A 69389-nucleotide genomic window follows, 5' to 3' on the forward strand; every position below is an offset into this window, starting at 1 on the left:
AAAAAAAAAAAAAAAATTCTTAAGGAAAGGCTGGAAGCCCAGGGAGGAAGCAGGGGTTCCCTGCCCAGCAGTGACTACTCCCTGGTCGCTGGAGGAATGACGGAATCACAACCACCCACAGACCAAAGCTCCACACCTCTTGCTATCCCAGACTCTCTGGAACACAAAGAAGAAAACATATTTGGACAAAAGTTATTTTTTTTTTGCAGAATTATAAGTTTTGATTCTGGAATGAGACAAGGAAATGTGTATGCATCTCAGAGAGACAATGAATTTTTAAAAAGAAATCGGGACCGTTTCTCAGGGTGAGATGTGTTATCCGGTTTAACTACGAGCCCCCCAGGATTTCTCCCCAGTGAGTGTTCATCACATCAGGTTTCCATTCTCGACAATAAAAACACAGCCAGGGAGAAATTACCCAGCTCTGGGAATAAAGAGTTCCAAAATAGAAGCAGCTTTCGAGGAATTTGGAGGAATAAAAAGGAATAGCATGCCTGACAGTTGGCAACATATAAAAGGGCTAAAAATGACAATTCTGCCTGTGATGCTATCTCCAGTGGGCAACGCTTCATTCAAAAGGCAGGCCCGTCTCCCCTCCAGGTGGGAGACGAAGCTCACTGGGTAACCAGGAACTGCATTCGAGCTCATGCAGACTTAGGGTCAACTCAGCAAGGGGGCCCCGCACCCAGACGCAGCAGATGTTCACCTCACCTCGCGCCGTCTTTGTTGGTCTTAGAGGCGTCATCTTTCCAGCCTCGTTTGCTCCGGGATCGGAGCTACATTTCTGGGTCAGGCCTTGCAATTAGGGAGAGATGAAGCCAACTGATGAGCACGCCAGCCCCTGAGGAAGGACAGGGTGTAGGAAGAAGCGGAGTGTGGGAAGTTGGAAAAACAATCTGCAAGGTAAACATCGCCAGGTCAAGCTCGAGAGGCTGGCTGGAGACCGCTGGGGCTTCCGGGGTCCCTGCCTGGTGGGTCTTCCTGCGCCCTCAGCACTTGAGCTTGATGTCATGCCGCCTTCTCCCTAAAAAGAGGCCTATTTTAAGCTGAGGAAGAAAAGGGGAGAAAGACTCAATCAGCTTTGTGGACAGACGCCAGTGTCTGCTGCACACATGGAAACGGTGTGCACACAGAGCGAGCCGGTCCAGCTCCCGGCTCACGGCCCACGCTGGCCCCGCTCACCCATCCATTGCCTTCACTCCCAGCAGCACTGGTTGTGAACAGGGTACCTGCCTGAGCCACCCCACCACAGCGGGCCTGCGGAGGACAGGCAGGAACTCAGCCGTGCCCTGCAAGGAGCCCAGGGGCATCTCCAAGGACAGCTCCCAGCCTGTGCGCTCGCTTCCCGAGGGGCTGTGCTCAGGCTTGCCTCTCAGCTCACTCGGAAAGCCTCTGCTGAGACCTGCACGACAGGACAGATGTGCAGGAGGACGCCATTTCCACGGGCCTCTGACCCCCGGGAGGCGGTGAGGGGAGAGGCGGAGGGAAGGGGCAAGCCCTGCTTATGCCCGGGCCACTGCCATTCACTCTGCTTTGTGCCTGGTGCCTTGTGCCTGCAGAGTTTCTGACTTGGTCGATGCTGGTTGGGGCCAAGAACATGCATCTCTAACAGGTTCCTGGGTAACGCTGATGCGGCGCATCCAGAGCCACACTTGGGGAGCCACCACACGACATCACACAACTAGCAGACCACTGAGCTGGGGCTTAGACATAGGTCGGCCCTGGTCCACAGGCCAGGCCCTTTCTCACATCCCTTGGTGAACGGGGGCATGGTGGACACACGGACACTGATCAAGGTCCCCAAGGAAGCCTGCTTGGAGGGCACTTCACTTTGAATGGATCTGGGATGGGGGAAGGACTCGAGTTGTGGGAGCCTGGGTCCTGGGCACAGCGGGCATGTCATGGCAGGATTCACCAACCTCCTTTCAGCAGTTCCCTGTTTCTGCCCCAGCTACCTATGGTTGGTCGTGGGAGGATTATGTGTTAGTTCCTTCAGCAGTGACCCCCCACACTTACTGAGAGCTTACTGTGGGCCAGGTCTGGGGATGCAGAGTGGCCACAGCCCCCCGGAAGATAGACGGCAGCACCCTCCATGTGGGAAAGGCAGTGACTGCGGGCAGTTCAGGGGGCGTGGCACCTGTGTTTGCCACAACCTCTAGAAGGTCCCTTCATACTCTCATCCGTGCATGGGCCCCCCTCCTCCCAGCTCTGCTTCTGGAGCACAGCCACGCAGATCCACAGCCGGTGACTGTGGCTGGCAGGCAGGGGAATGTGCGTGGAGGTGGAGGCTATGGGTTTTCCACTGGGTCTCAGTAGACCGAGGCTGTGTACAGGGAAGCATGGGGTGGCACTGGCAAACCCTCCTCGGCCAGCAGCAGGCCAGGAACCCAGGCTGGAACTGGCAACAACATTTGCTGAAGGGAGAGCAGTGCTCAGTACCCCTCGTGTCTGCCCAGCAGCCGAGGGCAAGCAGAAAGAGAAGCGCCAGAACCAGGAAGAGGCCCCTGCTGCTGCGCAGGGCTAAACGTCATGCCAGCTGGCAAGGGAGAAGTGGGTACAGGGCCCAGGGGCATTATCAGAGGAAGGCAATGAAGGGTGTGTTGGGGGCTGAGGCAACCCATTATAACTGCACATACCACACACCAGGAATCCACTAATTTAGACTATAGTGTGAATGGTCTTCTGGAACTGAGATATGTGGGGACCCAGAGGGAGGGATCCACCCAGCTGGGAGGAGATTAGGGAGGTCTTCCTTAAAATACTTCTACCCATCTGGGAGAACCCGTGGACACTGGCCAGAGGAGGCAGAGGAAAAGCATTGCAGGCAGAGAGGATTGCTTGTATGAAGGCACAGAGCAGGGTGAGAAGACAGTGGTGGACTTTCCCCAGGAGCTGTCTGGGGGAGGGAGCAGCAGATGCTGAGCTCTTCCTCTTCCTGGGAGCAAGTTCCAGTTCCTCGGAGAATGTGACCGTCTTGGGCCAAAAGGACCAGGGGAGAAGAAGCTGTTGCTCATGCCAGCCTGGCCCTCCACATCCCGCCCCCTGTGCCCCTGCCCTCCTAGCTTCCTCCCTTCTCCTAGCTCTGTCTCCTCTCAGTTCAGGAGTCTCAGGTCCTTCAGATTTCAACCCCAAAGTCTGGGAGTCTCTGGATGGGTGGGAGTTGACCTCACCACCTCCTCTCTTGCTTGACAGACCTCACTGTCTCCTCTCCCCACTCTGGGCTCGTTGAGCTGAACCTCCTGATGCTGGTGGCGCTGAAGCTGACACTAGCCAGGGCACCTCCCTGACATGAACGCCCCTCGAGACTGGGCCAGTGCTCCTGACGCCTGGGTACCTGTGGAAAGGCACCCAGCGTGGCCGCCGTGGCGTGCCCTGAGGGTGCGGGTGGGGGCTGATGCAAACTGACATTCCATCTGCCCCAGTCCATTGTGTCTGCTCTCACACAACTCCAGAGAGAGACTGGGCGATTCATAAAGGACAGAAATGTATCTTCACACAGCTCGGAGCCAGTGCCAGCAGGTTTGGTGCCTGGTGACGGCTCCATTCTCTGCTTCCATGATGGTGCCTTGCTGCTGCGTCCTCCAGAAGGGACAAAGGCTGCATGCGTCCTCACATGGCTGGAGGTGGAAGGACAAGTCAATGTACTCCCTCAATGCAGCACCTTCGTGAGGACCCCTAATTCCATTCATGAGACAGGAGCCCTCACGGCCTAATCCCCACTTAAAGGCCCCACCTCTTAAGGCTCTTACATTGGCAACACCTGGATTTTGCAGGGGGACACATTCAAACCATAGCACCATCAAAGGCTGCTCGTGTCTGCCTCAGAGACAGGGCCAAAAGCAGCTTGCTCTGCCCTGCCCTGGAAGCAGGGACAGACGGTAGCTGTCATCTCTCCCTTCCAATACCAGGTCACTGTCTCAAACAAAACTTAGCCCCTTGCGCCCTCTAAGGAGTGGGTTCCTGTGGAGGAGGCTCCGGGGTTCTTTGTGTTAATAGACTGGGGAGGGCGAGTGGGTTCCCTCTCACGCTTGGCCTCTGGGTGTTTGAGGGTAGCTGCCCAGGGCCTCGTGTTGAGGGTACTGCGGGCAGGTCTGGCGCAAGGGGGACTGGATGCATGATGAATCTGCATGGTCGCTAGAGCGTCCCCTGGAATGGCTCCCTGGATACCCCGGCACCACTGGCCACCTGCAGCCTGAGACCGGCATGATCTCAGCGGGGACGCTCCTTCGTGTTAATGCTTCACTTTTCAAACAGGAAATAGAAGGAAAACAAAGCTGGTTTCTAACAAAAACTTTGATTTTAAAGCCAAAGTATGAGTCAGAAACATCACCCATTGCAGCCAGCTTTACACGGGAACAGCCCAATTCTTGAAAAGAAGCAGCTGTCATTTCATTGCACAGAGGCGTCGTGTTTCCAGAAGAGCCACAGTCCCTCCTGCATTCAGAGGGGTTGTAGCAGGACCTCTTAGAGAACCTGACAGTTTCAAGCTGGAAGGGGATCCCTTTTGTTCTGTGTGGACACTAAGGAGGTGCATCATCTATCTGCAGGTGAGGCCCCTGTGTGGCTGCTGGCTTGTTGCCCAACAAAATACCCCACATTGAACCAGACGCTGGGGCGTGAACCCTGGAGAATCCTGTTTTCAGTGTCTGGAAGAGGGAGGTGGAGGTACCAGCTCAGACTCTTCACCTCCGGCCTGCTATCCTGCAGACCCGGCGGGCCACATGGTGACCTTCTGTGTCCATCTGGGCTGGTGGGCAGCTGCCCTCGCCCCTGCAGGGAGTGAGCAATGGGCCGCAGCTGCACTTCTGAGGGTGGCTTTGCATTGCTGCTGAGCTCTGGGAGTCCAGGGCTTGTGGTCTCCTGAGGCCTGCATGCAGAGTGTCTTCCCCAGAAGCAGGAGGGGAAGGGGGCTACAGGGAAAGAACGTGACCTTTGGGCTCAATCCTGGTATTGAAGCCCCATTCTTTTACATTTTCCGGACATGTGGCATTGGGTAAATGACTTCTGAGTTTGGTTACTGCTTGTTAAATTGGGAGAGAACTTCATAAGGTTGCAGGAGGTATTTTGAGAAATGGAACACACAGTATTTAGCATGCTCACTGCGCATGCCTCGTGTGCACCAAACTGGCCTGAATTGACTAGAATGGGGAGGGTGGGAGGTGACAATCTCTATGTTCTTTTGAGATGGAGTCTCGCTCTGTCACCAGGCTGGAGTGCAGTGGCACAATCTCAGCTTACTGCAACCTCTGACTCCCTGGTCCAAGCGATTCTTCTGCCCTTCTGCCTCAGCCTCCCGAGTAGCTGGGATTACAAACACATGCCACCATGCCCAGCTAATTTTTGTATTTTTAGTAGAGACAGGGTTTCACTATGTTGGTCAGGCTGGTCTTGATATCCTGACCTTGTGATCCACCCACCTCTGCCTCTCAAAGTGCTGGGATCACAGGCGTGAGCCACAGTGCCCCGCCCTCTGTGTTCTTTCTAACCTGAGGTGTCTGATGCTACTTGCTGGGCTTCTGGCCTGTGATGAGCACTTGTGACTTCCTGCTGCTCTGAGACCTGGGTGGCTTTTGGGGTATTCTTTTTTCTCAGTGCCTTTGTGTGGAGAGCCGCTGTCTCCCTCCATTCTGTGGGTGATGTAGGTAGCGCTGCTGTGGGCAGCCCCTGGAGGTCATGGACATGAGCCTCAGGCTGTCAAGGACTGGGCCTGCTATACTGGTGAGCTCCCGCTGCCCTGGGGAAGCGACGTGGGCAGTGGCTCGAAATGCAGCTCCTCCCCAGAGCCTGGGCCACCAGGGACTTGGGGGAGAAAGAATAGGGATGGGGAAGACTGGACAGTCCCCAAAGCAGAGAGGGGACACAGGAGCCCAGAGGACCATGGGAGACAAGTGAGGGCACCAGCTTCCCTGGCTGAGGGCCCGTGGCACCCAGGAGGGCAGAGAGGGAGCTGGGGAGCCAGCTGGGAACCTGTGAGCAGGCAAGTGAGAGAGAGAGAGTGGGGCAGAGAAGGAGACTCTGCTCTGCTCTGATCCGTCGGCCCACACACGTGAGGAGTTCTCTGAGACTCCTCTCCCTGAATCTGACAGCTTATTAACAGGAGGCCGGGTCCCTGAGGTAGGGATCAGACATGTGATAAATGAATGAATGTGAATCACAAATACAGCTGAAGCAGCCACAGACAATCAGGGCAGCCCACCCTTTACAACTTCGGACACAGAGGGCTTGTTGCTTTCTCGAAAATCTAGTTAATGACTAATTAATGGCTAGTTAATATCTAATTAATGACCAGTTAATGACGGTGCTCCTAACTCCATCATCCCACTCGCTTTTCCCAAATTCAACACAACTGACTTTCAGTTTGAGTCTCGCAAAGCGTCTCCTAGGGTGTGGGTTACAGCCCAGCCCTGGTGTCTCACTCTGGGTGCATCGGCCTCCCCTTCCCAGATCCAAGTACAACCAAAACCCTAATAACTGCTGGCCCAGGCTGCCACCACTGCTTCTGTTTATAGCCTGTTTTGTTTGTTTTTTATTCCTTAGGCACCGGCCCTAACAACAAATGAAGAGAAGCCACGTTCTCTTGTTTTCTGCAGACAGGGTCTCCCCTTGATGGGATCTTCCCCTAAGGCGAGCTTCAGATCTGCTCAAGCTTCCGGTGGTAGGGCCAGGAGGCAGGGCCTGGGATGGGGAGACCAGAGCCCCGCAGTGATGCTCAGATACCCGCACTGGGCTGGGAAGAACCCCGTAGTGAAAATTGAGACGGGAAAGAGTGAACATGTCTTTTGCCTGTCGTGGCCACGGGCAGACTCTGCTCTCACCATGGTGCTGACATCCCAAGTTTTCAGACTGGCCAGGACCCAGTGATAGCATCTGGGTCCTTGAGGCTGCGTGGGGACTGTCCCCAGCCCAGGGCACTGGAAGGAGCTGGGAACTGACAGCCCTGATCAATAGTCCCAAGGGAATGGCCAGCCCCCCTCCTCGTCCTCCTCCTCGAAATCCTGGGTTTCAAGAAGGCAGAAAGGTTTTCTGAGAAACAAGGCTTTTGGAAAGAAGAGGCTGCCTTTCTGTCTGGGCATTCAGAAAGGGAGAAATCGATGGAGAGACTGAACGGAGGGCCCATGGGGAATGCAGCGGAGGGGAGGCTGGGGCGCAGGGCTCCGGGTCTGCGGATCCGTCCCTCCTGCATCCTGCTTTTGTCCAGATGGGGCTCGGAGCAGCAGTCCCTTACTCCAGGAAGTCATTTCCCTCCGCCAGTAATGAAGATGACGCACTCGGAAGCTTGTGGGCTCTGAGGAGGGGAAGGTCACAGGGGCCATGCATTCATCCCAGCAGAGACAGCACGTGGCTCTGGAAGCAGACACAGGCCGGCCCTGGGCTAGGAGGCAGCCAGGAGCCAGGAGCGCCTGCACCTCCCTGGAGGCCCAGGCTTCTCTCCCCAGAAGCTCACGCGCCCAAGGTGCAGGGCCCAGGTGTTCCGGAGTGACAAAGCCCCGAGCTGTGGTGATCGGAGGGAGGGAGCCCCGGTCTATGGCTGTTCTTTGGGCGGATTTGCTGTCTCCGTCTCTGTCTCTAATGTCCTTTGCACCACTGACCTTGAGGAGCCTTTTGTTCCTCTTGTCCCAGTTTGGTTTCCATGGGAACCTGAGTGGCAGCGTCATCACTTTGCTGAGGTGAAATGCCCCCAGATGCCATGAATACCTAGGGGAAAAATTGCCAGAGAAGAATAAACCATCCGAGAGACTTACCCGCAGGGCAGGGCCTCGTAGCCCGCTTCCATTTCCTCTCAAGTTTCAGGTCTCTTTGTTTTGGGTCCCTGAGTTCATGGAGGCTGCAGGGGAATAGAAGCCCCCTCAGTTTAGTATGGATCTTGGTCCTCAGCAACTGCCTGGTGCCTGGTAGGTGGGTGATAATTGCTTAGTGGGTGTGGGCTGTGATAAAATTAAGCAATTTGATGTCCTCTCCATAAATCCAGGTAACGACATAGTGTTTTTGAATTGGAGCCGCTCCAGAAATTTGCCATCTGACAAAATGACGTCATGACAGAGTTGTCAACTGCTGTGGATATATTTTATTTGATTTCTCAAATTAGGAAAAAAAGCTAATGGTACACTTGAGAGTGGTCACTATAGCCAAGCTGATTGGCAGCCACTGAACTGGCTGGAATGGGCCGTGGGCTTCTCAGTGACGTGCTGGACAATGGGACAGGTTTGGAATGAGTGGTCTTCCACTCTAACTTTAGTTTCTGCAGTGCTGTTGAGAGCGTGGAGCCAGGCTGCAGGGACTGGGTTCAAATCCTGACTGCCACTTAGAAGCTGTGTGTGGATATGGGCAGGACATCTGGGCTGCCTGAGTCTCAGTGCACCTGTCTATAAAATAGGATGATGATAGATTCCATCTCAGAGATTCACTGTGTGGATAAAATGAAACAACACATGTGAAATGCTAAGAACAGCACCTGCACATAGTATGTCCTAAATATCTTAGTTACCATTAGCATATTTTGTTTATTCCAAGATATATTTTTTCCCCATTTGATATCTATGAAATCTAAAGATCTTTTTTTCCTGTCTTGGGACACAGAACAATGGTATGCCTTACAATGGACTGTGTTTTAGATTCACTGAGATACATTATTGTTGTTTTTATTCCTGGTCTCTAACATGGTATCTGGTAAGTAACAAGGGCTCCATACATTTTGCAAAGAATAAATTCTCTCCCTGCCCACTGAGGCCTTGGTCGAGGTCTCTCCAGGCCTTTCCTTCCTGGAGTCACAGTGCTTAGAGACAGGCTGCTGGGGTCAGCATGTGAGCTCAGCTGTGATCAGAAAAAAAGTACTGTTGGCCACACGTGGCGGCTCACGCCTGTAATCCCAGCACTCTGGGAAGCCGAGGTGGGTAGACCATGAAGTCAAGAGATCGAGACCAGACTGGCCAGCATGGTGAAACCCCATCTCTACTAAAAATACAAAAGTTAGCTGGGCGTAGTGGTGCGCACTTGTAGTCCCAGCTACTCGGGAGGCTGAGGCAGGAGAATCGCTTGAACCCAGGAGACGGAGGTTGTAGTGAGCCAAGATCGCGCCACTGCATTCCACCCTGGCGAGGAAGCCAGACTCCATCTCAAAAAACCAAAGAAAGTACTGTTGAGAAATAGCTCTGGCGCTGACTGGAGGCCACCTCATTTCCCGCCTTGACCACTGGGACCCTGGGTGGCTAGGTTGCCTCATTTGCATCCTTCTGACAATCAGAGGGAGCTTTATATCCATAGCAGTCAAGGCCCTCTAGAGAAACAGAACCAATACGGTGTGTGCATAGAGAGAGACTGAGCCTAAGGAATTGAAGAGGCTGGTTAATCCAAAATCTGCAGGGCGGGCTGGCAGACCACAGACCCAGGAGGAAGCCAGCGCAGCCCGTCACTCCGAGGTCATCTGCTGGGGACTTCCTTCCTACTGGGGGAGCTGAGTCTTTCATTCTCTTCAGGCCTTCATTGTCTTCAGCTGCTTGGATGAGGCCTGCCTGCGTTACAGAGGCCAACCTGCTTCACTAAAACTCTGCTGATCTAATGTTTATTTCATCTGAAAACCACAATCACGGAAACACCTAGAACAATGTTAGACTAAATACCTGGACGCCGTGATCAAGGCAAGTGAACATACAACCAGCCATCACAGTGTGTACAGAGGACTGTGGAGTGAAGGTGTGTGTTCGCTGAAGGCCCTTCTTCCCTAGCAGAGGCTGCTCCCACTCCCCTGTGGCGTCCTAGGGGCTCTGTCAACTCTACCTTAGTATCTTCTGTTATCTCCCCAACAACCGTGCCCTGCAAGTAAGAGTGTTTTCATTTTCCAGAGTAAAACAATCAGAGTTTAAATGACTTATTCGTACAAAACTCTGGGAAGCCAATACATTGGTCAGATTCAGGTTTATTTGTCTGCATCTCTTGCTTTGGAAGGATAATAGTAGCTACTGTTACTATGGTTTTATTATCGTATTTAACACTTAGGTTTGCTCTATTTCAGGCACTGTTCTAACTATGCTAACTCTCCCCAAGAATTCCAAAGGCAGGTGTGATTCACAAGTCATCTGAAGGTGGGAACCGCCTGCAGTCCATATTGCCTGGGCATGGACTCCCAGGACGCCCCTGAGTGGCCAGGGGCTGGTTATTTCTCTTCCACCTGCCAATCCTCTTCCCTGCATTTTTTTCTTTTTTTTTTTTTTTTTATTGAGCAGCTGATGAACACCTGCTCAGGGTGGGCATGAGTGCCCTGTGGTGTTTGCGCCCCATCTGCTCTCAGCATCTCCTAATGGCTTCTGAGATGCGCACCTGCCTTTCTTAGTCTGACATGTTTGGTGAGAGGCCGCCCACAGGACAGGGTGGGTGTGATCCATGCCCCGTGTGCTCCTGGGCCCACCACCCTGCACTTGTCTTCTGCTTTCCTTAATGGCCAGTGGCCGAGCCTCAGTCCTTCTGTCCTTGTCCTCACGAGAAACATGGATCTTGGCAGCGGGACATCCGTCACTCTCTGAGTGTTCATTCAGGACTGAAGTCCTGATGGCACAGGGAAGTCACGAGCACGAGATCTCCTCCTTCGCCGTCTCCTGTGTAGATCTTTCCATCAGGACAGAGCCGGGTGCTGAGGGGTCACAGAAAGAGAAAGTGCCACCTGGACCACTGGGCCACCCGGTGAGGTGACTAAGGCCTTTGGCACTTTGAGAAGACACTGGTAATTACCTGGCATGAATAATGAGCGATTCTCCTGCCTCAGCCTCCCGAGTCGCTAGGACTACAGGTGCACACCACCACTGAGGGAGACCCGAGCATTCAGTGGGAAGAGGGAGCAGTGTGGGTTAGGTTGAGTGTGAAGAACGAAGGAGGAGTGACTTCTTCTGGGGAATGGAAGACAGGGAGGACTTTCCAAAAGGCAGAGAGAAGGGTGCAGGACAGGTGGCGGGAGAGCAGGGAGAGCGAGCACCCTGTGGAAAGGGGGTCTCTACTTCATCCCGCCTCAGGCTCTGCGTTCCCACTCCCACCTACCCTGGCCCCACACCCCGGGGACTCTCTTTGCCATTGGCATCTTCTGTTTCCTCCTCTCCAGCAGACATTTCCCATCCACGCTTAGGCATGCCTCAGTGTCTCGTATCTTAACATCAGCTCACAATCAGAAACTCCAGAATCATCTCCACCCAGCCCCTTTCCCTGCAGACACCTGCTGCCCTGGTTCTCACCTCCACGTCACAGCCACTATTCCAGGAACTGAATCATGTGCACCTCCTGTCAATCCTCTTGCCTCGTGCCCCCTCAGCCCTTTGACACTGGCCTCTGCACCCATACCCTGGCAACAGCCCTTGCTAAGGGGCACTGTTCCCCTTGCACTCCCCCGCTCGGCAGCATACCACACTCCTCCCGACGTCCTGGAAGTGCTCTTGCCTCGGTCTTTGATGGCCTGGACACCTGGTTCCACTGGTTCGTCTCCTGCCCTTGTGCTCTCCCCCTCCTCCTCCTCGGGCTTTTGATTCAGTCCAGTAGCTTCCTTGGATGCCTTGCAGAGGCTTCCCATGCACTATGCTTTGGATGTTTGTCCCCTCCAAAGCTCATGCTGAGCCACAATCCCCAACATGGCAGAACTGAGAGATGCGGCCTTTAAGAGGTGATTGGGTCATGAGGGTCCTACTGTCGTGAATGGATTAATTCACTTGTGGATTGGTGGATTCACAGATTAATGAGTTGGTGGATGAATGGGTTCCTGTGGGGATGCTTTGTGCCACCTCAGGCCTCTACAGACTCCCTGCCAGCAAGAAGACCCTCACCAGGGGCAGCTCCTTAATCTTGGACTCCTCAGCCCTTCATAAAAAATAAATTCCTTCCCTTTATAAATCACCCCGTTTCAGGTACTCTGTTACAAACAACAGAAAATGGACTAAGATAGCATTCAGCACAGAAAAAAAGGAACTTATCTCTTTTTCAAGCACAATCTTTCTCCCGTGTTTTCTTAGCAAATGTGATCATCATTTAGTCTTTGGGTCCTAAATGAGAATGCCAATCTCGACACCTCTCACCCAGCGCAGTCCCTTTCTTCCATTCCTCACTGGCCCTGTTGATGCAGGATTTTTTTCTTGGTCACTTTGCAAGCTGGGGACCTCCAGCCAGCAACACCCCACCTGGGCCTTGCTCGGCCATACTAACTGCTGCAGGAGACGGCCCGTCCACTCAGCCTGCCTGGGCAGAGTTTGGCTTGTTCACCAGTTCCCAAGATCTTGTCCAATATCCAAGAAGAATGAGCCAATCAAAGAATGAGCAAGGCAGAAAGTTTTATTTCGTTATGAAAGGGCTTTCAGCGGAGAGGGGATGCGGGGGTGGTCCCCCTACCTGAAGGTGGGAAATTCCTTGTATGTCTGGGTCCAGTGTTTCTATGGACTTAGAATAGGGGAAGGGCAGGTAAACAGGAACAGAAGTTCTCACTCTGGTCCGAGGTTTTACCCAGGACTGTCTTCAGCTTGGACATGGTGTTTCACTGGGGACCTGCACCTATCTGCCTAGGCATTTGGCTGCCTCTGGTCGGTATCAGTCAGTTCTACCTGTAAGCATGGCCAGCAGCTGCCCACTTCCTTTTGTATCTACTGATTTACTTCGGCTACCCTGATCTGAGCTGTGAGCCTCTCCTGCCTGGATTAACACATTAATTCCCTAACGCACTTCCCCACTGCTGCTCTTACCTTCCTTATGTCACTCTCCATGCCACAGCCAAACTGGGATGCATAGTAGGGATGCTATGTAATGAGACTTGCAATTTTGGTCTTTTCAGAATTGCAAGTCTCATTACATAGCATCGCCACTTACAACCTGCCAGTGACCTCTCTTAGCTGCAGACCAGCTCCACTCCTTGCACTCAACCCCTTGCCCATCCCTTCCTCCAACGTCCCAGGCTCCTCTGTCTTCCTGACGTTTGTATACGCTGTTGCCTGTGTCTAGGAGGCTCTTCTTCCCTATCTTTACCTAAGTTATTTCTGCTCACCCTTCAGCGTTCAAATCCAGTGTCGCTTCCTGGGGGCGCTGGTCAGTGCCTGCCTGGTTCTGGGCTGGTGCTCACTTTCCTGCTGCGTATTCCCTCATGGTTCTCTGCTCAGAGCAGATCTCAAAGTCTGAATGTGACACTCATTGCAGGATGGCTTTCTGAATGCCTTCCCTGGTCCCCAGAATGAGGCCTTCATTTTGTCTGCTGTCGTCACTGTGCCCTAGAGTGTGTGTTGCGTGCTCTGGGTCCCCAGTGACGCCGCTGAAGGCCCCGAACTCTCTCTGCTGCCAGCCTCTCCCCTGCACTGCAAATCTGGCTGTCACTCTTGCTTGCTTCGATATCTTGGGTGGCTTCAAACGATACACACTCCTCTTGTCAGTCTCTTCCTAGAATGAAGAGGACCTAGGAGGGCAGGCCAAGCAGCCAATGTCAAGCATGAGGTTTTTCTGAAGTTTCACATTTCATTTTTAAAGTCCGGTGAAGTGCGAGTCAGAGTGGCTATTATTAAAAGGTCAAAAAATAATAGATGCAGGCAAGGCTGCGGAGAGAAGGACACACTTACACGCTGGTGGTGGGAGTGTACATGAGTTCAGCCACTGTGGAGAGCATTTTGGAGATTTCTCAAAGAACTAAAAACAAGACTACCATTCCACCCAGAAATCCTATTACTGGGTAACTATACCCTAGAAAATAACACACCTGCACTCACGTGTTCACTGCAGCACTATTTACAATAGTGGAGATGTGGAATCAGCCCAGGTGCCCATCAACAGTGCATTGGATAAAGCATACGTGGTAAATATACACCACGGAATACTACACAGTTACACCGAAGAATGAAATCATGTCTTCTGCAGCCACACAAATGCAGCCAGAGGTTAACGTCTAAGCAAATTAACAATTAACACAGAAACAGAAAACCAAACACTGGGGCAGGGAATGATGCCTCACGCTTATAATCCTAGCACTGCGGGAGGCCAAGGCAGGTGGATCACTTGAAGTCAGGAGTTCAAGACCAGCCTGGCCAACGTGCTGAAGCCCCATCTCCACTAAAAATACAAAAAAATTAGCTGGGCATGGTGGCGTATGCCTGTAGTCCCAGCTATTAGGGAGCCTGAGACATGAGAATTGCTTGAATCTAGGAGGCTGAGGTTGCAGTGAGTGGAGATTGTGCCACTGCACTCCAGCCTGGGTGACAGAGCAAGACTCCATCTCAAACAAAAATAAAAACAATAGAAAAAACAAAAACAAATACTGGAAGTTCTCACTTACTAGTGGGAACTAACCATTGGATATGCATGGACATGCAGATGCAGCGATAGGTCCTGGGGAGGACTGAAATGCTCTCTCTTGGGTCCTATGCTCACTGCTTGGGTGAGCATGCCAAACCTCAGCATCACGCAATACACTCAAGTAACAAACGTGCTCGTGTATCCCCAAATCTGAAATAAAAGCTGAAAAAAAATTCTTGTGAGGTTTGCATTCCAATCTGTAATATTCACTTGCTAAAAAGTAAAAATGATGCATCCCCACAAAACTGCAAGGAAAAGTATGCTCCAAGCATTGTCTCACGGTGGTGGTGGGGCCTGGGGCACTCCCAGTACGCACTCCCAGGGACATAAGTGGCAGTCTGAGAGGTACGGGTTAGATCATGTATACCAGATGCTGCTTCAGCCTACCAGCAAGCCCCCTGCCCCCGCTGGGCGTCCCCAGCTGCCGTGGACAGTCATTCCTGCTGACACGTCCCTACCACAAGCCCTGGCATTGATAGCTCGGTCTTGTTTTGTGCTTTTCAGTGCAGTAAGAGCTTGCCCAGCCAGGGTGCAGAGCTGCCTCATCCTGAAATTCTGGGAGTTGAAAGCCCCTCAGGGCAACTCTTAACCAATGGGGGAAAAGCACTGGTGTGTAAATTTCCCAGCTTCCCTGGGTGGGCTGCTGCTGAGCTGTATTCTACACGACACTTCCAAGGATCCCCGTGGGCATGAGCTCAATCGCCCACATTTGATGCCATAACCTGGACTGGCTTTTCTCCCTTCCTTGTGTGTCTCTCTCTGCATCCCCCTCTTGTCCATTCTATGTTTGCCTTTCAAATAAATGATGTACACCCAGGGCTTTGTCTCAGCCTCTGACTCTGGAGAACCCTAAACTAGGAAAGTTGATACCGGAAGCAGCCGTATGGAGCAGCCCCTGAGGATGAAGTTCTGAACTGGGATCACTCGCTGGATACTCCCTGGCTGGTGGTATGCAGGGTGGTGAGACCTTACTAAGCCTGTGGTGGCTTGAGATGAGGTCCAGGCATAAAGGGACACACTGGCTTATGCAGCAGCCCTGGCAACCAAAGGCATGGAGGCCGTGGGGATGCTCAGGGTTGTGAAGTGGGCTGCTTTTGCTCATTGCATGAGGAACCCCATAGAGAGAAAAGGATTGGCTTAAGCCCACAACTGTCAACACAGGAGTCATTTTGAGGCCACAGGTCTTTATGGCATTATTTAAAATGACTTTCGTCTGCTACTGACAGAGGACAGGCTGTACTGAAAATGAGGTCTGGAGTTGATCGCATGTGTGGTGGAGCTACCACAGGCTGAATGCAGACCCCCAACTAACTCCCCATGCTAACAGCAGGGTCCTGATGCGGGTGGACGGGACCCTGAGACTGGGGATGATTCATCAGCTGGGTCCTCGGGAAGAATATGCCAAGATGTCGTTAGACGTGCTGGAGATTTACAAGGGGTAATGCCTGTGAACAAAATGCAAACTAAGTAGAAGTGGGCAAAGGGAGCCTCAGGTCATGATGCAGGTCTGACACCTATGAAAGGAGAGAGAGGCGGAACGAGGGTCAGGCAGGAAGATCCTTAGACCGCATGCTGCTCAGAAAACTTTTGGCGAGTACTGCAGGGGCTCCAGCCCAAAATGGTCTGTAGAGGAGCCTACCACAGCAGTCATCATCAGCCAGGCTCTGCCTGGGAAACACACGGCCTTGATGTGCCAGCCCCTGTTGCTGGAGGCTGTCAGTTCATTGCATTCCTTGGGGTTAGGTCTGTCATGAAGGGAGACCATTACCTCTATTTTGCAAAGGAGGTTAAGTAAATGGCATGAGGTCTCTGAGCAAGCTGTAGATGCAAAGCTCGCTTCTGGGTTATCCGGCTCCGCGACACATGTGCTTAATCACTAACCCATGTGACCTTGGAGAGTGGGCTGGCAGTGGGCGAGACCAGGTTCTTGATAACACTGGAAGTTGAAGTGCGCTTGAAGTCTTCGTTGCACGTGGGACAGTGCCAAAGCCTGGGGATGCCGGCTTGACACCAGATGACGGTGAGAAGTGCCGGACACATGTGCAGTGGCAGCCTGAGGCCATCTACACTGGGGAATTGCAAAGCTCTGTGAGCTCATGCTGGTGTCTCTCAATTTCTTCTGCTCACATCAGTATCCATGATCATTTCCAAGAACCCAGGCTGCCAGTGTGGCTGCAGCCCCCACACCGTCTCCCTGCCTCAAAGATGGCTCTGTATCGAGGGCCAGGCTATCATGTTGTGCCCACCCGCCTGTTTGATGACAGAGCTGAGTTTTCACTTCTGCAGTTGAGTTCTGTGCAGATGCTGGCCGGGCTGTCCTATCCATGTGGTGGGGCAGGGAGCCCCCACCCGAGTCCCCAGATGGTGACAGCTGAGTAGACAAGGAGATGGAAGGGGCCTGGGGGAGCCCAAAGCATGGGTGGCCTCACAATGATTCCTGACAGCCTTTCACTAGGGTTAGGTTGAATTGAATTTTCACTCTGGGTGCCTGTTTTAAAAATGAAGCAGCCCCTATGGATCCATACACACACACACCCTGCTGAGTAGAATAGATGCAAGACCAGGGTATCCCAAACTGTCTTCTTCAGATTATCAACATCTGAATGGCAGCACATGCACTTTTTTTTTTTTTTTTTTTGAGATGGAGTCTCACGCCGTTACCCAGGCTGGAGTGCAATGGCGCGATCTCAGCTCACTATAACCTCCGCCTCCTGGGTTCAAGTGATTCTCCTGCCTCAGTCTCCCAAGTAGCTGGGATTACAGTCATGCGCCTCCACACCCTGCTAATTTTTGTATTTTTAGTAGAGACAAGGTTTCACCATGTTGGCCAGGGTAGTCTTGACCTCTTGACCTCGTGATCCGCCCACCTCAGCCCCCCAAAGTGCTGGGATTACAGGTGTGAGCCACCGCACCCGGCTGAGGATGCACTTTTAAATGCAGGCTTCTGAGCCCACATCAGACATACTGGATCTTCACGTCTGCACCCAGAATGTTCTCCAGGTCACATTCACACATTCCAAACTATGACAACAGCTTCATGAGGAGGCTCCGGACGCCAGCCCTGAAGGGTGCTAGGTGGTCATCTGGTTAGATACCTGCATTGCAGGGGTGGGGAAACCGAGGGCGAGATAGACAGTCACCCCTCTGGGCTCGGGCTCTGTGATTGCTGCTTCAGCCACACACGCCAGGATCTTTTGAGTTATTAACACTCTAATGTGCTGATCAATTTGTCATATTATTTCGCCCTGGTAGGGACAGCCTAAGAGCATAAACTGTCACAGCACTCCCTCCAAGTGACCAGATGGGCTGAAGTGGGCACAGGTCCCAGATTCAGCAAACAAAGATACAGCACACCTGATTCGATTGAATTTCAGGCAAACGACAAAATCTGTTAGTATAAGTGTGTCCCCAGAACTGCATGGGACACAGTTACGTTCTACCATTAGTTATTGATTCCCTAAAATTTCAGCGGAACTGGGAAACCTGTATTTTCATTTGTTAAATCTGCCGATTCTACTCCCAGGAGTTAGCAACCCTCTTAAGGCAATGAGAGGGGTGCAGTGTGGTGGCCTCTACTGAGATGTGGTTTGTGCACAGGGGTCCTCTGTGGGTGCTGCAGCAGCAGGAGGAGGAGCAGCTGTCAACCCCGCAGGCTGTGACTCGCCAGGCGGAGACAGGGAGGAAGATCTTGTATATCTGGAGAGCATAGGGGTTGGCTATACTCCCCCAGGGATGCCCTACTGCCTGTCCTTGGAGGGTTCTTAGCTTGGGCTGTGTCATAGAACACCATAGACGGAGTGGCTTAAACAATCAATGTTTATTTCTTGCAGCTCTGGAGGCTGAGAAGTCCGTGATCAAGGTGCCAGCAGATCTGATGTCTTGGGAGGGGTCATGTCCCGGTTTGCAGAAGCCTACCTTCTCCTTGTATCCTCACGCGGCATAAAGAGAGAAGGATCTTCTGTCTCTTCCTGGTTTTTTCTTTTTTTTCGAGACACAGTCTCACTCTGTCACCCAGGCTGGCGTGTCTGGACCTCCCAGAATCAAGCAATTCTCCTGCCTCAGCCTCTCGAATATCTGGGACTACAGGTGTGTGCCACCACACCTGCCTAATTTTTTAATTTTTTGTAGAGATGGGGTTTGGCTCTGTTGCCCAGGCTGGTCTTGAACTTCTGAGCTCCAGTGATTTACCCACCTCGGCCTCCCAAAGTGCTTGGATATCAGGCCTGAGCCACCGTGCCCGGCCTCTTTCTCTTTTCCAGAAGGCCCTAATCCCACTGGCAGGGCCCACCCTCCTGACCTCATCTAAGGCTATTCCCTTCCCCAAGGCCCCACCTCCAAATCCCAACACATCAGGGTTTGGGTTTCAACATGGGAATTTGGGGTTGCGGGGACACAAGCATTCGGTTCACAGCAGAAGGCGAAAACCAGTGCTCAACAACTACATAGAGGAGGAGGGGGCGGAGAGAAAACCCACTCCATGTGACAGGGAAAGGAGGCCAGGGAGGAGCCAGCCAGAGATAGGACACCTGCCTGGCTGGGGAGGGAGCAGGCAGTGCGGGTTTACAACCCCTGCCCTCCCTAATCCCAGCCTCCATAATCTCTGCCTCCCTGATAATTTCCCACTTCCCTAAGCCTCTGCCTCCCTAACCCCCAGCCTCCTTCTCAGTGGCAGTTTTCTCCTTGTACCTCCAGGGAGGGTGGGGAGAATAAGGGATGGGATCGGAGATGGAGGGAGGGAATTATCCAGGAAGCCAATTCCACGTTTGACCTCCACATGCACCCTCTTGTTCCCTGCTCTCCCCAGGAAGTGCTTCAGGTGCCAGGGCAGCTGGCCCTCCCAGAGCCTGCCCAGCTCTCAGGACAGATGCCCGGCTTCTCATAGGCCGCAGTGCCCTGGGGGCTGAGGTCATTGTTTTGCTGTATGACCTGGCAAATGACTCTCTGGGAGCGCTTCTGCTGTAGATGACTGTGCTATAGCCTTCCACTGTGACTCATTCCACAAGTCTCCCTCACATCTGGTGTATTCGTCACTGCAAAGCAGCTGTCTGCTTCATAAGCAGTGGCTCCACTGAGTGCCCATGCAAGTAGGCAGAGAATCCCATTTCTAAAGGCTCTGATGGGTCCCTCCCCATGTCAAAGCAAGACACCCTCCCCGTCACCAACCTCACAAGCCAAGGGGCAGGGGAAACTTGATTTTCTAGAAAGGGCTCTCACCTGACCCCTCATGTATGGGGTCAGAGGGAAGCTGAGCCTCGTTAGCCAGGATGGGCCCTTGGCCCAGAACCCTCACGGGGTGCATGGGCAGCATGGCTGGCTCTGACTCGGGTGCCTACCAGAAACCCCTGAGCCAGGACCTGGTGCAGTGGCACCGGGCACAGGGCGGCCAAGTGCTTAGTATGTGCTCAGCAAATCACCGCAGGGTCAGGCGGGGTGAGTCGTATAGAAGGAAGAGGAAGAAGTGTCCTGGGAGAGTGTGGGGGGCTCCTCAGCAGGGAGACAGTCCCGTCCGGAGCAACACCAACAGGAGCACAGCTGACTGCTGCTGGAAGGGATGTGCAGCCAGCTCAGCCCAAGAGGTTCCTGAAAAGCCAGTAGTGACAGGGAAAACACCAGGACGGTGACGCAAAGGAGGATGAGGGTGGAAGAGACACGGCCTCTCTCCACACATGGCCCCTATTTAAAGGGGAGAAGAGTGAATGTTTACAGGGATGCCACTTTGAGTGAGGCCGCCCCATGAAATCTTCTTTAATTCTGTAATAGTCCACGAGGTAGTTACCACTGTGCTGCAGAGAAAGAGACTCAGAGGTTGAATCTGGGTCTGTTAGAATGAAAAGGAAGTTTTCGGCCAGACGTGGTGGCTCACGCCTGTAATCCTAGCGCTTCTGGAGGCGGAGGCCAGGGATAGGAATGGTGGGGAATCACCTGAGGTCAGGAGTTCAAGACTAGCCTGATCAACATGGTGAAACCTGGCTCTACTAAAAATACAAAAATTAACTGGGCATGGTGGCAGGTGCCTGTAATCCCAGCTACTCGGGAGGCTGAGGCAGGATAATTGCTTGAAACCGGGGTTCAGTGATCTGAGATCGAACCACTGAACTCCAGCCTGGGTGACAGAGTGAGACCGTGTCTCAAAAATAAAGAAAGGAAGAAAAGAAAAGCCTTTCCCCGCCCCCTCACAAGATGAGGTGGACACTCGAAGTGCAGCTGAAAATGCTTGCGGCTCCCCATTTGGGTGGTGTTTGAAGATGACGGTGATACGCTTATGCAAGGGAGAATATTAATCTAATACGTACGGTTTTCCATGTATAACTCATTGTAAATTAGTGATTAAGGCAAGGGCGATTGTAATCCACTCAAAGGTCAGTAAGAAAGATGTGAGCTATAGAATTAGGAATGGATTGCTATGAATCTTGGAGGGGGCTGCGTCTTTGTGTGTGTGTTGTAGATGTGTGAGTGAAAATGTCACAGTCTGCCGGACATGTCTGTGAAACCTGGCTGAAGGGTTTTGCTGAAGAAACTGAAAGTTTTCTTGAGAAAGACAGGGGCACCTGGAAATGGTAAGCACTGACTCGTGACATGCAAAGACCATCCAGTAGCAAATGAGATGAAGTGGAACCACATGGAACATGTCACTGAAACTACAACCAAAACTTAAGAATTATCTTCCAGAATAGGCTATCCTAGGCAAGGTCAAATACAAATTAAGGGCGATGGGGTGCATTGGGTGGCAGTGATGTAGGAATCAAAGTTTCTATTAACTACAAAGTTCTTCCCGCACCGCTGGCTTCTGAGATTGGCCTCCCTGAGCTCTCATATCGCAAAAGGAGCCACTTACATTCTTCAGTGCACCTTTCTGCCCACCAGCTATTTCATGGATTCTGCTGTCATTTCTCCAGTTGATGGGAAAATGCAAATCTGTAAGGAGAATATGGAAATTCACTCTTTTAAGCCAGCTACCTGTCACACATCACAATAGAAACCAACGAGGTGACAGGAAGTTTAAAGGAACGCTGCAAAAATGAAAATAAGGCATTTAAATGGGCAGTGGAAATCAAGAGAAATTGCAAAGCTACAACATGAAAAGAGCTAATTAGGAAGTCAGGGCAGCCCAGATCCTGTGACAAGCAAGTAAGCAAGCTAGCAAGAAGAGATGGCCGCACTCAAGGGGACAGAAGCGGTGGCAGTGAAGCCCAGGGCTGAAGGAGAGGCCATCTGGGCTTCCTCAGGGACGGTGGGCCTGAGGGGATCGGACGGATTGCGGTGGGGATGGTGAGGGCTGCTCTGCTCAGGAGGCGCATAAACCAGTGTAGCCTTGGGCTTGCCCTGGCACATTTTCCCCTGAGGACCCTTCCGTGGGCTCCTTACTCAGCATCCCCCGGAATCACAGGGACCTTGGAAGCCGTAGTGGCGCTGGACTCTGGGAGGGTCTTCCCAGGTGTTAACCCAGAGAGCGCTTGAAGGCCGGCGCCATGGAGAACCCTCTAGTTCCTGAGAAGAAGCATCCTCCCGCCCCTCAAGAGTCAGTCCTAGCCTGATTCTCTGTCCACGCTCTCCCTCCTTCGAGGACAATCTTAGCTAGGAACTCAGCTTCAAGTCCCACTCAGCCCGATGACTCCCAAACTTAGGACTCTCACTGTTCTGCCTTCGGAGGTCTAGGTGTATGCAAATGTCGACTTTTGAGGGTCCTCAGATGCAAACGTGCACATGCAGGGGGCTGGCTCAAAAAACCCACGCCGTTCCCTCCCCAGCGTCTCTAAACGAGAGTCTTCTCCAGTGCAGCGTCTGTCCACCTGCTTCTGCAAGCCAGAGGCGGGGGCTCCTCCCTCACACTCCCCTCTGCCTCGATCCTATCGTTCTGCGAATTATTGCCCTTAAACTCAAATTCAGCGACATAGCTGCAGCTGCACTGCCTCCTCTGTCCAAGTGGCCGTCACTTCCCACGCAGCTGGCCCGGCATCCCTTCTCCTGCCCCTTCAGAGCCCGCTGTCCCGCGTGGCCAGTTGGCAAGTGCTGCCCCCTGCTGGCCTCAGGCAGGAATGTGGCGGCTCAGGGGGCTCAGGGGGCCGGCGGGGCGGGGCGGGGCGGGGCAGAGGGCGCGGGAGCCGGATGGCAGGTGCCTCTCAGGTCCGCAGGGATCCCTCTCAGGTCGGCAGGGGCCTCTCTCAGGTCGAGGGATGAAAGGCCGCGATTTCTTTTCATTTCTGTTTCTTTTTTAAAACTTGGAGCATGAAAGAAATCTTGGGAACTGCGTTCGCTGTAACCTAAGAAAGAGGGACGCCTGCGCTGTAGCCTGGAGGAGCCCAGGGGACACCCTCAGGAGACCCAGAATAGCTTTCTGCAGACGGGGCGGGGGGGGGGGCGAGGAAGGCCCCGGGCGGGGTGCTGGACACTGCCGGTTCAGAAGGTTCAAGTGAAGTCTCCCACAGACCGCGCTCTGAAAGCCCTGCTGTGGAGAGGATGAAGGGCTTGCCTGGAATTGGCACTGTCTTTGGATGGCACATTTCTTTTCTTTTCTTTTCTTTTTTTCTTTTCTTTTCTTTTCTTTTTCTTTTCTTTTTGAGATGGAGTTTCGCTCTTGTTACCCAGGCTGGAGTGCAATGGCGCGATCTTGGCTCACCGTAACCTCCGCCTCCTGGGTTCAGGCAATTCTCCTGCCTCAGCCTCCTGAGTAGCTGGGATTACAGGCACGCGCCACCATGCCCAGCTAATGTTTTGTATTTTTAGTAGAGATGAGGTTTCACCATGTTGACCACGATGGTCTCGATCTCTTGACCTCGTCATCCACCCGCCTCGGCCTCCCAAAGTGCTGGGATTACAGGCTTGAGTCACCGCGCCTGGCCCTGGATGGCACATTTTAAAGGTGTAAATCATTAACACTGATCTGATGGCAAATCATTCCTTTTGTTAACAAAACCTGCATGTTTAGTCTTTTCTTTCACTTTCTCTCTCTCTCTCTCTGTGTGTGGGGGTGTGTGTGTGTGTGTCTGTGTGTGAATGTGTCCATGTGTTTTTAACCGGTTCTTGCCTTTTGTCCAAGAACCTGGTTCTTGGTTCTGGTCCAATGACATGGACATTTTTCTTTATAAAATAGAAAGATGTTTTTAAATAAAAAATATTCTATGCAATGAATCAGAGCAATTAGTGCGGAACCCTCCTTCCAACTTGGCTGTGGACTCCCAGAGGGCGTGGACTGAGCCAGCTTGGTTTCCCCAGGTCCTGGCAAGGTGCTCAGGACACAGAGGGGCTTGGCAAATGCTTGCTGAGTACACTAGTGAATGATTTCAAGTTACATCTAGCCTAAAAAGATGGCCCGAAAAGGCTTCTAGGAACACCCTAATTCTACATGTAAAGAACCAACTGCAAAGCCCTCCACTTTGAAAGGGTTCTGTTTGTCTGTTTGCCAGTTTTTATTTTTTTTCAAAAGGAGCAATCTGATTTTTATACACAGAGGAGAATGGTTCACCTGGCTGGGAAATGGGGCATTATGCATGGAAGATAGGAAAGCTGGAGGCAGAGGGCAGGGCCCAGGGAATCCTGGATTGGAACTGGGAAGAGGATCATGAAAGGGAGAGGGTGGCAGGCGGAAGGAGAGCTGGATTTCACTGAGCGCCACATCAAGCAATCCCAGCTTTCCAGATGTGCAAATGTCAGATGCACAAGCAGTGCTTTGCGAAATGCAATTTCCCTTTTAAAGATGAACACTTTAAGGGCCTTGAAGAGAGACTGGTTTTCTCTTTCAGATGCTGCCTGTTTGAAATGGATGCGGAGCCAGCTCTCAGGGTCAGGGCTGTGAGCTGGAAGCCTTCTCCACGTTGGTAAGGAGCCCGCATACCACCTGGCACCCCATGTAGGCAGCAGGCTGAGCCCATTCCCTGGGTGCAAGCAGGGGGGAAATGGAGCAGTGATATGGGCCATGGACCCTGGCACTGGGAAGGGTCCTCGAACAGTCTGACCAGCTTCTATCACACAGGGCATATGCAATAATACTTAGGAGGGATTTGTCCAGTATGGCTCAGAAATGCTCCTGAGTTTACAACTTGGAAATATTTATGAAAAGAACCTAGATTGACCTGTGACTTTTAGTCCTTAAAGGGCAGGGTTGAGTACAGCCCGATAGAGCTGCTCAGATCGTGCCCCAATGTGGCTAATGATCCATGACACCCAGGAGAGAGGAAAGGCCATACCATCGCCGGGTGAACTCATAGCGGGTAACCCCCCATAAGCCCCTGCTGCGCTCTCCCCAGAACCTGCCATGAGATCTGAACTGTCAGCCCTAGCTCCCAGCCAGGCTTGGGCCAACTCCCTGCTCCCCCTTCCCCAGGGCTGCTGCCTCCCTGGGCTTTTTCCAGTTCTTTGGATACAGCTGCCCCTTCCACTCCCAGGACATTTGCACACAGCTGTTCCCCCAGAACCCTTACCAGAGGAGCTCATTCCTGCTTCTGTTTCAAGACCCAGCTCCCAGACCCCCTCAGAGCCTCCCCAGAGGCAGCCCTGCCGATCTTGACCTCAGCCCCCTGTTTGTTTCCCGCGTAGCATTTATTGTGAACCGTGATTCTTTGATTTGTGTACTTTTTCTGTCTTTGCCTCTCCCTCCCCACCAGACAGCAAATTTCACCAGGGCAAGAGACCATATCAACTCTGCTATGGTCTAAATATTTATCTTCCCTTAAAATTCCTTTTTTTGAAATCTAGCCCCTAAGGTGATGACATTAGGAAGCAGGGCTTTTGGGTGGTGATGAGGTCATGAGAGTGGATCCTCATGATGGATGAGTGCCCTTATGAAAGAGGCTTCAGGGAGCCTGTTTCACCAAGTAAGGACACCTGGAAGGTACCATCTGCAAGGAACAGGCCCTTACCAGATACCTGATCTGCTGGCGGCCTGACCTTGATCTTGGCATTCCCAGCCCTCAGAACTGTGAGCAGGAAGCCTCTGCTCTTTAGAAATTACCCACGCTAAGGTATTTTTATAATGCAGCCCCAGTGGACTAAGACAGTCTTGATCACCACTGAGTTTGCAGTGTCTGTTTCTGCTCTGGGTACATAGTAGGTGCTCACTAAATATTTGCTGAATAATGGATATGTGGGAAAATTGAAGTAATGAAAAGACAGATACCCTTTGGCCCTTGTGTGGAGTTGGCTCTGTGTTTTCCGAGGTGTCATTTTAATCCTTTATCACAATGAGATGGTTGTTGGAATGCCCTGCAAAGATCCACCAATTTCAAAGGAAATGATCAGGATGATCAGCTCCCGGACTAATGCCCAGGCTCTGCTGCTGCTGTGGGTTCTGGGAGACACAAACAGGAGTGGCTTCCCAGCAGGATTTTTTTTTTTTTGAGACAGAGTCTCGCTTTATCGCCAGGCACCAGGCTGGAGTGCAGTGGCATGATCTCAGCTCACTGCAAACTTAGCCTCCCAGGTTCAAGCAATTCTTCTGCCTCAGCTTCCCGAGTAGCTGGGACTACAGGCGCACGCCACCACATCCAACTAATTTTTTGTATTTTTAGTAGAGATGGGGTTTCACCATGTTGGCCAGGATGGTCTCGATCTCTTGACCTTGTGATCTGCCTGCCTTGGCCTCCCAAGGTGCTGGAATTACAGGCGTGAAGGATTTTATCTTATATACGAAGATAGGGTGTGTTCATGGAGTGCTTAATCTGAAGAGAAGGAGTGTAAGCCTCTCCCAGTGCAATTACTGAATGGGAAAGACACCAGGAGATTGAACAGCCACATTCTTATCCATCAGGGCACAGTCTGAGTTCAGCAAATGTGCTTCCTCTTTTCCTAGCTGTTTCCATGAACCAGAGCAAGCAGGGTCGCCTCTGTAGGAAGAGAGAAGGTGAGTGCATTCCTGAGTGGTCATGTCTGCCCACTTCCCCAGGTAACTACACGGTGAAGTGAGGAAACGATCACGGCCTTGCAGCTTCATATCACACAGGGCTGGCTGCAGTCTCTTTCATGAGCATGTTTAAGAGGTGATTTGGGGGCTGGGCATGGTGGCTCATACCTGTAATCCCAGCATGTTGGGAGGACGAGGCGGGTGGATTACTTGAGGTCAGGAGCTCAAGACCAGCCTGGCCAACATGGGGAAACCCCATCTCCATTAAAAATACAAAAGTTAGCCTGGTGTGGTGGCAGGTGCCTGTAATTCCAGCTACTTGGGAGGCTGAGGCAGGAGAATCATCTGAACTTGGGAGGCAGGGGTTTCAGTGAGCTGAGACTACACCATTGCACTCCAGCCTTGGCAACAGAGTGAGACTCTGTCTCAAAAAAGAGAGGCAATTTGGAATGTGGCATCCAGTGGGTGCACACAGGAGTTCTCAGTGCCTCTGTACGTCACCTCCTCGCTCACTGCTGCAGACTCGCCCAGCGCAGCCGAGGATGGCTCCGCTTACGCTTTTGCTTACTTGGTAGAAAAATGAAGCTCAAAGTATATGTTAATGTGCCCAAATTCTCAGTAATTTCTCCTCTGGAATTTAAGATTTTTGCCTCCACCAAGTGAGCCAAGGTTATTTGAATAGCAGCTTCTGAATCAATGTAAACACTCACTTGAGAAGAAGTCAGCAATGTTTCTGTTTTCAGAACTTCCTCCTAGACATTTATTTACCATAAGAAAGTCAGCACACTTTATGGCTGGGATCTAACAAGGCCTAAGGAGATATCTGCTGTGCGTGCATCGGTGTCGATCTTCTGACTGGGACCAGCAGAGCGCATCTTCTGGGCCCGGGTGAGTTTTCTAACGGTAACATTCAGATTGTTGATTTTATTAGATTGTGTGTCTAGTTCTCCTTCCTCAAATTGCAATCTGAGCTTGACTGGCAAATGTGCAAATTCACAGATTCACCGTTTCCCCTGAACTCATGTCTCCATTCTGACACTGAACAGTAAGTAAATGTACCCATCCCCAGGCAAGGGCCATCCCCAGACCTCCTATCTTGCCTTTGTGTGGGTCTTTCCCACCGTGAAGGCAATTCACCCTCAGTGTCACCAGATACTCTTGTTCATGGCTGATTCTGAGGCTCAGCATGTGCTTTTGGCCCAAGTTCCACACACAGATTCACCGATGCCCAATTACCGTGGGTGGGCCATGGGGCAAGGGAAACACCGCCACACACATCAGGGCTGTGCTGCCTTTCCCAACTGAAAACACTGCCTCTCATTTTGAACCAGAGCCCTGGTGATCCCCTTTATCCTTTCAGGATGGTGTCCATGAGGGATTTTCAGTAAATTTTAGCTCTTCAATATTACCACTGGGTGACCAGAGCAGAAGAGAAGCCAATATCACATCCTCTACTGCTAAGGACATTTTCAACAGAAACTTTGGGACTTCTCTTGAAAGATCCTGAGATCCTTTGCCACCATGAGGTATCACAGCCTCCTCTGCCCCTTCCCTACTGTTCAGCAAGAGCAATCGTTTTGCAAATTTATGCCCTGAAAGCAGAATGCTAGTCCAGTAGCCCCCTAAAGTAGATATTTTTAAAGTTACTCATTATGTAGGTAATGTGGGTTCTGAGTATTTGACATTAAAGAATGTACACAAGGTATTTGGGGCTGGAACGAATGACTTAATGTGAGAACCAACACTGCCCGCACCCCCCACATCTGTCACCAGCTCTACCTCCAAACACCTGGTGCAGCTGCCCCCATCCGGCCGTCTCCGCCCCACCTTTGCCCATTCTTCCACCTTGAAACCAGTCTAGATGTTGACACTACATTTTTAGGCTAACAAAACCAAGAAAAACAAGGTTTCTAAAACTGGCAATGAGTCTAAACGGGAAACTGGTGGCCGTCTGTTTCAAATGAGAAGGAGTTCTGCAAGGTCAAGTGCATTTTATTGAGTGAATTTTTACTGCTGCAGTGGTGCCCTTTTTCATAAGAAGATTGATGAAGCCTACACAGGGAGGAAAAGATTTGACAGCAGTTTAAGGAGACGTTGTTAGCAGAAACCAAGGCAAGCCGATAAGTGGCTTCTCCCCGAAAGCAATTCTTCCCTGTCTAATCTCTTTTTGCAGCTCATTAGTTCTCTGGGAATCAGAGAAAGGTTGTTTTCCAATTTTCCCGCCACGGGCACATTGTGCGTGGAAGCTGGGACTCTATGGTACAGCCTGCGATGCCACCCCGAGAGCCAGGGCTCTCCTGATCTCTGTTGCCCAGGCCCAGCAAGGAGCCATGGGCACAAGAGTTTGGGCAGGATCATGGCCCCTGCTGCTTGTTTGGGAGGCACTGGGCACCGAGACCCTGCCTCACATTACTACCTGTGGCCTTGGGAAGCTCATAAACCTCTCTGAGCCTCAACTGTCCCATTGGTAAGGGGTTACTAAGAGCTTCTCAGCAGTGTTTTGAGAATCAAGTGTCTGACCCATGGCAGGCATTTAACACGTGCTCAGTGGTGCTCGGCAGAGGTGTTTTCAGGGCATGGCCTCAAAAGACAATGGGCAACGTTTGGTTTTTGGCAACTTCAGTACAAGCAATTTAAGTTTCTCTGGGACTCACCTCATATGAGGTACAGGATTGAGGGGGGCTGGAAGGCAAGCCATGAGATAAGGGGTGTGAAAAAGGCACTCCACTGTTACAGATCATGAGCAGGGATGGTGCTCCCCAGACAGCAGGAGGTCCTCTCCTCCAGCAAGGTAATTGCTCAAGCCAGGACCCCAACCTCAAAGCAGCAGCAGGAGGTGATGGGCAGTGGCTCGCTGACTACACAGGAGGCCAGCGGGCATGGAGTCTGAAGGGGAGAGTCACAGGCAGTGCTCATTCTGCCTTGGCCTGGGGACACGATCCTTCCAGCACTGGTGACAGCATCTGTCAGATGTCAGATTGGTGGAGCAGGAAAATGAGTGGGAACGAGTTCTCTCTGAGTTCCTGGAGGCTTCTCCCTTACAGCGGACATTCTCAGAGGGCTTAAATTAAGGCAAGAAACCAGCTCTCCAAACGTTCAGTGTCTGAAAGTCAAATATCACTTTGGGATTTTGGAGATACTGAAGACTGTGGGAATGACCAGTGAGTGCACGACCCCATCTTAAAGCGGGGCTCAGCTCTCTGGGGTCCATCAGATGTGATGGTGTGGGCTCAGAGCCATCACAGAACCAAGGGCTATGGCCTCTGAGTGGTTTGTATGCAGGAGCAATGTTTTGAAAATGGCCGGAAGCAGTGGCTCACGCCTGTAATCCCAGCTACTTGGAAGGCTGAAGCATGAGAATCCCTTGAACCTCGGAGGTGACAGAGGTTGCAGTGAGCGGAGGTTGTACCACTGCACGTCAGCCTGGGAGACAGAGTGAGACCATGTCTCTACATAAATAAATTAATTGTTTTGAAAGTGACCCCTTGAAACTCTGTCCATCATCAGACTTTGCATTTAGTAAGTCTGTGTTTATTCAAGAACTTCTAGAAAAGGAAGAACTTTTCAAACTTTCATTGGATCAACTGGTCACCTGGAAGGGGATTTCCTCGGGATGTGAAGAGGGTCTTCTTCCTTTTAAATTGCCATGGTAGAAGGCAGAGGAGGCACACTGGGGCCGGGCTGCAGTATGCCCAGGCTCGGGCCAGGCAGGGAGCTTTGGCATAGGACCCTCTGCATGCTTCCTTTCCTCTACCCAGAGCTTCTAGACGTGGCTGAGAGGTGTGACTTGGTCCTGGCTCACACAGGGCCCTGATGGAGTGAGAGAACTAGAGAATGGCTCCCTTGGTCAGGTGGGGGATGTTTCAGAGTCATAAATGAAGGCAGGTGTGGGGAGGAGCCAGGTCGCTATCCAGGTGCCAGGCTGCCGTCGCCTTCACCTTCCCTCCCTTGCTTAGTTGACCCCGTCATGGGCTCTAACCTGGGGGGACTGACTGGTCCAAAGACAGACTTAGATCCTGCAAGGGGGTGTGGAATGGTTTTCCTGTTAGTAACCCTGGGGTCTGGGGAGCCCTGGGTGAGTGCTGGGCCCAGCCAGAAGGTTCCAGCTATAGCTCCTCTGAAAGGCACCCAGCCTTAGTGAAGGACTCCCTGCCCTAGACTCCTGGGGGCACACAGCTCCCCTGCTGGGGCACTGTCTGCTTCCTCTTCCCTTGAGTGGGGTGCCAGCCCATTCCCCATTTCCTCCAAGGCCTGCTTCCCCCTGAAGGATACCTGGGACCACGACCCCACGCCCTGCCACTGGTGGGAAGACCTCACGTGGCCATGGCACCCTGCCCACCTCTCAAGATCCAGCCCAGGAGCGAAGCCCACAGAGCCCCTCCCTGGGACTGAGCAGCCCACAGAGGCAGTCACTGCCCCAAGCTGCCCCGCTCCCGTTCCTTCCAGCCCCAGACCTAGAAATCCCGCCTGAGATGAACCCGGCCTGAGCTCTGAAGCCTTCCCTTTGCTCTGTCTCAATTTCCTACTTCTCTGTGGCTCTGCTCCTCTCCCAGGGAGGAGTGACATGTCCAGGGCAGGGAAAGACTTCCATTCTCAAAGGCCATTTGAGAGCTTTGGAGACTGGGTGAGGCCTTCATCTTCTGTGGCCTAGGAACATGGGCACTCTCTCTCCAAGTCAGGCCAGCCTGTTTTGGTACCTGACAATCAGCCCCTTTCCACCCTCGCTCTTCCTGGACCTCCAGATCAGAAAAGCCACTGAAGTTGCTGATTTTCAGACTCTACTTTTTCCTCCTAATACTCAATCCACCCCCTAAGTCTCCCGCTGACCCCCCTTGCCCTCTTGTTTCCAGCCTGGGGATGGAGGAGCAGCCACTCCCGTTGCCTTCCCCAGGACATCCTCCCTGCCCTCCCTACCCCACCCTCCTGGTTGTAACCCTGCCTGAGGAGGGAGGCCCTGGGGCTTTTCAGCTCAAGGCTGGGAGTTTAGTCCAGGCTGGGCTTGGTGGTGAAGCTGTCACTGCAATCACCTGTTGCTTTTGATTTACATCCCATCATCTACCTTGATGGCAAAAGTGCTGAGCCTTGAGGTCAGAGTGTGTCGGCCACAACTGGGGACAGATGCTGATTTTAAAATGCTCCCTGTTTCAGAGCCACCTGGCTCATTGTGCCCCCTGACACTCAGCTCTCTCCCCAGGTCACACCACATGTTCGCTGAGATTGTAAACAAAACAAAACAAAACAAAAAACAAAGAACAACAAAAAAAACTACTGTGATGATTAGAAGCACTCTGAGATTCTTGGGCCAAAAAGAACTAGAAAAACCCCAGCTGCTGGGGTTCCCCTTTGGTGGGAGGTGCAGGGTACAGTGTGACTGGGAGTAGGCCAGGAAGCTGCTGATGCCACTACGCATGTGCTCAGAGGGGCTGTCTAGTCCCAGGCCACCTTCTAAGAGTCACTCTAATGAGATCGATTCTTCAATAGGCTACATTGAACACACAGAACACAGCAGAGGAAAAACACACACACTTGGCAGATAACAGCAGAGAACACCAAGGGCTGTACGCTCCGTAGCTCTCAGTTACGGGTCGTCGGTATCTGATTTAAAAGGAATTGCCTACGTGACACAGATGGACCTTTACCCATGGGGGCTCTGTGAACTCATCCCAGACTGGAGGTTTGAGCTTCCATCAGGCAAGGTTCCTCTCTGAATCCACAGCAAGCCTCAGAGTGGAAGGAATGAGGGGACAAGGTGACGGCCTTCTCTAGGTGTCAGCTGCTGGAGGGCTCTGTGAGACTCAAAAAAGGCAGTGACCCAGGGCAGACAGAGAACAGACACCACCCTGCAACATTCACTATGGGGAAACTCATCCTGGCCTGGCCTTAGCCAGCAACCTCAGGAGGCAGCACTGCCATGGGGGGCCCAGACAGGATGCCACTGGCTCAGGGACGCCCTGTGCTGGGAGCTGTGAGGGCTGAATATATGGTTCCTCCCCACAGCCTTGATGGCCTCTGAGCCCCCAAACAGCGCACTCAACTATTCCTCTCCCCTGCCCTCAGGCTCTGCACTGTCTGTGCTCACTGAAGCCAGTGACATGAGGTCTTAGGGAGGATGCAGCTCTCACACTGAGCCCCTGGCCTCCCTGGACACACCCAGCCTCTTGGGCTCATCTTCCTCATTCTGCTCAGCCCCTGCATCCACCCCTGCCTCAGCACAGCCCCCCAGCAGTGGGGGGCTGGGGAGGTACTGGAGGAGCCGGCCTTCCCGCTTCATTTCGGCCAGCTCCTTGGCACAGCAGCTGGGTGTGTTGGTCTCATAGGTGTCGTGGAAGGTGTTGTAGTCCACCTCATAGAAGCCCTTTTCCAAGGTGAGGACTGGTGTGAATCGGTGGCCCCAGAGCACCTCTGTATCCATGTAGGAGCTCCTGGCTTGGCAGGTCATCCCTGGGGATACAGAAGTTATATGCATTACAATGGAATCATCCATCTATCCATTCATCCATCCATCTATTTATCCAATCATCTATCCATCCATCCATCCATCCATCCACCCACCACCCACCCACCCATTTATCCGTCCATTTATACCTACCTACCTACATACATACAATCATCCACCCAATCATCTATCCAATCATCCATCCATCCATCCATCCATCCATCCAATCATCCATCTATCCATCCAATTATTTATTCATCTATTCATCCAATCATCTATCCTATCACCCATCTATCCATCCACTCATCTACCCAATTACCTGTCCATCCAATCATCATCCATCCATCTATCTATCATCCATACCTTCATGCATCCCTTCATTCATCCAATCATTCATCAAGCATTTCTCGAACATCTACTTTGTGCTTAGCACAGTGGAGATGTAAAGCTGAATAAGACGCAGTCCTTTCCCTGGGCATTTCAAGGCATGGTGGTGGCAGAAAATTAGTAATCAACATGCAAGATTCTGGAAGTCGTTTCCTAGAGACTGGAGTGAATAGATGTTGGAATGGTTGAAGGCAGGGACTTGGTTCCTGAAAACAGCATTCACTTCGAGAAGATTGAGATGGGAAAAAAGGCAGGAAAGGGCAAAGGTAAATTAAGCATGAACGAACATAGAGAAGCTGACAGGCATTTGGAACATATGGAGATTGTTTTGGGTAGACACATATGGAGAGAGGGCTCCACGCTCACATGCATACACACACACACATACACACGGTAAGAGGAACAGACACACACACACAGAGCTTGGCTTCTTGATTTGAGGCTGCTCCAATGCCTTGTTTCCCTGTCTACTCAGTCCGTGCCATGCCGGTGCTATTTTTAGGTGTTGCTTTCTCTCCAGAGAGGGAGGGAAGCTTTGTTTATGGATGAGGAGGCCTCTGTGCTTAGGGTCACAGGAAAGCAGCTTTCTGATATTTAATCTTCTGGCCGAGGAGGCATTAACTGTGCTGGTTGGGTGCTGAAGGCACCCATCTCAGCCTCCCACTTTGGGCTTTCTCGGGGGGCTCGAACAAACCAGACCTAGGTCCAAGGCTGCTTCTCAGCCCCAGCGCACCCACACAGATGGGCTCACAGCCTGCTCTCTGTTCTTGGGGATGCCTGCCTGGGCCCCTCCCTTCAGTCCTCACTCTTGTTGCCCCCACAATCTCAGCAGAGAGGCCCAAAGCAGCCTAGACCATGCCAGATGTCTGCAGGCTCCCAGGGCCTTGGTAAAGGCGTGGGCAGGACATTGGCCCTTTGGGCTAAGCCTCTTTGGGCTCCTCCTGCTGCTCGTGGGGTATGGCAGCAGCTGTCCTTTTGCTAGAGATCCTGCTGTGTCCCTGTCATTTCTCAGTGCATTTGGAAAGGATTCTCCAGGTGGCAGGTACAGTGCTCGGCACAGGGTGCTCCTTTTCACCTTGAATCCTCCCAGCTGCCCGAGGAGATTGATTTTCCTCACTTTGCTGACAAGGTAAGCAGCTTGCTCAGCCCCGCTCAGGACGGATACCGCAGACCTGCGCTACTCAAGCCAAGGCACGGACTCCCTGCATGTGCCTGACAACCAAGCCATCCACATCCAGGACAGATGGGTACAGGGTCTCCTGCCCTATCTCCTCAGGTGTCCCCTACAGTTTCTGGGACAGAGCAAGCATAGCTCAAGTTGTGAGAGGGGAGGAGGCCAAACCATGAGGACAATGGACCGTGGGCCCCTGACTTTGAGGGAGGTATGGTTGCGGGTCCAGCGGGGCGGATAGCACCGGCTGCCTCCACTGTGAGCCTGTGGGTGCGCTTCCTGCTGTGTGGCTGGGGAGTGAGGGCAGCCTTGGGGAGCGGTCAGGAGTGGTATGATTTGTCTGCTTGTCTCTCACACAGTCCTTTTCTTGTGGCTTCAGAGTGGAGCTCTTCCCCTGAAATGCAGCCTGTGTCCTCATTCGGACCCTGGAGCCAAGGACAGGATGACCTGCCAGCCCCTAGCTCTGCAGGGAAAAGCCTCCGGTGTCCTGACTGTCCCCGGCCCTAGGGGCTGCCCGCCTGCCACCATATGCTGCCTGCCAGGCTCCAGCCCCCAGCAGATGGCCGAGCAGCCCCCTCTGGCACCAGTCCCCAGAGCGTGTCATTACTCTCTCCTGCTTCCACCGACTTCAAAATGGGAAGGCTTGTGGAGGCCGGGTGTGAGACCCCTGCCCAGCAGCCAGCTTCCTGGGGGCTGCAAGGTGTGCTTGGCCATCTTTCTGACAGGACCCTAGTGTTTTAGGGGGCCAGAGTGGTGAGAGAATTTCCAGATTTATACGTGGAAGAGCTGAGTATGAACACAATGCTTTTGAAGTTCAGCTTCCACATCTGTAAAATGAGCCTGAAGCCAGCCCTACATCGTTGTTTGCAAGAATTAGAAAAATAGACAAGCACCTTCTGAGCGTGACTGAGTTCTAAAACCCATCTTAGGGCCTGACCAGCTGCTCATTGTACTTGGCAAGAGAGGGCGAGAGAGAGAGAGAGAGAGAGAGAGAAGAAGGCACGAGACAGAGACAGAAATGAAATAAGCAGGATGTTGGGTGGGGAGGGGACTAGGGTCCTCAGCCAGAACTCAGGTGCCCCCAGGCCTTGGGCTCCCTGGAGCCATCTCACAGAGGTCTACCATGGCCGAGTGGCTGAGGAATGGGGGGTCCTTGGCTACCAGCTACTGTTGAGTCAGGAGCTGAGCAGGGAGGTGCCATGCTGGCCACAAAGAGGGCATTTTCTTGGGCATACGTGGCTGTTGATGCCTTAGCATGGATGCACTGTTTTTTTTTGGGGGGGGTGTGAGAAAGGAGCCTTGCCCTGGGTTTACTACGACAACCTCCTGTACGAACGTTGAGGGCTGGCTGCTCCAGAGGGGGCCCAGCCTGAAGAGCCTCTCCCCTGCAGCAAAGGCCTCTCCAAGTAAAGGATTGGTGAGAACCCTTATTAGTTTAGGAAACTCTGCATCCCCTCCTTTCCCAGTGATGAGACTCAGTGTGTAAGGACAGAGGGAAGTCCACTGTAAAGAAACCAGATCGCTTTTGTTTTGCTCTATGATTACCAGAAGACCAGATTACCCATCTGACCAGCGAGCTCTTCTGGGTAGAACACCTGTTCCAACAAGGGGCAGTTTGGCCTGTTGGAACCAAGCCCTGGCTCTGGGGTCCCCTGCCTCGATTTCCACCCTGATTCTCACTTGAAAGCGCTTGCTCTTGGGTAAATAATTTAGCCTGTCTGTGTCCCTGCTTCTTTATCTGTACCTTAATAAAAAGTATCCTAGGGCGTGGAAGGACATTCGGCCAGATAATAGATGTTTATGGTTTAGGACAGTGCCTGCAGTTGGGAACGTCCTGTCAGCATTAGCTATCTTGAGTAGCTAACACTTTAGGGATTGAACCTGCTGCCTGTGACACCCCAGGACGCTCAGGCACAGGCCTGCATCTTCTGGAGTCACAGTAGCTAAGTCAGAGTGTGGGTAGGACCATCTGTGGCTGAGGAGAACAAATCATCTTACCTGTGGCTTCCACCATCCCTTCTAGAATGACCACGACTTCGAACTCCTCCTGATGAAGCTGAGCCTGAGACATCTCCCAGAAAGGGCTCTTCTCATTGATCTCATGGGAGATGATGAGGGGAGACACCAGGAAGAGGCGGTCGTCGCCCGTGTCGAAGCCCACGTTGATGTCGGTCTGGTTCAGGGGGATGAACTCGCCCTCTTTGGTCTGCCGGGACTTGATGAGCTTGGCACGGATGGAGGCCTCCACGATGTGGGAGTTGCGGAGGTCACCCACTCGGAACATGAGGCACAGCTTCTCGTCCCGCATGGAGATGACCGCGTTGTTGGAAAACATGAGGGTCTCCGCTCTCTTCTTGGGCTGGCTGATCTTGACAAACATGCACCCCACCATGAAGGCATTGACGATGGAGCCCAGGATGGCCTGAACCAACAGGAGTATGATCCCCTCTGGGCACTTCTCAGTGATGACTCGGAAGCCGTACCCAATGGTCGTTTCCGTCTCAATGGAGAACAGGAAAGCGGACACGAAGCCACTGAGGTTTTCAACGCAAGGAATCCACTCTCGGTCACCAACGTGGTCCAGGTCGCCCCGGATATAAGCAATGAGCCACCAAATGAAGCCGAAGAACAGCCAGGTGACAGTGTAAACCATGGTGAAGACGAGCAGGTTGAAGCGCCACTTGAGGTCCACCAGGGTGGTGAAAAGGTCGCTCAGGTACCGGTAGGTCTCCTGCACGTTGCCGTGGTGCACGTTGCACTTGCCGCTCTTCTCCATGTAGCGCTGGCGCGGCTTCTTGCCCTCGGCCAGCAGGCGTGTGCGGTCTGTGGCAATGGGGAGGTAATCGCGGGCCTGTTTGGGAATCTTCTTGGGGTCCCAAGGAGTAACTCCAATCTCCATGCCCTGGTTCATGGCATTCCTAGAATCGCCAGCCATAGCTGGGATGCTTTGCGTTAAAAAAGACACCGTCAGTGAACTGGGCTGTTCTGATTCACTAGAATCCAAGACGGAAGGGGGTCCCCACCCCAGGGCTCTCCCTGGCTTCTCCTCTGCTATCTAGGGGTCAGAGTGTGAAATCCTCAAAGGCAGGGGCTGCACTCTCTTATAGGGTTCTTTTGTATCCCTGGTGCCTAGTACAGAGTCTAGAACATAGTAGATGCTCAATTGCTGTTTGTTGAATGAATAGATGAACAATACCTAGATGCAAACTACACGTTAAGTATTTAAAGGACTTGATAACTCTGGGAGCAATTTTAAAAAGAATAATCACAACAGTTTATTAAATGCCTACAATGTCGCATGCATTACATGTCGTCTTCTTATCGCCACAGCAACTCGCTGGCATTAGATATTGGGATCCCCATTATGTAAACACTATATTGTTTGCTTATGGATCAGGCTTAATTCTGACAGTCTCTCTCCCACCCACAGAACGTAGGCTCCACAGGGGCATGTGTCTGTGTTCGTTTTGTTCTCTGATATTCCAAGCACTTAGAGCATAGCCTGGCACATATATGTATTTTAAAAGTACTAATTAAATAGTTGGATGGATAAGTAAGAAACAGGGTTCCAAAGAGGCTAAGTGACACCCAGGCCACCAAATATCAGGCAGAGCTGATATCTGGATTCCTGCTCGTCTGGCCCAAGCCTGTGCTGTTTCTTGCATTTCCTGCTGACTTCATTTATCTTGAGGTCTTTTAGCAGCAAATAGAAAGGAAAAGGCGCATGTGTCTGATTTGTCAATTGGTCTCTCCTGTCGTCTGAGTGTGAACTCTGAGGCCCTCTGAACACTCGTTAAAACAACAACTTGCTGTGTAGGCCCACCATTAGAAAATTTGATTTTGTTATTCTCTGTCCTTTAAGAAATTGAAATGGACAGGATGTGAATGCCCCCAAGACTCTTCAAAGGGCATGACATGTTTTGGGGGTACCTGCCACACTTCCAGGAGACACCCAGACACTGCAATACAGGTGTCTGATGTTTCGCTCAAAACCCATTTAACACGCCTTGAGACTCTCATGCAGTTAGAAAGGCTTCTTTAATTAACAATAACAGACCACATTTCTGGGCACTCATAAGCCAGGTACTGCACTAGGAAATTTTTATTCATTAGCTGATTTAATCCTCACAATATGATTTGATAAATACTATTATATTCCTTCATTTTTTCAGAAGAGAAGAATGAAGCTCACGTGGCGTGTGGCCAGGGGAGGTTTTGGGTCCAGGTTTATCTGGCTGCAGCCTGAGGGCCCACGCATAGCACTCACCACACAACTGCCATCAGACACTGATGCTCATGCCTAGGCTGATGACCTGCTCCCTCCAGAAAGTTCTATGAGCTTCTGACCTTGGGAAACGTCACCTTAGGGATGCTATCCATCAGCCTTTCTTCCTCTTTATAAGCAAGCTTTCCTTGAATTCATAGGTACCCTCCTTCCCAGGTATGGGCTCCCCCAGGAACCCCCACTTATTTATCTGTCCTGATTGAGAGACATCAGATGCCAAGACTGCTCTGTCACCTGGCCAGTTTCATGTCTTTCCCTGCAGGCCTGAGCCCTGGAAAGAGTCCCAGGCACTGAAACCCTGCTTAGGTTGTTACCTGAAATACTGAAAGTTCAAATATGTTGCGAAACATATAGGGATTAGCCTGACCTTAGGCCGAATCACTCCGTAACCCAGAGCCCTTTTTGCAGACATTGCTAAGCAGAGCCTCTCTTTGGCTCTGCAGGAGTCATGAGGACCTCATGACATGCAGGAGTCATCAGGACCGCTGCAGCACTCCCCATGTAAGTTCCCCTAATACGTGCTTTGGTGTTTAGTGCCTTCTCAACTGACCCCATTTGCAGATGGTTTGAGGAGTCCCTTGCAGGTGTTCCCCTGCCACCATTCTGGGGGTGACTCCAGCTGCAGGCTCTACCAGACAAAACACCATACCAGGAAGCTATGTCCCCATAGCACAATCTGGTAAAAGGTTTGACAACCACTGAACCAGCTGCCTCAATGGCAAACCATGGTAGGCTCCACATGTCCTGGGAAGTCAGGGGACCCTGACGGGCCTTTTCCTATGCTGCCTGGGTGGTTGTAGCAGTTTCAAGGTAACCTTTAAAACATCATATGGAAGGGTCATCTGAAGGGCTATTTGTCCCAGATGTCCATTGGCCATTTCCCATTCTGCATAGGGCCACCTGCTCCCTGCTCCTTCATGTGGCAGTTAACAAAGATAAATGAGACAAGGAGGAAAAGGCTTGGGGCTTCTTTGCAAAATCCCAAGGAGGAATTTGCTCTGCCTTAAGCGGGAGACTTCATCCTGAAAACCCGAACACAGATGCTCAGAGATGGTGGGAAATGCTGCTGTCCCAAGGCCCTGTGTATTCTGGACGCCCCAGCTGCTGGAACCAAGATAGGGTTCCAATGGGGGTGCCGCTGCTGCGGACTCCCCGGGCCACTGAGCTTGGGCAGGGAAGGCACGGTGCCCACAGGAATGAGTCATCAGCAGGGGCACATGGGAACTCACATCCTCCTGTGCTCAGCTCTTTGGGGAAAACAGCTTGCTGCTGATTTTCTGCACTGTTTCCCTCTTTATTTTTAAACATACTTGCATACATTCTTGTAGGCGAAGGCTTTGTGCTCTACTGGAAATGGGAAAATGTTTTCTAGAACATTTCAGCCCAGATATGAACACTTGTTTGTTGAGGAGGTAGGAAAGGTAGTTTACTTTTGATGTGACATTGGGATGCATTCCTGTGTGCGGGCACCATTGGCAGACATCATTCCTTGTTCAACCCAGAGTAACATTTGGATTCGAACTCAGTGTCCAACAAACCTGCTTTGTGGTCCAAAGAAAAAACAGTCTTAAGGTCCTTTGTCTCAGTTTTCTCTGCTATAAATCCCAGATAATATTCTCTGCCTCTCCAGCCCTGGGGGCCAATTGTAGGGACTCATGGAAAAAATACATAATACAAACATACGTACAGATGAACATGTGTGCATAATCTCTCCTCAAATTGAAATTTAATGCAATATCCTGTTAACCCCATTTTAAAGATGAAGAAAGAGAGGTAGGGAATATCTAAGACAGGTAGCTAAAGGGCCAGTGGGCAATTTGCAGGGCAAACATTGAGCTGAGTGGCATGGAGCCCCTGCTGTTCAGATTTCTTTTAAGGGTACGTAAAATGACCAGCCTTGAAGCCCTGGCCTTCAGTGCTCTGTGCCTATCAAGTCAAAAGGATTTTCAGGGACAATGGAGATGATGTTCTTTAATCAGATTTTCAATATCCGTTCTATTAATTATGCACTCATTCAGCACACATTAATTGAGGAACTACTGTAGTCCAGCCCCAGTGCTAGGAGCTGGACGTGAAGCAGTGAAGAAGATAGACGCAGAGCCAGCCCTCCCATAGTGGATATTTTAGCATTGCCTCTTCGAAGCTAGGGTTTTTGCAGAACTGTCTGTAGAGGAAAGACAGGGAGGAATGCTGTGGCCGACCCAGGCAAGCCGTCTCCTAGCTACTCTCTGCAGGACCAAGGAAAGGCACTGACTTGAGCAAATCCTATTAAGCCTCATCAAGCCTGTTACTGCTCTTCTCCCATCCTCTCCTGTGTCTGTGGGTGGGAAGCTGTGCTGAGACATGACGAAAGCTGTTGGAAAAGACAGAGCTTCAAGTCCAGCAAAGGGGTTTAATCCCTTTGATAGAAAAACACAAGTGGAGGAAGACTCAAAAGAGGCAAAAATCAAAGGAAGTTGTATTTCAGATGATGCATTAGCGACTCTGACAACCATTTAGATAGACCTCTGGATTAAGAATTCCAAACATCACCTACCCACAGGGAGGAAAACTCCATGTCATGACATGGTCTAGAATGTCAGGGGTCGGGGCCACAGCAACTTGGTAGGAGCCTCACTTGGGGGTCAGCAGGGCTTCCTGGAGAGACCACTGGGCTGGAAGTCTTTTCTCAGACTCAGTCTCCCTATTTGTGGTCACAAACATCTACATCAACTTCCTACTTTCTCTCTCATGCATGCTGGATCAAAATGTACATTCCCTGAGCTTTGGAACACAGGAGAAAATCGGAGGGAGAGGAATGGAGGAGGACGTGCTCACGTCTCACTTGGAGATAGCTGTACTCTTCTATGGGAATATATATGACTGTACTCATAGAAAAATGCTCCAAACAGGTTGGTAAATAGGCTGCCCCAATCCCCTCAAGGCCCCTTGGGGTTAGCAGGGAGCATTCAAGGTGTTGCACTTGAATGTAAACCAGAATACATGCTGGGGACAGAGAAGGCGTTTGTAAGTAGGTGGAATTCCAAGACAGTCTGGAAATTCCTGCCCCTGGTACATACTCCCTGAGGAACCCCAGGAAATCCTCACTAACGTGACTGGGGCACGCCATACGGCAGAGAGGACTTTAAGAAAGGAAGTTCACCTGGGGTGAGCTTGACCCAATCACATGCTGTTAGAAAGGACTGGGCTTTTCCTGAAGTAGGCGATTCAAATTATTAGAGGAATTAGACAGAGGGAGGTTCTCCTTTGCTGGCTTTAAAGATGGAGGGGGCCACAGGGTGAGGAATGCGGGTGACATTCCTTGAGAGCTAAAAGCAGCCTCCAGCTGACAGCCAGCAGAAAAGTGAGGACCTCAGTCCCATGACCACAGAGATCTGAATTCTGCCAGAACCACAGGAGCCTGAAGGGGGCCGAGTTCGACATGAAAATACTGGCCTCACTGACACCCTGGCTTTGGCCTTGTGAGAACAGAGCAGAGAACACAGTCACATCATGCCTGGACTTCTGGCCTACAGAACTGTGAGCTGATAAATGGGTGCTGTTTCCAGCCATTACGTCTGTGGTCATCTGTTACGGCAGAAATAGAAAATCCAGTACAGAAAGGGAAGCCGGATTATGAACAGTTAGGAAAGCTGACTCTGGCATCAGATGACCTAGGTTCCTATTATGCCTGGAACTGAGGCACATTTGGAAAAGTTACTTCTCTAAGCATCCCTTGCTTTATTTACACAATGGGGATAACAGCACTCACCACAAAGAGCTGCTGCGAAGATGAAATGACAGGTGTGCTTACAGGGCCTGGCTCACAGGAGCCTTCCTGAGAGGGAGCTCCTAGGATTTTCCACCTGGGGGTGGGGCTGGGAAAGGGGCTGGAGGGGTGGGGAGTGAGGGGCAGGGGTGCTTCTAACGACTGGAGAAGGAAGGAGAACTGACAGGTCCCGAGTTCTGCCTACTGAGTGTCAGCGTCACGCTTCCGCTCCCAAGAGAGAGGCATCATCTTCAGTTAGCCTGAGCGCTGCAACCTCTAGCCTGGCCTGGGAGTGTGACACAGGGGACACCCCTCACCCTGCAGGGGACGACACCCCCAGTGGGGCTGGATAAGCTGCCTGCTTCCTGGGTTTGGCCCCCTAGTCAGCTGCAGCTCTCCGGCTGAGGGGAAGGCGGGGCTGGGGGATGCAGGGTGGGAGGATGAGAGCCAGGAGGGGCCTGCAGAGGGGAGACAGAGACCCTGTCCCCAGGGAACCGGGGTGGTGAGGGGGTTGGCACGGCTGGGGACTCCCAGCAAGTGGGTCTCCCTTCCTGGAGGAGGGGTGGGCCAGAGGCCGAGAGACTGTGCCCAAACCACACCGGTGGGCAGATTCCTCCCAGGGGCCAGTGCTGCTTTCCCAGCTTTTCAAAATTACCAACCTTAAAACAAAGCCAAACTCTCTTCTAGTGTGCTTGGAGGTTTAATGGCACAGAGCCCAGTGGTAATAAATGTTTTAAAACCCATCAGGTATTTCATTTAAAAACCTGACCATTTTGCAACTATTTGTTCTATCAACTTAGGTCTACATCTATTTTTGAATTCCTGAATGTTTTATGGGTCTACTTTTTGAGCCTGTTGGTTTCATAGCACATGAGGGAGTAGGTGTGAAATCCCAGTGGAAATTGACACAGGGCTTCACTCACTCAGTCAATTAGTCAATCAGTGAACCCCCACTGAACACCCACTGGGCGTTTGAATTATGTTGGGCTCTGGGGGTAGAAGGAAGTGGATTAGAAGGAATTCGACTCACACTTTAATGGCATTCCTGCGCTTTCCATTCCTGGGGATCTGCCTAAAATGCAGGTTCTGATTCTCTGAGTCTGTGGTTTCTGGAGTCCGCGGTTTTGCCAAGGAGCTGCAGTGATGTGGATGTGGCTGGTCCTCAGTGCACAGCTGCGTAGCCCAGCCTCACTGTCATCAGCTGGGAGCTGGACAGCCTGCTGATGCCTCGTTCAGAACCTGGCCCCAGGTGGCTCTAACAGGCAATGAGATTGAGGACCCTTGATGCATTCTCTATCCACAAGGAGCCTCTAGTACTATGGGGCGTACACAGGCAAACAGTCAGTGCAATAGAGAGCGAGAGAGAGGCCTAGGTGCAGTTCTTAATTTGGCTTGTCTGGGGCAGGTGAGGAAGGGTCAGGAAGGCCCTGATGAGGAAGGTGCCAGTGAGCAGGGTGAGGCAGCAGAGCCTTGTGGACATGAGAACAGGGGAGCAGACAGTCCTAATAGCTCAGGCATGGAATGCCTGTTATATGCCATCTTTGTGCTGAGTGTTTTTTATGCATTTTATTATTTGATCCTCACACAGATCTATGAAGTCCATTTTAGTCACCTCATTTTACAGACCACAAAGGCAGAGTGATTTTAGCAGCTTGCTTTGGGCCACACAGTAACTAAGCAGCGGACTAGGTTTTGTCTGATGCGGAAGGCTCTAAGTGCAGCCACCCCCGCCGCCTGGGGGTTGTTCCTCGGGAGCCCTCTGGGTTTGACCCCGTGGTTCTGAGCCCCTGGGGGTATCAGGCCCTGAGAAAACTGGCCCTGAATGAAGCCAGATCTACACAAGCCTGATCCGCAACCTGAAAGGAATTCATGATTTCCTGCTGTGCCTCTAGCGGCTGGGCACAGGCTCCTCAGTGGCTGGGGTGACTCCCCGCCAACCAGGGCTGTGTTCTCTTTCTCCCTCCTGCTCCCCTCCAGCGTGCTGCCTATTCATCTAACAGCTGCTCCTCAACCTTTTCTAACCACAATACTTGCCCCCAAAGGTCCTTGACTGCTCCAAGGACATAAGGTGTCCATGCATCCTAAGTAACACCTGTTGTTCTGGCATCGTCACTAAGAGTGCCCCGTCACTCTCTGAAAGTCTACTTGTATGGCGGCCCCCAGTAAGAACAAGACCACTAACCAGCAGCCACTGATTTCACTCTTAACACCCCTTTACTGGATTCTCCTTCATCTAAGGCAGGCCTGTCTCTGCCAGGAGTGAGGGTAACACCTCCTCACTCTGGAATGTCTCAGATGGGCAGGATGTACATGCCACAGTAACCAGAACCTGCGGGTCTATGCTGAGCTCTGCCGTCTACACCCAGGGCTGTGGCTGTTGGGAGTCAGGGAGTGCGGCTGCTGGATCAGATTCTTCCAACACAGACACACCCTACATCCCTCTTGCTCATGTGCAGTTAGTAGGCTTTCTCCTATTTTTATTTAAATGGGATGTCTTAGACCCTCATTTTCATATTTTGATATAGAGAAACATTTAAAATATTACATCCTCTTTATTCTAGGAAGAGCAAACATACAAACCCATGATAAATGCCACCAAAACTTGCCCTTGGTTTGGGGGACCCAGCAGAGGGTGGCGGGGACGGTGGTGAGCTGCACGCACATGCGGTTCTAAAGGGGCAGCCACCACTCGGCTCTAGTTCCTTGTTGCCATGCCACGATGTGGCGCAGGCATCGCAAGATCCTCCCTGTTCTTTTCCCAGAAAAGCCAGAAATGAAACTTTTGAATATTAAATTTCTTTTTTTCCGTGTTGACCAGTAATTCAACAATTTTTGAAAAAGTGAGCAAGCCATAGAAAATGTATGCGTGGGTCAGATTCAATCTGCCAGCTGCCAGTTTGTATTTCTGCGCTACGGAGTCGGAGAGAGGCCTTTTCGTCCCGTGGACAGGCTGGGCTGCATTGAGCTGGGCTGAGAGCTGTGGGATCCCCACTCCATTCTCCTCAGAGCCCTCCTGTTTGCACTAACAGGTCTGCCACAAACCCTGCCTGTCAGTCCTCAGGGCGATGCAGGCAGGAGGCGTGGCAGGAGGAGGAGGAGTCAATCTGCAAGGCCTGTGAGAGCAGAGAGGGCGGCTGGGGCTGCTCCCTCAGTGCCCACCAGCCTGGTTCCTGTGGCCCTAACTAGCCCTGTCTCCTTGCGCACAGCCTTGTGTTCCCCAGCCCCCTCCACCATGCGGATGGCTGCTATGACATCCCCATTCCTAAAAGTGTGGGGCTCCTCGCTGTCTTCTCCTCCATAACTGGCACCCTGTGCCAACCTGCTGCAGAGAACAGCGTCTTGGGCAATGGCAATAATCCTCCAGTTTGCCAGCAGTAGAAATGGTTCTCAATGGGGAGAGATTTCTGACTGCAAGCACTGTGAGTCCTTCCAGAGGAGGGCTGGAGGGACAGGAGGGTGGGTCAGGTGGCCTTCTGAGCTGGTTCCTGGCGCCGATATAATGGATGCTGATTATCAGTGGCAAGGGCATCATGGAAAGGACTGGAGAGCTGTGTCAGAAGAGTGGAATGAGACCACAGATGCTGATTTTATACCCAGGATTCTCCTGGCTGTCACAGGTTCCCAAGGGCTCCGGCACACACAGCTCTTTCACCTCTGCTTTAAGCAGAATACCCCAGAAAGGGCTCCTCTACTCTCCAGAGTGGTTAGAGTCTCCAGTGGCTGTGCATGGGGACTAAGTGTCAGGAGCAGGAGGAGGGGCTTTCAGTGAAATGCAGAGCCGGGGACAGCATGGATCTCGGAACAGTCTGTGTCAGACGGGACACTTCATCCCCGTGGAGCTGTCCCTGCACACAATGTTCTTTGACTGCCAAGCTGCTAAGGGCTCTGAGGAAGGGAGCTGCTGGGAAGGCAGATGAGGCATCTCAGGTGGCTGAGGGGCTCCGCTGCATAGGTCTTGCTCAGACGGACCATCCCTGGGGAGCTGTCACTGGCGCCCAGGTCTCCCCCTCTCAGCGTATCCTGTGTCTCCATTCTGGCCTGCCTCTGTCCCTCAAAGGGGAGCTCACCGCATGGGTGTGATTATTGTTGAGAACAAAGTCAAGGTGGAGACAAGGATGCAGGACTGACGTTGCTCCCAGAGTCACTCAGTTGTCCCTTGTTTTGCTTGGAGACACCCTGACCAGGACAAGCCCCTTAGGGAGCATCTTTCCTGTCTGCCGCATTCTCCGTGGCCTTTGCACTCTTTTGCTTTTGTTTTCAACACATCAATTCACTGCCTGCAGCAGCTGGTACTGCCTTTTGGTTTTTATTTGCAGAATAGCTCTGGAAGTGAAGTGTGTGTGTGTGTGTGTGTGTGTGTGCACGTGCACACGTGCATGCTACTCTGAACTAGGTGCCTTATGTGAGTTAATGTACTTTGTCAGCTCAGCAACACTGTGGAATAAGTGTAATGTGTTCATTACTCAGATCAGGAGACTGAGATTCAGAGCAGGGATGGAATTTGCTCCAGACCACATGGCTCACAAGCAGCAGAACCTGGGTTTGAACTGACAGCGGCCTGATTTCAGAGCCCACACTTTCCCTCCCTTCTACTGCGCACCCATTGGAGTCCAGCGACCTTGATTCTGAATCATAACCCTGACTCCCCTGGCCACATCCTTTGCTCCATATTCACATGTTCCTTTATAGGTTCCCACCTTGCGTCTCCTTCCTGTATAAGAAATAGAAATATTCGTGGAATCCTAATGTTCATGACATGTCTGCCATTTTATCAAAAAAAATTCTACCTTACCAAATACTGGCGTCAGGTACTTGTTCCCCCTGGACTGGATTGGTGTAGGTTAAGAGCAGATATGGGGTCTGAAATAACCCCGGTCTTCCTAGTTGCGGATTTATTATCATGGAATAAAAATGGCAGTTTACATCTCTGTTGGGCTCTCTCAGCTCCCGTGTTGGCTCATGAGAGTCCCATCACTTTAGTTCCCTTTTATAGTTGGATAGTTGGGCTTGCCAGGGGGCACACAAACTCAGGTTAACTCACTCCCAGGATTCTGGCATTGTAGACACAGAAACACCGACTGTGAAGTTTTATGTAATAGAAACATTGAAAGACTTAGCAATAGGTCTGCCAGGTGACCCTGACTTCTGGCTGCACAGCAAAGAGGGGCGGTTGGGGTGCCAAATGGGGCAACAGAAAGTGAGTTTGAGTCCTGCAGAACCTCGGGTAATCCAGACCAGTGGGGCAGAATCGGCTGCTCATTTAGACTCCATCCATGGAGGAGTCCCCACCACAAGTCTAAGGATGTATTAAAGCCTCATGCATTATTTCCTGATATCTGGAGAGAAACACGTACCCTAGAAGTGCTGTGGACTAATTCCATGGTTCCTTTGTCATTAAAGAAACCAAAATACCGAGAGGTCACCATAAACACAAAAAGGCAGAGAGGGAAGGATTAAATGGTGTTCCATGTCAGGATTTTTAAAGGAAGACAGGATTCTAGTCTGAAGGGAGAGCAGGCAGGTCTGGCATTTCGCTTGGGGAGTTCAATTCTTTGGAGAAAATACAGAAACAAAAAGACCATTCTGATTGTATTTAAAATAGCCCTCTGTCCAGCATATCTAAGTGAGTCTAAATATATTCAGAAATTTTTAAAAGGATAGATACTAGGCCTGATTCAAGGTATGGAACATGGATTTGAAAGGCTTAGGGTCAGGTGAGTGCCTTTCAAGTAACTGAGCATCACGATGAAGCCCATTATTGAACAGTGAACCTATGGGGCAGGCCTGTGAGCTTGAGACTGAGCTTCCCTACCTGCCAGCTTGCGAAGAGTATTTTTCTGTCTTGCCTGGTGAGCCACTGTGAGTCACTCGCCCTTCCTTACACTTCTTCCCTTTAATACCGAGCTGTGGCTTACTTTCAAAATCCACTTGCACCCTTCTGGATCCCACAGAAGATGTATGAAAAATCATGCCCATAAAAAGGACACGGAAATCAAATTAATTAATTTTGCTTTTTCCCCACATTTGTTTCTGTCTGTCTGGTACTTTTCCTTTTTAAGCCTGCCATTTCTTTGAAAGTGAGCTGCACAGTGATAATCCATTTTCTTCATTGTAACCCTATACTGTATGTATTCCACATTAAATAATAAAGGGGATTAATAATTAAATCAAAATGAAAAACCACTTGTTTCCTCTCTATAGCCCAAGGGACAGACTTCCTAGGCTGGTGCCAATTTGTCACTGATGATTAGGGAATATGAGGTGGGAGAAGCGTGCAGAGAAGACAGCTTGAAAGCAGGAGAATGCGAATTTGAATATATTCATATACAAGTGAAAAAATGAGATGCTGAGGGAAGGTAAATGAACCAGTGAGAAAGAGCCAGGGAAACTGGACGTAACAGGTATAATCCCAATAATTACAGTTATCTACGAGGGCTGTACCATATACCCAATTTTATTCCAAGTGCTTTCCATGCATAAACTCATTTAATCATTTCAGAAAAGGTCTGATACTGTTCTTCCCATTTTATAGATGAGAAAACTGAGGCACAGGAGTGTGAGTCAATTGCTCTGAATCTAGGAAGTGGTTGGTCTGGATTTGAACCCAGGCTGAGTGGCCCTTGAGTCACACTCAATGTCTGAGCAACTCCACAAAAATGGAATGCTTAAATGATGCAAGAAAAAAGAGAGAGAAAAATATCGTGGGAGAAGAAATGAAACAGAAAAATCCAGGGAGAAATAGAGAATAACAAAGTGAAAGAAATAGGAAAGGCCTGGCACAGTGGCCCATGCCTGTGATCCCAACACATTGGGAGGCCGAGGCAGGTGAATCATCGGAGGTCAGGAGTTGGAGAACAGCCTGGCCAACATGATGAAACCCTGTCTCTACCAAAAATACGGCTACTCAGGAGGCTGAGGGATGAGAATCGCTTAAACTTGGGTGGCAGAGGTTGGCAGTGAGCTGAGATTGTGCCACTGTGCTCCAGCCTGAGCAACAGAGCAAGACTCTGTTTCAGAAAGAAAGAAAGAAAGAAAGAAAGAAAGAAAGAAAGAAAGAAAGAGGAAAATCAGAGTAAGGGATTGAGAATGAAAAAAGAATTAAAAATAAGCAAAGGATGAAAAGGAAAGACAAAGTGAAGAGAAATGTAAGTGGATGTGGGCATCAGAATGAAAGTTGAGGAGGAGGAAAGAAAGAACAGACAAGAGATCCAGCTGAAGGGAACTGTCTTGATGCCTTCCACGGGGCACTGCTCATGCACTGTCTTATTTGACCTTTCCCATGGCATTTCAAGGTAGCTGTTATTAGATTCATTTTACAGAAAGAAAACTGAAGGCCTGAAAGTCTAATGTCCAAGATCACACAATTAGTTCATGGTGGAGCAAAAGAACCGCTGACAATTACAAAATGCCAAAGAAAGAAACTGAAGGATAGCAAATCAATGGAGAAACATACTGTATCCACGGACTGGAAGACTCAATACTGTAAAAATGTTGATTCTCTCCGAATTCATATACAGATTCAATGCAATTTCCATCAAAATCTCACAAGATTTTTTGTAGAGATAGATAAAATTATTCTAAAATTTATGTGAAAGGGCAAAGCAACTAGAATAGATAGAACAATTTGGGAAAAAGAATAAAGTGGAAGGAGTCAGTCTACGTAAGTTCAAGACTCATTACATAGCTGCAGTGATCCAGACTCTATGGCATTGGCAGAAGGATAGACACATAGATTGACGGAATGGAACAGAGAACCCAAAAATAGACCTTTGCAAATATGCCCAACTTATTTTTGACAAAAGTGCAAAAGGAATTCAGTGGAGAAAAGGCAGCTTTTACAACAAATGGTGCTGGAGCAATTGCACATTTTTAGGCAAAAAAAGAACCTTGACCTAAGCCTCAGACTTTATACCAAAGTTAATTCAAAATGGATCATGAACTTAAATATAAAACAATAAAACTTTCTAGAAAAAAGCATGGGAGACAACTTCAAGATCTAGGGCAGGCAAAGAGTTCTTAGCCCTGACAAAAAAAGCACAATCCATAAGAAGAAAAACTGAGCAATTAAACTTCCATCAAACTTAAAAACACTTGCTCTGAAAAAGACTATGTTAAGATGAAAAGGCAAAATTACAAAGTAGGAGAAAATATTTGCAAATTACTTATCTAATAAAGGACTGGGATCTAGAATACACATTTAAAAATCCTCGAAACTCAACAGAAGCGACAACAAAAGCCAATCCAATTAGAAAATGAGCAAAAGACATGAGAAGGCATTTTGCCAAAAGGGTATGTGGAGGCCAAATCAGCACATGAAAAGATGGTCACCAGGGCACGCGCGGGGCTCACGCCTGTAATGCCAGCACTCTGGGAGGCTGAGGCGGGCAGATCACCTGAAGTCAGGAGTTCGAGACCAGCTTGACAAACATGTTAAAACCTTGTCACTACTAAAAATACAAAAATTGGTCAGGCATGGTGGCACACACCTGTAGTCCCAGTTACTTGGGAGGCTGAGGCCAGAGAATCTCTTGAACTCAGGAGGTGGAGATTGCAGTGAGCTGAGATCATACCACTGCACTCCAGCCTGGGTGACAGAGCAAGACCCTGTCTCCAAAAGAAAAGAAAAAAAGAAAAAAAAAAAAAGGTCAACAGCATTAGTAAGCAGGGAAATGCAAAATAAAAGATAGCACTAGAATGGCTAAAATAAGAAATAGTGACAACACCAAACGTTGGCAAAGGTGCAGAGAAACTGGATCACTGTTGGTGAGAGTATAAAATGGCATAGTCATTGATATACCCCAAAACCTAAAATGCAATTTAAAAAAAAGTTAAACAAAAATTAAAAAGAAATTGGCATAGTCACAATAGAAATCAGCTTGACAGTTCTTTGAAAAAAAACAAAAACAAAAACAAAAACAAAAACGAAACGTACAACTACCAGATGACCCATCAATTACACTTCCGGGCATCTATCCCAGAGACATGAAACCCTGTGTTCACGTAAGAACCAGTCCACAAATGTTTATCGCAACTTTATTTACAATAGCCCCAAGTGAAAACATCCCAGATGCCTTTCAGTGAGCGAATGGTTCAACAAGCAGTGGTACATTCCCACTACGGAGCATTCCCACTACGGCACATTCCCAATACTCAGCAATAAAAAAAACCACACACACACACACACACACACACACACACGCCCAACAAGCACACATGCACGCCCCTGAATGAATCTCCGGGAAAATTTTGTGGAGTGAAAAAAGCCAATCCCAAAAGATGACGTATTACATACTGTATAATTCTACTTACATAACACTCTTGAGATGACACACACAGACTAGTGGTTGCCAGAGGTTAAGAAAAGGGTGGGCTGGGAGGGAAGTGGGCGTGGCTATAAAAGGGCCACAGAAGAGATCTCCGTGGCAATGGAAATGTTGTTTTCTTACCAGTTCGGTATTCGTTTCCGTTTTGGTGGTGTACTACAGTTTCGCAAGATGTTATCACTGAGAGAAACTGGATGAAGGGAATGGCAGATCTCTGTTCATTATTTCCGAAACTGCATGTGAATCTATCACCATCTCAATACCAAAACGTTCAATGAAAAAATAAGAGTGACTGTAGTAGATAAAGAGGTTGAGTGAAAGAAGCATGAATGCGCTTATGATGAACAGGATGAGTGGAAAAAAAGACAAAAATGGAGGGGAAACAAGCCAACCAAGAAAGACAGACAGGGAGAGGAAGAGAAAGGGAATAAAACGTGCCGAGCATGCATGTTTAGGAGGGGTCAGGGGGGACTGAAAGAGACCAAGGGAAGGTGGTCAGGGCTGGGGGCAGGCGCTGGGTCACCAGCAAACCTGTTTCTCAACCCCCCTTAGAAGGCTTCCTTGCCCCCTCAGGGCAGCCTGCCTTCACCCCTGCGGCCCCCTGTGCCTCTCCCTAAGAATTCGCAGCACTGATGCTGGAATCTCTCTGGGCAGCTCCGCTGACCCCGGGCAGTGGTCTGAGAGCTCGGAGGGAGGGCAGGCCTGGTGTGTAAGATCCCACCTTCTAGCTCAGGTGCCTATACAAGGCCTGACCTGTGGTAGGAGCTCCCTGCATATTTTTGAGAGTTCATCTGGTGAAGGACACTTCACAAAGCAACCTGACTTGGCCAGGGAAGCCTTTATACTGAGACATCCAGTGGGCTGGTTGCTGGGGCCTGGCACCCGTGGCTTCTGCTGGCGCTGCTGGACAGCCCCCTTGCTGGAGCACAAGCAGCACCTCCCACTGCTCGGGGCTCCAGGCACCAAGTGCTAAGCAGTGCAGTCAGCCCCGGGGTTGGGAAAGTGGGGGGTACACTCTGAGGGGGAGACACAGGTTTGGCCCCAGGAAGCATCTGAGGTTCTCTTGGTTCTTGCACCACACCCCGCTCCCATTTTTCTTTCAGAGCAGCAGGAAGTAATGTAGGATGATGGCATTGGATCTCCCTGATTGTACGGTGGGGTGCCTGAAGTCTGAGAAAACCTGCAGGGTGGGTGGCACACCCAGCCCGAACCATCAAGTCTCAGGGGATGAGAATGAGACTCCAAACTTGCTCTCTCCTTCCCTCCCTCACCCCTGCATGTCTCCCTCACCCTCATCCTTTCCTTTCCCCCATATTACCTGACCACCCCATTGATTGATCCCTGGTGACCAGGAAGTGCTGTTGCCACCTGCCAACTGGTCAGAAGATCCGTGACCTTTGCCCTCAGGCTGCCGTGGTCCCAAATGATAATGGAAGTTAACATTTAAGCACTAGCCAGGATCTCCAGGGTCACGCGTTAAAGCTTTGGCTCCGCCATGTAACTTAGCACGGCCCTTGGCAAGGGTTCCCGCCATCCTGGGCCCTGCTGACTAGAATAGCTCCCTTATCAGAATGTCAAGGTAGGAGGAACTAGATAAGCTGCTGCCCAGCAGGGGCTTCAGAGGCAGCTGCTCATGCCAGCCCTGGCTGGTAGAATGTCAGAAAGGGAAGCTGTCCACTCTGTTTTAAAACAATTCCAGAGGAAGCCACTCTACAAGTATTTTTGAGAAATACACTCAGATATTCTTATTCAAATGGCTCACTACAATCCTTTGTATTGGAACTCCCATTCTTCTGTTTTTGTTTTTTAATTCCTCCATGGCTGACAACAATCCTAACAGTCATCTGATGACGGATCCGCTCTTGGAGACACGGCCAGCTCTCAATGACCTGTCTGTGGCCTACACACAGTGAACATTTTCATCCAAAAATGGCCCCTTTGAACTACCTGATGGATTCCCTGACCCCTGCCTTCTGTCCACTATCTTTCCACCTCCAGCCTAAATAGTCAATCAGTATCAGCTCAGAAAATGCAAGTTTGTGCTAACATTCACCTAAACAAAAAGCATAACCCTGCCCCAATGGTCACATTCCAAGGTTTTCAAAAATTAATTATTGCTGATACATGATAAGTGATCAAAAGTATAGTTGTTGAACGAATTTTAAAAATGCGAAGTGGATGCAGTTTCCAAGTACATGAAAGCACAGCATGCCCATTTGTGGCTTCACCCACAGCAGACAGAAGAATCAGGTCATTTGAAGGGCAAGTGGGAGCTGGAGAATGGGTACTCTAGTCGTTTCTTCCCGCCTGGGGAATTTACTTCATCACAGATGACTAGAGCAGCCTTCAGAGTCTCTTGAATTCCTGGCCAAGAAACCCAGTCAGGAGCTCGCAGAAAGCCCCAGAAGGATCTCACTTTGCGCCAGAGGCAGCGAGGCAGGGGAATGCTGTGACAGAGCCTCACGCATGTCTCTGCTGGACCCACAAATGAAGAGCTTTGCACTGCTCAGGCCGAGCCAGCAGACTCTGGGGAAGCCACGATGGGGAATCCCACTAAGATCTAACTTCATCCCAGAGAAGGTAGCTAAGCTCTGGGGACAGCCCTGGGCAGAGTGAATGTGGCCCACCTCCTCTCTGAGCCTCCTCACCCTTGGCTCCTCCTTCAGATCAACTGCTCGCTGGATGGAGCACATTCATTTTCTGCTGAATGCAGGCAGGCTACTTAAATAAAAAATGCTGCCTGTGAGTAACGCCAGCAATTTACAGCAGCTTTTGGAGAGGCCAGAAAACAGCCATGCCTGAGTGGCTGGTTCCCTTTCTGTTGGAGAGCTAGGTATTGGGGCTAGAATGTTGCTCTGGGGACCATCCTTGTGCTTTGTGGAATGTATAGGCAAATTCTCTATCCCTCCTTTTTTTTTTTTTTTGAGTTGGGGTCTTGCTATGTTGCCCCAATTGGTCTTGAACTCCTGGGCTCAAGTAAGCCTCTTACCTCAGCCCCCTGAGCTGGCAAGTGCTCTATGCGATGTTTCCTCTCTTTCAACGGTGGCCCTGCTGCTGCTCTTCCAAGAAGCACATACCCTGTGCCCCAGGCCTCCCCTCGATGGCCTTATGCCTCTAGGCCGAATGGTGCCATCTCAGGTGGGCTCCATAGATAGTTTAAAATGCCAGCCACGCCGACCAAGCTTTTCACGCCAGAGTCCAGCCACGGGCCTCTAACTCCCACATCATTCGCTCTGCTTTGTTCATTCCTCAGATTCCAGGAAGCCTGAGGGCCTCATTCAGCCAGATGGTGCGACTTACACCTGGCTTTGAGGAAAAGCAGGGACGAGGGAAGACCAGAGCAGCTTTCAGAATTAGCTCTTGTTAGCCGAAAGACCCTGGATTTAAAGCCAGAGGACAAGAGCTTTGGAAATAACAGTGCTGCTGCCACGTAGTGCTTGGAGTTCCATCACCCTTACTCATCTACAAAACAGAAGACACAGGCTCTGCCCACAGGACTGGTGTCAAGATGAGCTCATGAACGTTGAGCTCAGCACGTTGGTTTCATAAATATTAGCCTTTTTCTCACATGGAAAAGTGCTTTGGGAACAAGAAAGCCCTATGAAGCATGGCTTATGATGAAAACGAGGCATGTTTTGGAGTCAGAGCTAGGAAGGAATATCCCTTTATGAGCTGTGCACCTCAGACAAGTGGCACAGCCTCTCTGGGCTGCAATTTTTCACCTGTAGAAGGAAGGTGATAATCTCGGCTTATTAAAAGGACTGAAACAGAGTCAAGTACTTGGCACATTCCTGTTGATCTTCTCCTGGTGTTTGAAAAGAATTCTAGAAGAGGTTCTAGGCTGGCCTTGCTCACAGGTTCTGGGCAGCCCTAGAACTTTGGGGGCTGGACCTGAGGCCCTCCACAGCCCTGGGGGAGCCCTGTCTGAGGGAAGGCACAGATAAAACCAGGGAGCAACAGCCCTGCCGGGAGAAACACTGACTTGAAGAGAAGGGGAGCAATGACAAGGTTGCCCTTCCCTGTTCCCTATCCTCTGTCCTCGAAGCCTTCACCCCTGGCCTTTCTGAACCCTTTGAAAGCTGTTTAAAAAGAGATAGGGAGGTATGCAGGAAGTGACCCTGGCAGTGAGGGGGGCAGAAATCACAAGGCTGTGTTTCCAATTTGGCCACACTTAAAAGAGAAAGCAAGATTAGACTGGGAATCTAAGGCTGAGGGGCCACGGCCCCCACCCTGGCCCTCCCTGCTCCCATTTGAAGTTAGGGTCCTACTAGATGAATAATGTCCTCCCCACCCCACCCCACACCTCCATAGTCACTGTCCTTGCCTCTCACACCACTGCTGGGACATCTGGGGTGCCCCCAGGTAGCCCTGGTCTAGAGCCAGAAGTGGAGGTGTTTATGGCTGGGCTCCCCACGCCCAGGGCATCCTGCAGTTACGGAGATCTCCAATTTCCTGGCTAAACTTAAGACGTGCCCTAAGCTTTTCCTTATCCCCTCGGCTCCCAATCTAGCAGGTTCCCTGTGAAAGCCTGCTGCCCCTGCGAAGGACACCTGAGCGTGTCGTCCTGCCCGCCAGAACCCGGGAGCCGGGGGAGAAATGGAGGAGGAAAAAAAGACAACTTACTTGTTGAGATCGGAGCTGCCGAGTCCCACTGAGGCTAACTTCTGAGGTGTCCCTTAGCGGCAGTGCAAGGGGCGCTCAGGGATTTCGGGGGGACTCCCCAGCCCCTGCCATGACCCCACGGAGGAGCTGTAGCTGGAACCTCTCCCTGTCGTGGGGTCGTTTGGGCAGAGGTGCCTAAGCCATCTTGCCCCTTCACTCGCGGCCCCTTGGGTCACTCCCTTTCTCCAGCGAGAGCAGCTGGAGGCAGTCTCTCTCTCTCCCCACCCCCCCGTGTGTGTGTGTGTGTGTGTGTCCCCTCCTCCCTCTCCCCTCCTCTCTCCCTCCGTCCCTGGTACGGATGAATCTCTGGATAGTAACGCGACTGGAAGGGCCACCGGCATTGGCGGCGGGGGGCGGGCTGGGGTGGGGCGGGGGCTCCATGTGATCCGGGACGCCGTCAGCTCGGTAGGACTGGGAGGGAGGAGGAAGGCGGCGGGAGAGCCCGGCAGGCGTCCAGCCCTCCCCTAGGGTACCCGCGGCCCCCTGCGCCCTCCCCTGTCTCCCCCTGCCCCCGGCTGCACCCCTGCTGCGGGTGCCAGGGACCGAGACCCGCGCGCGCGCGAGCGCCCCGCGCCTGTGTGTGAGCGCCGCGTGTGCACGCGTGTCCGTGTGTGAGCGCCGCGTGTTTAGTGGGTGCGGTGGAGCAGACAGAAAGAAGGGAGAAACTATTAGGGCAGAAATCTTGGCTCGGAGCCTCGGCGGGGATGCTCGGTCGCTCCACGGTGCGCGGAGCCGGCGGTTGGCAGCATTTCTCGGTTTCCCGGGAGGGATGCAGCAGATGGGGGAATTCCTTCGGAAGGCGGGGGAGCCGCAGTCTGGGCGCTGCATCCCCCGCGCGACGGCTCTGGCACCCGCCGTGGAGGGAGGGTCCGGGGCCTGATCCGCCGGCGGCAGGTGGGGTAGGTCCAGGGACAGGACCCAGGCCAGCTGTCCCCGGGCTCGCTGCTGACCCCGGACGTTCTCTTCCGGGCGTGCGGCGTCTGCTGGGCGGCGATGGCTGGAAACGCGCCCTGCACGGACCGGAGGCCGGAGCGGCCGCGAGAGCTCAACCTTACCCAGGCGTGGGCAGAGCCGGCGTCCTCCGCACCGCCTCCCGGCTCTCCCTTTTGGATTCCTCCCTGCCTTGAGGACAGATGATGCCCAGAGTGTGTTCTTTAAATCTTAGGGGCCTTAGGAAAGGCAGCTGCCAGGGCACACTGGAAGGGAGGCCTGCTGTCTGGGCAGGGCCGGCGGGTGCCTCTGAGGACCGGTTGTTCTGGGTGGCCCTTCTCCCCGGGTGGTGTTCCTTCTGGCCCCTCTCTGTCACCCAGCGTTTTTCGGTCAACATCCCCCATGCCAGCCCCCTCCCTCAGGGGCAGACACAACTTGGTCAAAAGTAGGGTACCCCCAGCACCTAGCACAAGTGCTAAGAGAAGACGTCTATGATCAGAAAACTGGTTTATTACCTTGCAATGAGAAAAATGCTTGTCACTAATACTTGGAGGGCACCAAGTCCATCCTCTCCTGTAAGCACAGTGACATGGAAATGTGGTCTCTAATAGTGCCTTGGGGGTCCTCTTGCCTTGGAGGCTAGCGTGCATGGAGCCCATTGCCCAGGCACCCTCCTCTGGGACAGTTCTCAGAGCAGCCCTGCCACAGTGGGCCTCCTGGATGCCCCTCTTCTCTCTGTAGAGGGGGGTGATCACTAAATGTGGCCACAACCGTCGCTAACAGGAAAGCTCTGTGTCCCCTTAGGGACTCAGCTTCCCTAGGTGCTCACACACCTTACTGTATGTTGGCTGACCTGAGGGCTGAATACTAATGAGGAGAAAGTTCTTAATTCCTTCCTTGCCTAGTTCTTGGGAGAGGCTTTGGCTGTGCAGTTCTCAGGTCCAGACAGCACGCACTATAATCATCTGCTGAGGGCTGAGGAGGGGCTCTGTCCTGGGTTAGCGGTTGCTTTTGGATTATATGTAAAGACCATGATACTCCTTCTGCCATTACGGGGTGGCGGCAGGGGTCGGGGGGTGGGCGGGAAGGGAGCTGGACTGACTTGAAAGCAAAATGTAGGCTGCTCTGGGAAATACTGTTTTGCAAAGATTCTCTCAGTGATGGGACCTTGGATCAGGAGACACAAAAATCTGTGTCCAGGTCTCACCTGAGAACTGAAAAACGAGAAATTTGGGGCGTCTAGTCCTGAATGATTGTTGCAAACTTATAGGAGCTTTAGCTTTTCCATGACCAAGCCTCTCAAAGAGCACAGACAACATCTGAGGATAGAAATGAATAAGAGAACTACTCAGGGAGGAGTGCCGGGTGCTAAGTGTGTCTTTTATTGTCTGAAAATTGCTGAGGAGATGCTTGAAAGCAACAGAAAATGTTTATGTATTATCACTGTTAATTAGAGGACAGCCCCACCTCCTCTGTTCCCTTCATCTGCTTCTCTTACCTTCTTTCATCGCACAGGAGATGGCTTCACAGTTAAAGATTTTCTCTTTAGAATATGAGACTTGCAGAAAATTACTTTTTCTCCTATTTATAGAAATTCTATTTGCATTTATGAGACTGGTAATGTCTCATAAATATTTCCTGTTAGATAAAATATTAATTAAAGGAGTTTGTTGAGTTACACTCTGAAATCCTAACTAAATAGCTTCTAAAACAAGTATTTTAAGCATTTTCTCTCGTCAGGAGAATTCCTGATACATTCCTTGTATATGTTAATAAGCTCATCTCTAAACAGCAGATGCCTATCAAGTAAGGACATTTTATCTTGCAATATTTAACATAGTACAGTAGCTGCGGTCCAGTACAAAAAAACAAAACCAGATATTGCCAACACTGTGAAATCCACACAGGATTACCCCCTCTTCCCCCAAGAGAGAACCAGCAGCCTGAGCCTGAGTTTGATGTTTCTGTTTCCCATGGCTGTTTAAATGCTAAACAGACACCCCCCCATTCTTAGTGAATATTGACCATATATTAGTATTTTTATGTCCACAAACTCTGTTGGTTGATAGAGACCTACTGTGTTTGAGACACTTTGACAGGTGCTATGAGAGAGACTAAAGGGTATAATGGTGGGCTCTGATCTCAAATGTCTCACATCTAACAGGGAAGGTGGCATAACTGTGGTGGGGCAGGGGAGTTAGCAGACAAATTAACATCGTGGGGTTTTAATTCCTAGGTGTTAATTGAGTGCTGGTGTGGAATTGACAGAAATGCTAATCACAGCTCGGAGAAGAAGAGCTGGGACTGACTTCTGACAGCAAGGCTACCTAGAGAAGGGGGGTCTGAAGGAGTTGGGGAAGGAAGACTAAGGTCTGAATGTGATGAGAGGGAGAGAAGTCGAGGAGCTGGGCTGGGAACCAAGGCTTGGGAGGCGAGGCTCAGGGCGCTCAGGGACCACAGGAAAGGGAAGGGTTGCTGCTGGGGGATCGGGGAGGTAGAGTGGTGACACCAGTGGCTGTACTATGTGCTGGCTCTGCTCAGTGTTTCATGCAAGCAATTGCTTGTAATTTTTTTGACAGCTTCAGGAGGGAGGTAGGCTTAGCACCTTTCTCTGGAGAGGAAACAGGCTCAGACAAGTCAAGTCCCCTTCCACTGGCAGGAATTGCAGAGCTGCTGCCAGGACCCAGTTCCGTTAGTTTCCAAAATCGTATTTCTAATTGCTATGGGCTGAACTGTGTCTCTCCCAAATTCATATGTTGAAGGCCTGATTCCAAGCTCTTTCCAGTGGCACTGTATTTGGAGACAAGGCCTTTAAAGGGGTGATTAAATTAAACTAAGCAGACAGCTGTGGTGGCTCATGCCTATAATCTCATATTTTGGGAGGCCGAGGAGGGTGGGTCACCTGAGGTCAGGAGTTCGAGATTGGCCTGGCCAACATGGGGAAATCCCGTCTCTACTAAAAATACAAAAATTAGCTGGGCATGGTGGTGCACACCTGTAGTCCCAGCTACTTGGGAGGCTGAGGCAGGAGAATCGCTTGAACCCAGGAGGCGGAGGTTGCAGTGAGCCTAGATTGCGCCACTGAACTCCAGCCTGGGTGACAGAGTGAGGTTTCATCTCAAAAAAAAAATTAATTAAACTAAGATGATTAGGGTGAGCCCTAATCCAATCTGACCAGTGTCCTTATAAGAAGAGGAACCACCACGCAGACACTAGAAGGCAGCTGTCTTCCAGCCAGGCAGAGAGGTCTCGGGAGAAACCAACTTTCTTGACAACCTTGATCTTGGACTTCTAACTCCCAGGGCTGTGGGAAGAAATCAATTTATGTTTGAGCCACCCAGTCGGTGGTGTTTGTTACGGCAGCCGTAACAAATGAAGATGCTAATCACGCATCTCTGCCTCTCAGAAGAGCCTCATACCCCATCTGGATCTTCTTCTGCAGATTGAAAGCAAGTATTAAAAATGTCTGGGTTGGGGAGAATTATGAAAATCATTGCGAAGATCTCCCTGGGGGTGGTCTGTGGATGATTTATTCACTTATTCATTTCAATGAAGACATATATATGGAGCACCTGTTTTGTGACCTCTGCAATTACACAGACCGTGTTCGTCTTGTTCACCTCTGGGCTCCACTTGCTCCCCGTGCTAAGCACAGCATCCGCTATATAGGAGATGATCAATACATATTTGTCAAATGAGAGAAAGGATATGGGGTAGGTTCTGCAGCTAGAGAAAAATGACAAGACAAACAGAGAGCTTGCCTTCAAGGAGCTGATGGTGTGGTGAGGCTGGCAGCCAGTTTGTGGTTAGTTTAGGTGGAGCTGAGATTATTGCGCAGTGCCATCCAACGGCACTTTTGCAATGAAGAAAGTGCTCGATATCTTTTCTGCTACTATGAATAGGAGAGGAAATTTTAAGTTTTAATTAATTTGCATTTAAGTAGGCACTATGGCTGGTGGCGACCATATTGCACAGTCTAGGATGAGAGGCAGGGAGAGCGCTTGTGGGCTGAGCCCTGGTGCTGGCTTGAGGTAATGAGGCTGCAACAAGGCAGGGGAAGAAACAGCCTTGGGAACCGCCCCCCCACCCCGCACCTTGTAGTGGGTTGCACAGTCTGGCTGCAACAGTGCCACCTCCTGGAATCATGTATGAAATGCAGAATCTCAGGCTCCACCCTCTACCCGCTCTAAGAGAATTTACCTTTTAACGAGATCTCTAAGTGACTCTTATGCACACTGGGGTTTGGAAGAGCACGATGTGGAAGATGTGGCTGAGAAAGGGCCAACAGGAGCCCAAAGAAGAAGAGAAATGGAACTGGATGGCTTGGAGCTGAGCTGGGCTAAGCTCCCCTAAATCTCCAGGGGCACTGAGGCCCCCTCCTCTGTGCACACCTTGACCCCTCTGATAGAGCTCTGATCACATGTATTAGGGGTTCTGTGACCTGTCTCTCTCCTCTACCTGCAATCTACAAGTTCCTTAAGGGTGTAAAGCTTGTTTTTTTTAAAACCCCAGTAAATATTTACTCAATGTGCGCATGCCTGAAGTCAGGAAAAGGAAAATTAGCAGGAGTAAGTGGCTGGGATGGGAGAACTGCAGAGTTTGATTCTAGACATGCTGCATGCGTGTCTAACTGAAGGCTGGTGAATTGCCTAAGTGAAATTGTCTGAGAAGAAGCAGGAATGGATGTCTGGAAATGAGGAGGGAGTCGGGGATGGGGTGGAGATTTTGGAATGTCATCCACAGAGGGGAGAAGACTGAAACTCTGAGAAATAAGTTAGATATCTGGAGGAGGGTGGAGAGAGAAGAAGAAGAGGCCAGATCTGGGAACCGTGCTCAGATCTGGAACAGGGGGAGGAGGATTCAGAACAGGAGATAGAGGAGTGATCAAGATGGATGGGGGCCAGCCAGGCTGGGTGGCAGCACTGCCTGGAAAGGAAGAGGGGCAAGAAACAGAGTGGCCAGTGTGCCAGAGCCCCTCATTAATAGAATATTTCTTTTGTAGTATTGATCTCATTAATAGAATAGCCTCTTTAATAAAATAGGTCTTTTGTATTTAACTCATGAAGTCTGTGTGCAATACAGCAGGGGTCCAAAACAGGTAACCACAGATCCAGAAAAGTCATGGAAAATAGGGCCAATGGGAAAAAAAAATCCTAATCATTGGCCAGGCTATCAAGCTGTCATTAGTGACTTTGCAGGACGCGTTAAAAACGTCTCCTGTTCATCTCAGAACGCAAAGCAGACACGCTATCTGGGAAAGCGGCCTGATATTCCTGTTGATGTCTCGGCTTCTCCCAGTAGATAAGCCGTCCACTTGTCCCAGGATGATCCCAAATTCACTTTTCATTGAGTGTCACTGAATTCTGACCATAGGGGCACCAGTGGTAGTTTCAGGTTCCCTGAAACAAGCTTCCCGTTCCTGAATTTCCCCTCGCTTTCGAGTCCAGACGCGGGTGCCTGAGAGAGGCATTTGCCACAGCTGGCCGCACCGCTGACTCCATAAGTTAATGCCTGCTCCTGGAGGGCACAGCACTTAGCCCCAGCACTTGGTCCCCAGCGCTGAGCTTCCCGTTATTGCACCACTACGGGCAAATGATGTTTCTCTTCCCATTCAGTGAAGTGGGATCCTATTTGGTAAGGAAAGAAAATAAACGGCTTTAATTCCTTCCTAACTTTATTGATAACAAGCTCACTTAATTCTGTTTTGTGGAAAACAGACAAGCTGACCAGCAAGCACCCGCCCTGCCGTGGTGCAGTTTCCACAAGGGAGGCAACAGCACCATCTAGTGGTTGAAGGACATTTCGCACTAGGTAGAATACATGTATTTACCTACTTGATCTTTAGTTTTTGTTTTATTAAAGTGATATATTTGAGGCATCACATTCTTCCATGTAATTTGAAACAAAAGCAGTTGGGTTTCCTCTTTGACCGTCTTCCAGTCTCCAGAGGTCACCACTTTTCATTTATGTTGGCTATTTTTTCCCCTTGGTTTTGTCTCTAAATGACATGCTTCTAGCAATTCTTCTAGATGCTTCCGTCTTCAGAGACCACCTATAAACTTTCCATCATTGGAGACGGAAACATGACTCTCTTTCCTCCTCTGTCCCTACCACCGTTTCTAGTTCAGCATGGGAGCTGTGTCACAATTTTGGTTGGATGAATACTCAGTTTTAATATTTTTGTTTTGTAGCTGATCCATGCAGCAACCCAGCTTGCTTTGTCTTTCCTGCACAACTTTTTTGCCTTCTCCAAAGTGACTAATTATCTTGATTTGGTTTGTGTAGTTGTGTAGTTTGTCTTTGCTTTCATTGCCAATTTTTTTTTTTTTTTGGCAATGGAGTCTTGCCTGGTCACCCAGGCTGGAGTGCGATGGTGCCATCTTGGCTCACCGCAACCTCTGCCTCCTGGGTTCAAGCGAGTCTCCTGTCTCAGCCTCCTGAGTAGCTGAGATTATAGGTGTAAGATTTGCCCCACCACGCCCAGGTAATTTTTGTAATTCGGGTAGGGATGGGGTTTCCTTCCCCATGTTGGCCAGGCTGGTCTTGAACTCCTGATCTCAAGTGATCATCCTACCTTGGCCTCCCAAAGTGCTGGGATTACAGGCATGAGCCACCACGCCTGGCCTCATCACCAATTTCAATGCAAAAATTTCCACCTATGGTTTCGATCTCCTCTCAAGATGTCCAGATGCACCAGAATTCCTACTGATGCCACCTGGAGAAATCTCCATGACACCTTTGGGTCTGGCCTGGTTGCCCTTTCTGCCTAGCGCACAGCTGGCTTTCTGGCATCTCTGTTTCCTTTGCCTCACTCCATATTGCATTCCTGTTTCCTGAATTCCGTACGTGTTTCTTTCCTGGTTCATGCTCTTACTTTTTAGGAAGAACACCTCCTACCATTGCTTCCTAGGAAAGAGAGCGTGCAAGGTACAATTTTAAGACTGCATATCTGATAAGATCTTTATTCTATTCAATTGACGGCTTGGTCAGGTGTAGAATTCTAAATGGGAAATTGTTTTGCTTCAGAATGTTATAGGGATTTCTTCTTCCTCCACATTTCAATTATGTTGTTAGATGCCCAAAGCAAGTTTCATTCCTGATCCTTTTGCGAATCCTCTTTCTCTTTTCTGTATACTAGCTGGACCTTCTCTTAGTGAGTAGTGGTGTGAAATTGCACAATGCTGTACCTTGCTGTGGGACTGTTTTCATCCATTGTACAGGATACTGGGTAGCCCTTTTAATCATTGCCTTCCCTTCTGGGCAAGTTTCTTGCAATGCTTCTTTGATAATTTCCTCCTTCCTATTTTCTCTGTTCTCTCTTTCTGGAATTCCTCTCACTTAGATGTCAGATCTCAGAAACCTCTCATTTCCTCATCTTTTTTCTCTACTTTCATCTCTTTGTATTTTTGCCCTATGTCCTGGTAGATCTCAACTTTTTTCTTTCAACCCTTCCATTGAGATTTTTATTTTTCTATCATATTTTAATTTCCAAGAGCTCCCTTTTTTATACTCCCTGGAGGATTTTTGGGGCATCCTCTTTATTTGAAGTATTCTCCCTCCACAGACTCTGTTTCCTCCAAGATGCCTTTTCATGCTGTGTGTTTTCACTCTGTCTTTCCTTGGATGTCTGGTAACCTGGCAAGAGGAGGCTCTGGGACTATGAAATTGACATCTGTCAAGTTCCCTGGAGGGTGCTCTGGCAGGCCATTTTATTACAGGAACATGTGGTATCAGATGTTCCTTGGGGGAAAGTCAGGTTCCTCAGGAAGAGCTCTTTCAATCTCCTGCTTGGAAGGTTGGGTTTGCACCACCAGCCTTCTGAAACCAGAAGTGGGAGGAGACAGTTGGGGGTCTTGACATCTAGCATGAATAAGTTTACTTAGTCATCCTTTGCGGTGAGGACGGGGGGTGGGGGGAATAATAAGCCCATTCTTCATGGTTCTGTGTGTTTTCAGCCAAGAGACCCTTTGTTTTCCAGTTTCCAGAGAACAAATCTCTAGGCTTCTGCCAGGAAGGGCTGGGAGAAGTCTCCTGTGTAGGGAGGGGAACAGGAGGCCTAACTAGGGTGCTTCCTGGATGGAATCTCAACCCATCCCCGTTCCTTTTGGTTGCCTCCTTCACCCCCTATTTCCAGAGGTAGACAGGGTCATAGACATCTAAACCTTTCAGGGTTCTGACGTGTTAATTGCACTGGTTCCTGTTTTTTTTTTTTTTTTTTTTTTTTTTTTTTCTGCACAAGTGTAGAATGCATCTGCTTTCTCGGTTTCAAGAGAGTTGTTATTGTTTCCTTGCTAGTTCTTCTCGCTCTTCGGGGTTTATGCTTTTTAAAAAAGCTGTTGTTTTATTGGGGTTTTGAATGGTAGCAAAAGTAGAAGTGTTTATTTAACTTTCCGCCTTTATGCTCAAGTCATTCATTCATTTTTAATCACCTGTTCACAAACATTCTTGATTTCTCCTATGCAGTAGGCTCTCCAGTAGATTCTGATGTGCACTGACAAATAAGGCTGTGTTTCTGGCCCCCGTAGGGATACCTATTTTGTGTGGTAGCAGATAAATAAGTAGTTGTACAAGCTTAAATCTCAAGGGGACATGGCTAAGGGTGATGGTTGGGTGTCTCCATGAAGGTCATCTGTCTTCCAAGAGACCCAGAAGGTGACATAGCTTAGAGCATTTATCAAGGTGCACTTGCAAGTTCAGATACCTAATTTCCAGCACAGCCATCTTCCAAGAACACCCATCTCCACCAACTGAAGTTCAGCCTCCTGATGTCTAGATGAGAATGTGAATTCATTAATTAGCTGTGTGACTGTGTTGGGACCTAGAATACACAAGATGGCACGATCAGCACATCTCTTCCCACAGGGGGGCTGGACGGGAAGCCAAATCATGATTGGAGCATGGCTGGGTGAGTCGTGAATTGTAAATGCCTTATGCCCATTATTTGTGGCTCTTGAACAAGAAGGAAGGGCATGTTCGCTGGACTGGAATGTGGGGAGCCTGCTGAACGAGGCTTGCCCTTCCTGGAAAGTGCCTGATTCACAGCCCTGAGGAGGCCTTTTTTTCCTTCAGGTACATCAGGTCACTTTTGGGAACGACACAGAGGAATTGGACTTCATCTAGATGGAGTCGGACTCCCCCACCCCTACCTGGCTCCAGCTGCTGAAGCTCTCCCCTGACACTCTGGCAAAGACAGATTGTACTGGGTCAGGGGGCACTGTCGCTCACTAGACGCAGGCTCTGAGTGGGTTGTCCCACATCTGTCTCTTGGTGGACACACCTGTTAGGGTAACTGAAGGATTGCATGAGGGGCCTGATGAGCTCTAGAGGGTCACAGAAAAAGACCACCCTGCCTCACTTCACAGTAGCATCAGGAAACATGTACTGGGCAGTTCCCAGAGAATCGCTTACCCCAGAGAACATGGGGGTCCTTAGCCCTAGTGCCCTTTTGAAAGGAAGAAGCCAAGTCCCAAAGCTGTAGGGGTGGGGGAGTAGTCAGGATGGGATCTTCCTCCTCTGTCAGGATGTGCAGGGCATGGGGATCGGCGCTCATAGCTTCTGCTTATGGAGCCAAGCAGGGCAAGGTAAGACCAGGGTGTGGGCGGCACAGGTGAGCATGGGCAGCACGAGTGGGTATGGCGAATAGGAATTGGACATAAAAGTGCCCCATGTCACTTCTGCTCCAAGGCACCAGGGCAGCCCAAGAGCTTGGGTGCTGGACTTTCCTGCTGTGGCCAGGGAAGAGGCAGCCTGGCCAGTGGTGGCCCGCTCTGGGGACCAGGGTACATGACCGCCCACTTGAGCAGAGGCTTTGGTGTGACCTCTGCTGTGCATTGTTGGAGGAGTCAGAAATGACACTGGATTTCCTCACCCCTGGCTATATTTGGTTTTAGTATTATACATAATAATAATGGCAAGCAATGATATTGCATATAGTATTAACAGTCAGAGGGCATATTCTCACGACGCTGTGTACGACAGGTAGAACTTGCCCTTTTTCCAATGAGAAAGCGAATACTCAGAGAGGTTATGTAACTACTCAAGGCTGGCTGCTGGGACACAGCAAAGGCGGACCTCAAGCCCAGATTTTCTGATCCAAGTTCAGTGTTTTTCCTACCACCCAAGCTCCCTGAGGCTGTCACCCTGAAGTGTGGGGCCCTTATTCTAAAGCACGTTTCCTTCCCCTGAATGGAATCGTCATGACCTAGCCCCCCCAGGCACTTCAGGCTCAGAAAGAGTGCAGGGACCCTAGGAGTTCTTAGATATTCTGGAGAGGCCTGGGGGTTGGAGTTGGTCCTGTAGACCATGAGCATGCCAAAAAGACTTTCCCACGGCATCAGTTGTGGGTGGAACTTTGAGTAGCGTGGTCAGGAATCTCACGTGGTTGAAGGGAGTCGACTTCAAGGTCACTGCACTGCTTGGTCTGCAGAAGCTGGCAACTTCCAGGGTCTGGGCAAAGGAGCGTGCCGAGTACCTGTGCAAGGGGAATTTGTTGCCTGCCCAGCCCTGCCCACTTCCGCCAGCATTTAGTGAGCACAGGGGATAACCAGCTGGAAATGCATCAACCGACTTCTTTTGACTTCAGATTTTATAAGGATGCCTGTCAGGCAATGGAGGATCCAGAACAAAGTGAGATGCTGAAGTGTGGAACCGTAGAAAGCCGCAGACCAGTGATGACTGCAATGTAGAGCTCGGGATCCCACTTGAGCCCCTGCCTTTAGCTTACCAATCGGCCCCGGCGTGGTTCTCTGGCCTCACTCCCTGCCAACTCCCCAGCCCAGATCTCCTCTCTCCACAGAGGAATGTGAGAAGCAGGGCCATCGCCATCTTTTGCTTCTCTGATCAGAGGTCCTAGCTTGCGTCGCCTGCTCTGTGGGAATGACAGGTCCGGGCACGACTGCGGGGGTGGTGGGTGGTCCTTCCAGGGTCAGCTGGTAGCCAGAGGGATTGTAGCGCCCAGTAAAGATCATCAGCCAGACCATCATAACCTGGTAACCACCTGGGTCTCCACAGAGGAGGCTTCAGCCCAGCCCCCTGCAGATGTGGGTCTTGTTGTCTCTCCAGAAACAGAATGAAAAGTACCTCCCCTGCTCAGTCTGCCACAGATGGCACAGTACAGGGCCTCCTGGGTGTCCTGACAGCCCCTGTGGAAGGTGCAGTGGGCTCGGTGGATCTGGCACTTTGGGTAACTTGTGCCTTGATCTTGGGGACAGGTGAGACCCCAGATGGCACTTCTTGAAAAAGACGTTCTTGGGTCAGGGTGGCGACACTTTGCAGGGGAGCAGGCACCCTGGACCAGCAGGCTGTATGAGGCAAAGAAAAGGGGAGACACAGTTTTAGTCACCTTTTATTCATTCTTTGGGCAGGCATCACTCTTGGGAGCTCTGGAATACGAGGATCTTTGGGAGATAAAACGATGACTCAGAAGAGGTACCTATCCTCTCCCGGGACTTCAAGCCAGCACAGGAGAAAGCCATGATCACGGATAAAAGCAACGGAGGTAGCAGCCAAGTCCTGCAGAGTGCAAGGGTTAGGGGAGGACGGTGTGGCCGCTGACTTGGGGGTTGCAGGCCGTCATAGAGACCGCTTTGGGTGGCAGCTGTCTCTCCTCTGCTTGCTGGGGACAGAGGTCAGGAAAGCAGTGAGGCCAAATCTTCAGAATGAAAGAAAAGTGGAATTTCTATGTCTTCCTGTTTGTATTGGTCACATTTTCTCTTTAAACTTCTAGTAAGTTGCCCACATTTGTTTTTCTGTAGGCATTATCAGGTTTTGTTTTGTTTTGTTTTGAAAGCAAATGTGTCAAAAAGGAGAGAAATGTAAAAGAAAAAAAAAAAAAGAGGAGGTTGTCTCCAACCTGCCCTTGTGACTTCACCATCAGGCCGCAGCCCTGGGGAGGAGAGATCTTAGGATCTTAGGTCTTCCCTGAGGTTTACCAAGTTCCTTGCCCCAATTCCTGAGTGCCTGAAGACTGAGACAGTATTTGGTCTTTGTGATCTGGTTAGTACTTATGCTTCCATAGCACAGTGGAGGTGGGGTCCGAGATCTGAGCCCTGCTTCACTGTCTGTCATTCGTGTTCTCTTGTGCAAGTCAACGGTCCGCAAGCCATGCAGGCACAAGCTGGGAGACATATGGGTTCTTTTTTTGTTTGTTTTTTTGAGATGGAGTTTTGCTTTTTTGCCCAAGCTGGAGTGCAATGGCACCATCTTGGCTCACTGCAACCTCCACCTCCCGGGTTCAAGTGATTCTCCTGCCTCAGCCTCCTGATGTATGGGTTCTTTAGCACTTGTAAACAAAACAAAAGTCACTTCTAGCTCAATA

At 50.7% G+C, this 69389-nt stretch overlaps 3 protein-coding genes and 1 long non-coding RNA gene across 5 annotated transcripts; 3 read left to right on the plus strand and 1 right to left on the minus strand.

Annotated features, from left to right (window-relative positions):
* The first annotated feature begins 5647 nt into the window (after window positions 1–5647).
* Window positions 5648–8862, plus strand: TP53AIP1 (tumor protein p53 regulated apoptosis inducing protein 1). Its single transcript, XM_032284877.1, is given in 2 exon segments — window positions 5648–6691; window positions 6694–8862. Coding segments are annotated over 2 exon segments (324 nt in total). The 5' UTR covers window positions 5648–6606; the 3' UTR covers window positions 6933–8862.
* Window positions 8863–22382: 13520 nt separating this feature from the next.
* On the plus strand, window positions 22383–27992 carry LOC116556045. The gene is made up of 4 exons (XR_004270805.1): window positions 22383–22461; window positions 24036–24110; window positions 26888–27019; window positions 27492–27992. It is a non-coding gene; the product is annotated as an uncharacterized LOC116556045 (long non-coding RNA).
* On the minus strand, window positions 26508–56480 carry KCNJ5 (potassium inwardly rectifying channel subfamily J member 5). Of its 2 annotated transcripts, none has more exons than XM_032285004.1 (4): window positions 56105–56480; window positions 36124–37070; window positions 32282–32572; window positions 26508–27028 (listed from the first exon to the last, which is right to left on the minus strand). In XM_032285004.1, the coding sequence occupies exons 2-4, from the start codon at window positions 37058–37060 to the stop codon at window positions 26943–26945; spliced, it is 1314 nt and encodes a 437-aa protein (XP_032140895.1). In that variant the 5' UTR covers window positions 37061–37070; window positions 56105–56480; the 3' UTR covers window positions 26508–26942. The 2 variants fall into 2 exon arrangements, with proteins under 2 accessions (XP_032140895.1, XP_032140896.1); XM_032285005.1 differs by lacking the exon at window positions 26508–27028 and adding an exon at window positions 28082–28183.
* Window positions 37424–45553, plus strand: CUNH11orf45 (chromosome unknown C11orf45 homolog). The gene is given in 5 exon segments (XM_032284903.1): window positions 37424–37491; window positions 43360–43388; window positions 43391–43420; window positions 44397–44541; window positions 45188–45553. Coding segments are annotated over 5 exon segments (429 nt in total). The 3' UTR covers window positions 45345–45553.
* Window positions 56481–69389: the final 12909 nt, after the last annotated feature.

Source organism: Sapajus apella, unplaced genomic scaffold (assembly GCF_009761245.1).
Source record: "Sapajus apella isolate SASKATOON/1434 unplaced genomic scaffold, GSC_monkey_1.0 scaffold16, whole genome shotgun sequence".
Lineage (NCBI taxonomy): Eukaryota > Metazoa > Chordata > Mammalia > Primates > Cebidae > Sapajus > Sapajus apella.

Excerpts from the sequence above, each read along its gene's own strand:
- KCNJ5 (XM_032285004.1), bottom strand. The coding sequence starts at position 37,060 with ATGGCTGGCGATTCTAGGAATGCCATGAACCAGGGCATGGAGATTGGA. Across the intron at positions 32,573-36,123 it reads AGGGATGGTGGAAGCCACAG|GGATGACCTGCCAAGCCAGG; the intron begins GTAAGATGATTT and ends CTGTATCCCCAG. Across the intron at positions 27,029-32,281 it reads AGATGAGCCCAAGAGGCTGG|AAAACTCACCCGGGCCCAGA; the intron begins GTGTGTCCAGGG and ends TGTTACCGTTAG.